General features: G+C 43.6%; 1 protein-coding gene across 1 annotated transcript; it reads right to left on the bottom strand.

Moving 5' to 3' along the window:
- Positions 1-39,696: 39,696 nt before the first annotated feature.
- Positions 39,697-64,084, bottom strand: Lpl (lipoprotein lipase). The gene is made up of 10 exons (XM_051169522.1): positions 63,818-64,084; positions 56,868-57,028; positions 51,406-51,585; positions 49,553-49,664; positions 48,474-48,707; positions 47,505-47,747; positions 45,187-45,307; positions 43,406-43,588; positions 42,088-42,189; positions 39,697-40,049 (listed from the first exon to the last, which is right to left on the bottom strand). Coding segments are annotated over exons 1-10 (1,413 nt in total). The 5' UTR covers positions 63,894-64,084; the 3' UTR covers positions 39,697-40,048.
- Positions 64,085-72,089: the final 8,005 nt, after the last annotated feature.

Below are 72,089 nucleotides of genomic sequence, written 5' to 3'. Positions count from 1 at the left end.
CAGACATCCGTCAGTCCCTACCCGCTGCAGGTCATGGCTGGCATACCTCGTCCCTACCCTGAACTTTCCAGCCCAGGGACAGAGGCTTCCTCTCCTCGCCCCTCCCTATATAATTCAGACATTTTGGTCCTCCCTCCTTCTCTCACTTACTCTCTCTTCCTTCTTTCTGTGTTCCCCCTCCCACTCCCACTGCATGGCAGCCCAGAGCCACTCCCAATGAACCTACATTTATAATTTATATAATACAACTTCATCTTGCCATTAGTTCATTTTGCTATTTCAATCATATTATATTTAGGTTTTATCTCTTGCGGTGTTTTTAGGATGTTGGTTTTTAATTTTTAATCTGTCAAAGTTCTTGAACCTGCGTATAGAGAACTCAGCACAGTACTTCTAGTGGTTATTTGTGAAATTTTAAAATTGTCTGTGTGTGGTTATTTTTCTTAATGACCCATTTTCTTTTGTGGGTTTATGTGTCTTACTTTTCATATGACACTGTTGTAATTGTGGCAACTTGAATGAGAACGCTCTCCGTAGGCGCATGTGTCTGCATACTTGGTTCCCAGCTGGTGGAACTACTTGGGAAGGTTTAGGAGGTGTGGCGCAGGCTTGAAAGGTTCAAAGACTTGTACCATTCCCAGTGTCTCTCATTTCTCTCATCCTCGTGGTTCAGGATGTGAGCACTGAGCTACCGCTCCAGTGCCTGCCTGCAGCCATGCGCCCTGTCATGATGAGCATAGACTCACCCTCAAATAAACTCTTTCTTCTATGATTTGCCTTGGTCATGGTATCTTACCAAAGCAATAGAAAAGTAACTAAAACAATAATTTACTAACTTTTATATTTATCTTTTTATATTTATTTATCAGTTGTGTTTTTCTGCTTCTTGATCCATTGTTATCTTTGTGATTTCTGTCATTCTGTGTGGTTTAGGTCTTTTTTTTTTTTTTTTTTTTTTTTTTTTTTCTGGATTTCTTAAAGAGGTTTTATTCATTTCTTGTTTATTGAGGTAAGTCTTTTGAATTACAATTTTTTTTCTGTGTGTGGTTTTCATTGGGTTCCATGAGTACAACATGATATTTATACTATTGTTAATTCCTAGGAGTCTATCAGTGGAGTTTTACTTTTCTCTCAGATGCTGAGGTTCTGGCCTTATCTTGGAGGTAATGGGATAAGGGTTTTGTCTTTATCTTTGCTCACTGCTACTGAAAAACATCTTATACTAGGTGGAATCTATTGTTCTTGCTTCTAAAGATGGGGAAGTCAAAAGTCAAGACTGGAGCTGTGGGCTTCTGAGGAGAGCCGCTCTCTTTCACAGTGTTTGGTATCTGGGTTCTCACGTGAAAGGGTGGCAAAAAAGGACAAAAAGGTTCCTTCTGACGCTTTCATGAGAATGCTAATCCCATTCCTCACCAGGAAAGGAACAGAGCCAAAAGATCCAATCACCTGCCTTACTTCTTAATACTATTAACTAAAATGTGAGAGATTTAGTATTAGACATTTTGTAAAAACAACACATTTAACCACAGCTTTTTATCAGGAGAGTGATGTCATAATTATGAGTTAGATAGCCCACCCTGGTTAAGGTACAGAAACTAGACATTCAAGCCCAAGGAACCAATAATAATGCAATAATTAGATACCAAGTAAAAGATAATGACCACATAAAATGAAGTCAACGGAAAAAACCTGTGGAAATAAAAATGCTCTTCAGGAAACTGTATTAATTAAACTTAACTAGAAATGGAGTAAGGGGACAATCAAATTGGTGCATAGGTGAACAGCTACTCTTTGATGACATACACTGAAGTATAAACACAAGAGGAATATCACAACTGGCCAGGAGTCTACTGCAAGGCACATGTACAGCCCCACTCTCCCTGCACGTATGATCACACTAACAGGAACATCTGCAATGCAGGAAAGGTCACTGGAGTGTAGCCACAGGTTGTAGGCAAACATAGCGTATTCATGTTTGGATTGTCATTACAAAATTCCATGTAATGCGTCAGAGTCAGAAACATACTCCTTACAGCTCCCAAATCAGGAAAGTCTACAGTGGGGCAGCAGTAAAGTTGATGTGTGAGAAGCGCTGCCTTACAGGCTCATAGGCAACGCCTTCTCGTCTCCTAGAAAGCTCAGAGAGCTTCGCTCCTTCTCATGTCTCTGCTTTATCGACACCTCTGCTTCATTTATTTCTATTTTTTTATATTTTCTTTTTAAAATTAACTTATTCATATTACATGCCAATTGTTATCCCATCCCTTGTATCCTCCCATGCCTCCCTCCCTCCCATTTTCCCCTTACTCCCCTCCCCTATGACTGTGACTGAGGGGGACTCTCCTCCCCCTGTATATGCTCATAGGGTATCAAGTCTCTTCTTGGTAGCCTGCTATCCTTCCTCTGCTCAAACTATGGCACCAACCGAGGACAATACGTGCAGTAAACTTCGAACCCCTACCCAGCTTTAGCCAATGGACAGGACATTCTCCACAGTTGAGTGGAAAGCAGGGACTGACTTTGACACGAACTCTGGTGCCCCATATTTGACACCTCTGCTTTAAATACAGGGGATCCCTACTAGGAGAGAACATTTGCGAACGTACATTAGTGAGTGAACAACGATGCCTTTGTTTAGTGTATCTGTTTGTCTTTAATTAAATGGTTTAAAGAAGTTCTAAGTGTGACAGATTAAAAAAAAAAAAGCAGTTCCCTTAATTTAAGCTAATTTAATGTTTTGAAAAACTTCCCTGAGATTTAAAATACTAACATTTTATGATATATCTAGATAAGACACACTAGTTCGTGTCCATAATCACCCCTTTCCCTGTTGGAAGTAACAAAAACAGTATGTGTCCTACATCATCTGAGCCTTTTTAAAAGAAACAAAATGTAATATGCCAAGTACTTGACGTGCTGCTGACATTTAATAAATGTCAAAGAGAACATTTGTCACTGAACGTGTAATTTGGATTTCAACCTTTTTATAGGATTGCTTTCTTGCCGAGATGTTCAAGATTTCACAGAAGTTCAAGATTTCTTTTGAAAGGCTGGATGAGAAGGGGGAGAAAACCCAATAACACCAACACCCCCACTTAATTATTTTACAAAATCATGGAACAGAGTATTAGCATGTCATGAGCATTAACTACCTACAAAACCACAGTATGTTAATTTAGGCAGAGAAAAGCTGAGGCAGGTTGCACTAAGCATTTTAACCTTTAAGATGATTACAATTCAGTAGAGCAAGAAATAAGACTTAAAAACGTCCATGATGTGGAGGAGTAATGTGATGGTTAATTTCAATAGTCAGCTTGAAATCTGGAATCACTTAGGAGACTGGCATTCCTATGGGGCATTGTCTTGAATAAGTTAACTGAAGTGAGAAGACCCGCCCACTGCAAGTGGCACCGTTCCTGAGGCTGGGATCCTGGACTAGAGAAAGGAGAAAGTGATCTGACCACAAGCTTCATGCTCCTCCTTTCTCTGTTTCCTGTCTATGGATACAATATGGGCAACTGCCTCAACTTCCACCACAATGAACTATAACCTCCAGATAGGATACCAAATAAACCCTTCCTCCTTTAAGTTGCTTTTGTTGAGTACATTATCACAGCAGCTAGGAGAAGCAGTCCAGAGACTGGCAGTGAGGATGCAGTGAAATGCAAATTCCCCATTCTCAGAGGGCACGCAGTCTATTAAGAAAGATGAGCTCTATGCAAATAAACAATCTTAGAGCTAGATCCAGTAGATCGTCTCAACTACATGCATATGAATATCTGCATCTAGAGCTCCACATGTAAAGCTGCATGGAAGAACACACACACACACACACACACACACACACACACACACACACACATGACACTAGACACCTACAACAAAGGACAGAGTATGGTTCACAAAAGCCTCTCCATACTTTAGTAGAGACCTGAGACAATCTTGATCCTCAACTTGATTGGGTTTGTCCTCAACTTAGAGACACTTTTGGACAGATCTGAAAGGATATTTCTTGGTAGGACTAGCTGTGTTGGGGGCGGGGGGGGGGGAGTGTTTGGCACTTTTTGGTGGTAGCCCAGATAGAAGGAGGTCTGGATGGGGGGGCATAAAGCTCTTGTTTTCTGTCTGCCTTTTCTTTCACCCCATTGCTGCCACCACTGTGACTGCTTCCCAGTGTGGACTGGAGACCAGTGGCTCCCCAGAATCCTCCAGGCTTTCAGTACCAGGTCATTACTCTTGAGGCATCTAGTTTCATGGACTGAGAAGCTACCAAGTTCCCAGACTCTCCAGGGGGTAAGGAATCATGCTGGACTACCCAGTGTATCACGCTAGCCAATGCAATCTGTCTTTATATATTACATATACACACATATACATACATACATACATACATATGCATTCTTTTGTTTTGTTTCTCTAAAGAACCCTGACTAATATGCTAAGGAGATGACACAAAGAGTCTTGCAGGCAGGTAGCAAACAGCCTGCCAGGACAACTTCCATGTGGTTAGACATTAATGTTTTGGGACAAGACATGAGATTTGACTAAAAGAAATGTCTAGAAGGATAACCGAGACCAAACCACTACTCCTCAACGCCACTGGCTTTGACTGCCTGACCGTCAGGTCCCTTTAAGGGTGTACCCACAATGTTAGTTGGGTCACTGCACCTTATGTCAAGCCATCTAATACATTTATCAACTCAAGAAGGAGGGCAGTGAACATTTCCTATCTTGGCGCTTAGAAAAACCAAAACCCTTGGCATCCAGTGGCTCTAACACTTCTTATGTAGGGTTAGGTAGCTTTTGATTGGTTGAATGACCTGGGGATTCTCAGGAAACTAGACAGCTTTGACTTTCCTAATTGTCTCCATGAGCTGAAGTGGAGACAACACGTCTATATAGCACCGGCAAATACCTGTGACCCCAAACACAGAGATAGCTGTACTCAGTCTTGGCGGTCCCATGCCTCTCCTGTTCTGTGCTTTCTCTCTGGACTGTAAAGCTTTCCATATGCTATTTTTTTCTATTGAAAATCCACATTATAAGCCTTTTTGTCATCACCAGGTTTGGTGGCGCACATCTTTCATCCCAGTACTTGGAAGGCAGAGGCAGGCGGATCACTGTGAGTTCGAGGCCAGCCTGGTCTACAAAGTGAGTCCAGGACAGCCAAGGCTACACAGAGAAACCCTGTCTCAAAAAGACAAAAACCAAAACAACAAACAAACAAGCAAACAAAAACCCCCTTGTATCACTATTTCTGTTGGTCTCTCTTAGGGCTACAACATAGCTACACATGAGAATCAACCAGGCTCTTGTCCTAGGAGTATCTGAAAAACACGGATTCAGCTAGTCAGGTCCCACCCTGCAGATGATGACTTAGCTCATATGGGTTGTGTCCAGACATTTGTCAAATCTTCCCTGTGAATTCTACTGTGAAAAAAAAAAAACAAAAAACAAAAAAAAAAAACATTGTCTTACTGGTGCGTATAAGAATTCAGCTGATATTAATTATTGACTTTGGTGGGGCCTTTTGTCTGTTTCTTTAGACTTTTTGCATGGGAGGGGACAGACAGACAGACACACACAAAACTACTAGTAAGCTAGATAATTCTATGGAAAATTCTTCTGTACCACCCTGCATGCTGCTTTAGGTATTGCTGGAGTCATGTGCAAATCGCAATCCGGAGTGAGGAAAAGGAATTTGCCCGGGAGTAACCTTCCATCCACTGGAATTTTTCAGACACTATTCTTTATGCCCAGCCTACAGTAAGTGACTCTGTCAGAATTTTCTAGAAAGATTCCCAAAGCAGGAGCTAAAGCAGCATGACAACACTTCTCCCACAGCATTATGGGAGGTTAGTCAAGTCCTTTTAAATTTAATGTCTACTATTTAGGGCAAAGCGTTGCCGGCTCTGGGGACCATGGTAGCTTGTATTTTTCCACGAAACGTTAAAATGTGGTGCTGGCGACGCACCAGGGAAGTTTGTGCTCTGGGATGACAGTATTATCCTTTGCAATAAAGATGAAAGGGAGAAAAGAGGTGCCTAGGGAATCTGCAGAGCCAGAAGCAGGATGTGGTCGGCTAATCAGATTTCACGCTCTTAAAGTTCCCAGGGATTACAAGTTCCCCTGATGCTGAAAACATCAAGACCAGCTGCTGATTCTGTTAGCGAGCTAGATAACGCACGCACTGACCCAAACAGACAGTGTGGGGTTTTGTTCTGTTTTTATTGTACCGAATGTTTTAATTATTCAATATATCATTGGTAGGATCATTCCAGATCCTAGTCAATGGCATCCTCCTTGACAAGACACAGAAAAGCTCTGCTGGCCTTGATGTGAGAAAGTCCGTGCCTGTGAAACTTTCCCTTAAAGCAATCTCCTTGGCGGAGAGATCCAAGTTCCTCTCCAATTCTGGGTAGTCTGTGATATAGGATGACCTTAGTGTGGGAGAAGAGAAGGAGCTAGGGAAAGTTAAGGATTGATACATGAAAAGTCGTCAGTTTGCAGAGGAAGACTGCAAGACCTTCCGTATCTGAGCTTCTTCTGATGAGCAGGACACAGTCTAGAAAAAAGCTCCACTATATGAACTTCAAAGAGGCCCCTGCTGTTTAAATGCCCTATGAAGGGATAGGTGCCACATGAGCTAGAACTTTGGGGCTCTTTCCTCAGATCACTGACCCAGTACCCCACTCCCATTCTTGGGGATGCTTTTCTTTTCTTTATAAGCTGTCTCTATTTCTATTTTTAACCTTGTGTCCCCGATACAATCTTTTGCTCTTGGACACAAGTGCCTGGAATCTTGTGGCCTCTGAACTCAGATCTGCAGCTCAGCACACCTCAGCATTCCCTGACACAGTTTCTCTGACCTCCATACTTAACTGAGAGGCATGCTTTTTCTCCACATCCCCTTCTCCTTGCAGCTACTGAGATTTTCAGCTCTCCTGTCCTGTCATTTTTCTCTCAAACTTTAATACAAATATCTTTAAATTTTATTCTGAGTTTATCTGTAAATCATTTTATGAGCGTGGCTAAGAATCAAAAGGCTGCTTCAGTTTAACTGATGACATCGGCACGCAGAGTTTGCGTGCTGACACTAGAGTGTAGCGTCACTCCACGTCTTCATGGTTACCTGATTACTCCGAAACTTCACCAATGCCAGAGAAACACAAATGTAGATCTGCCAGTCAATGCTCAATTCATATGGAATGTATCCAGGGAGGGGGGGGGGGAATGAATAAAGCCCCAGGAAGTGATGTAGACTTCAGCCTTTTTTTTAAACTTTTATTTTATTTTATTATTTTATTCATATTACATCTTGATTGTGAGCCTTTCCCCTGTTTCCTCCCATTCTTCCCTCCCTCCCACTTCCCGCCTGCTCCCCTCCCCTATATCTGTGCTTGAGGGAGACCTCCTCCCCCTATATATGCTCTTAGAATATCGAGTCTCGTCTTGGTAACTTGCTATCCTTCCTCTGAGTGCTGCCAGGTCTCCCCGTCCAGGGGACATGGTCAGAAAAGGGGCACCAGGGTTCGTGTGAGAGTCAGAGCTCACTCTCCACTCAACGGTGGAGAATATCATGTTCGTCAGCTAGGTCCTGGTAGGGGTTCGAACTTTAATACCTATATTCTCCTTGGCTGGTGCCTTAGTTTGAGGAGGACCCCAGGATCCAGATCTGCCTGTCATAAAGTTCTTCTTGTAGGTTTCCAGGACCCTGTGGGTCCTACTATTTCCCCATTCTTCCATGCCACTCTCGCCTAAAGTCTCAATAGGATGTCCTCTCCTCTGACCCACTTTCTTGGTAAGTAAAGTTTTTCATGGTACGTATCCCTTGGACTAGTGTTTTGATATAAGTGAGTATATACCGTTTGTCTCTTTAAGTATGATATTTAACTGATCAAGGAGAAGCGAAGGAGGAGGAAACAAAGACAGGCCCCAAAAAGTGTTCACGGAGCCAGATGTAAGTCTGTCTTTTCCATTAATAGAAGCTTCTGGTTACTCCCGTGAGCTTGTGCTACAAAAAATAAACTAATAATAATAATAATTTATGTTTCCACAGCTGCTCCTGTGTCTTTGACTTCTCAAATCAATCAGCACAGAGCAATCTTCGTGTCAAAGAAGCGCATTGCCAGCTTTGCTTGGCACCATGTGTCTCCTACAGACGTGGACCTCATAGAATTGGGAGCCCTGTGTGCTAATATTCCCTGCTAATGTTCGCTCGTCTTTGTGGGGACCCACTTAGCCCGCCCCCACTACCTAATAGACAAAAGCTTATTCAAAGTTGAAAATACCTGACTTAAAATACAGACGGATCTGAATATGGCAGCACACTACAACACACACACACACACACACACACACACACACACACACAGGCCCCCTCTTTGCCTGATCTGGGGAGCTCAAGATCCCCTAAGGAGCATCACATAACCCTCAGGGAAGATTATAGGCCCAACCGTTTCCTGATAAGAAGTCTGTACTGCAAGCACCTGGGGATTCCTGGAGATTCTACCCTATGCTAATAAGATGTCTTGGTGTCTTGGCTTTCAACCAATGACCTTTTCACTGTACCTGGAGCTTCTCCTCCACCCATAGGATAATTAAGTACTGCTTTTCCTTCTTATGATAAAGCTATTTTGTTACATGTCAATCCAGTATCCCTGGCATCTCTAGCCCCAGCAAATCAGACACGCTCACCCTCTAACCCTTCACCCCTGCCCAAGGTTTATAACTTCCCAATTCACAAATAAAGGTTAGCTGGCTTCCTCTTACACTCCACCATGACTGTCTGGTGCTCATTTTCACTGGCTTCTACTTTAAAGTCATAGTCTTCGTAAGCCTTTAGTTCACAACTGGAAATATAGTTCTGAGGCCTCAGAGGGCTCATGCCCATGTCCACCCAGTCTTCCATGAGGCAGAGTCATGCATTTACATGTGAGAGAAGTCAGAGAAAACTGCCTACGAATCATGCCAAGGACAAGGACTTTTCTGGGTTGTTTTATATGTGTAATAGCTATTTAAAAGTCAAATAACAGGCAGAGGCTGCTATTGTCACAGTGCTGGCTATCTCATTATGTAGTCCCAGAACTCACCTTGTAGACTAGGCTGGCCTCAAACTCACAGAGATCTAACTGCCTTTGCACTCCCAAGTGCTGGCACTTTCTCAGAAAAATGGGAGTAGAGCTTCCTTAAGACCCAGCTATTCCACTCCTAAAGATGCTCCACCACACAAGAAGGACATATGCTCAAACCATGTTCATAGCAGTCTTATTCGGAATAGTCAAAACCTGGAAACAACCTAAATGTCCCTCAGCCGAAGAATGGATAAGGAAACTGTAGTACATTTACACTATGGAATAATACTCAGCTATTAAAAATAATGAAATTCTGAAATTTGCGGGCAAATGGATGGAACTAGAAATGATCATACTGAGTGAGTTAACCCAGAAGCAGAAAGACTCACATGGTATATACTCACTTATAATCAAACACTAGCCCAAAAGGAATGTCCCATGAAAGTCTCCACTTACCAGGAGATTGGGAGAGATTCAGGGACCTCCTATTGGGACTCTAGGTGAGAGAAGTATGGGAGAATGAGAAACAGAAGGATCCAGGGGGTCCTAGAAACCTACAAGAAGAACATTATGATGGCTGGATCTAGACCCAGGGGGGTCTGCTCAACCTACTGCACCAACCAAAGACAATACATGTAGTAAACACTGAACCCCTACTCAGATCTAGCCAATGGTTAGGACATTCTCCACAGTTGTGTGGAGAGCAGGGACTGACTCTGTCATGAACTCTGGTGCCCGATATCTGACCACTTCCCCATGGTGGTGAGGCCTGATAGCACTCAGAGAAAGAACAGGCAGGCTACCAAGATGAGACTTGATAGGCTGTGACCATAGGGTGGGGGAGGAGGTGCCCTTCTGTCACAGACCTAGGGGAGGGTGAAAGGGGGAGGGAGGGAGGAGCGGGAGGAGACAAGTAAGGAGATAACAATTGAGATGTAATCTGAATAAATTAATAAAAAATTAATTCAGGATCAGGAATAAGGAAAACATGACATGTGCTTAGGAAAAGCAAGACTCTGTGAGGCCTGAAGATGGGGGAGATGTGCCGGACAGCTGGCTTTCCAAGCTTAGAAAGAGCCTGGTTCATTGGAAAAGCTAAGAAGCCAGGGCGTTTAAGGTGAAGGGAGGAAGAGAATCTGGGATCGAAAAGGGATTTCACATTTGTGAACAAGATTTAAGTTGTCCAAATTACAGTGTGCACAATACTCAAAGGGAGTGAGGGGGAGGAGCAACAAGGGGGGAGAGATTAAAAGAGGAGGAGGGAGGATGGGGCATTGTTTATTAGCTGTGTACTTCTCTGTCCAGCAGGAGAATGGCATTGCATTTAGTGGCTCAGCAGCAAGTTGTTTCTAGCAGATAGCAGAGCATGCAAACAAACCCCTCTATCAACTTTACCTTAGCGACGACAGGCTGGACCACCCTTAGAGAGGATAGATGATTGCCCCTTTGTGCACAGCTCATCAGAATCCAATATTCAGGAGGGAAAGATGCTTTCATCTCTTTCCCTTCTCGTTAGGATAGCCTCTGCCTGGGCCAGATGGGCTGCTTTCCAAGTGTAGAAACGTAAGCAGGGCTGACTGCTTCCAGGAAAACCAAGCCCAGTTCTAAGCATGCCAAGATCACCTTGCCAGAGAAAATCAGACGCGAGTAAGCAGACACACTCAGGGTGGCCATATATTTGTCTTTAGGGATCCTGAGATGAGTGTGCTAATTGGTACTCGATATAAGGTGGAATTTTGTTTTTGTATGTGCACTTATGTGCATGTGTAAATAGAGACCGGAGGTCGACACTGGATGCCATTCTCTACCTTGTGTTTTGAGACAGTTTCACTGTATCTGAAGCTCACAGGCAGGGATCTGCTAGTCTCCACTTCCTGTGTGCTGGCCATGCAGTGATGCTCAGCTTTTTATGTGGATTCTGGGAACTGACCCCAAGTCTTTAGGCTTGCGAGGAGATAAGAGCTACCTCTTTCCAGCCCTAATAGGAAGCTAAGAAAAACATCATCCCAAACTGGCTTGTAGCAACTTTCTCATTTCTTGCCTTTGTTGTCCTCGCCCCCCCCCCCCCCCCCCCCCGCAGTGACTTTCCTCCCTCCCTCTCTTTTGTCCTGTCCCTCCCTCCTCCTCCCCTCTCTCCTCCTTCCCTCCTCCCTCTCATCAGGGTCTTGCTATATAGGTCTTCAGACTCCCTAGAGCTTGGGTGATAAGCACTTGCTACCACACCCACCCTTCAAGACTGGGATTCAGGGAAAGATCACAAGCTGTTGGGCAAGTGAATACAGTTTAGTGGCCTCCAGAGAGCTCTTGGATTAAGTGCAAATGGAATGTGGTTTGCAGCAAGGCTTTGCTCTAGCCCCGAGAACTCTATAGACTCTTCCTGTGTCTCTATCCTCTCCATGTTTGCTTCAGAAATGCTGGCTTTCACTTTGTCCTTCATTCTCCCCCCCCCCCCCCCCCCCCGAGATGGCTTTCTGACTCCGAGTTTCCACGTTACCTCTGTGAGGTCGCTAGTTGGATATTAGTAGGCTTAAAGGCCATTTGGGATGGGCCTCTCCCTCATGATCTGAACTTTCCAGTCATATAACCAAACAGTTCAGCAGTTGGCCCAAGCGTGCTTTCCAAACAACAGACATTTTGCATTTCTCTTGTGATTCTTTTACAAATTGGCACCAATTATCACACAGCAAGTTGAGGTTTGGACTGTGAAAGATCGTCAGAAACTTTCCAAGTCACAGAATCGAACAGCTAGAGTACTCTTCACAAACAAGATCAAATAAAAAACAAGCTCTGTTTTGCTTTACTAATTTATCAACATGTGCTTATAAGGAACTGACACTCCGGGGCACTAGGAAGGAGAAGGAAGTTCCCAGGATCAGGAAATTTCCTAGTCTTCCAACTACAGGGTTTTGGTTAGTGTCATGAGTGTGCTATTCCAGAAACACAGACACACATGTTTGTGGATTTTCACAATGTCAGAATTTATTGGATGATGATACATTCATAAGCTGTGTTGGTTTTATTGACTATAACTTGCCAGGTAGTCTTGATTCTCTTGTTGGCTGGCATTGGTATCAAAAGTTTTTTTTTTGTTGTTGTTGTTCCAATATTATTTACTAATATTCTAATGTCATACATTACACACGACACAACACTTCATGTCTGTGTCACCTATATCTATCTACATCTATACCTACATATCTGTCTATTATCTATCTATCTGTAGGTTATGTGTGGCTACAGAGGGTTAGAGAGGCCTCCACAAAGTTCAGGAAGTTTAAAGAGGCCTTATTGGAAGCAGAGGCTGGTTCACATGCAGTCACTGCAGGGGTTAGGCGAGGATCCCAGTTAGAGAACTGCTGAGGCCAAGCTGTCAGGACGCAGCCTTGATCTGTGCCTTGGCATCGAATAGAACTTTGGAAGCAAGGGGCGGGACCTTGAAAGCCATTGAGCAGAGGTGTGGGATCAGGCCCAGATGAACAGTCCAATAGATGCAGAGACAGATGGGCAATTGGAATATGCTGTGTCAACAATGAGAAGTGAGGTCTCAGAGCACACACACACACACACACACACACACACACACACACACACACACACACACGGTAGTCAGATGGCAGCTCAGTTGGGTGGGGCCATAACCATTGCAGTATGGGGCATCCTTCCCTTTCTGTGATCCAGGTTGTGCCCCCTCATTGGTGTAGTGTGTTCAGTGAACGCTCACGTTTTCCTGCTGAATTGAATATGCTTGTGCGTTCACATGGGCTCAGGCTCCTTCATAAGTTTACATATAGTACCTTTTCAGTCTCAGGACTATGCTGTTTATCGGCCTGTGCCTCGTGGATCGTGATGAGCATGTGATGGTGTCCACATGCATGAGATGCACAGTCATTCTGCCCCTGCGATTACATTTAAAACGGAGCCCAGTGCAGCTTGTGAAAGGGTCTTCACCTGAAGACAATGATTTACATACTGTGTAATGACTCAGATCAGAGTGCAGGCTGATCTCAACAGTTAGCCACACATTTCCTCCTGATCACTGCCTTTGTTTCCTTGTATTCCAAAAAGAAATTGGGAATCAGAAATTAGAGAAGAAAAATGAATTAACTTATAGTTTTGCAAAATTAGGGAGAGAAGGTACCTAATTTTTCCTGTCCATCATGCCAATGAATATCTTAATATTTATAGAAAAATCATGAAGCAAAGGTCAGAAGACAGATTTGGCTGTGAGACAGTTTAACGAACCCCTTTCTTGTGGGTTTGGGGAACAGAGACCTCAGTTTATCTTTAATGTTCTTTCTGAACACAGAGAAACAATCTTTTAAAAGATTTATTTTACTTTATATTATTGATATATGGGAATGGGTATGTGCATGTGAGTGCAGTGCCCATGGAGGCCAGAGGAGGGCACTAGATTCCTGGGAGCTGGAGTTAGAGGTGGTTATTGTCCTTTGCAAGAGCAGCACGTGTTCCTAACTGCTCAGCCATCTCTTTTGCCTCAAGTCTCTCTCCCTTTCTTTTTTCTTTCTTTTTTTTTGTTTTTTTTTTTAAATTTTTAAAAATTAATTTATTCTTGTTACATCTCAATGTTTATCCCATCCCTTGTATCCTCCCATTCTTCCCTCCCTTCCATTTTCCCATTATTCCCCTCCCCTATGACTGTTCCTGAGGGGGATTTCCTCCTTCTCTCCCTTTCTTTCTCTGTCTCTCCACCCCCTTTAAAGATTTATTTATCTATTATCATGTATACAGTTCTCTGCCTGCATGTACACCTGCAGGCCAGAAGAGGACATCAGATCACATTATAGATGGTTGTGAGTTACCATGTGGTTGCCAGAAATTGAACTCAGGACCTCTGGAAGAGCAGACCGATGGCTCTTAACCACTGGGCCATCTCTCCAGCCCCTCAAATATCTCTCGACTTCCTTGTCCCACCATGACTCCAGCCCATTCTCTCTCAGCATGGAATCATGGGTATTATTTAGATTTGCAAAAGTGACAGAAATCATAATTACAAGTATGTTTTTTCAAAAAAAGTATTTATTAGGAATTAAAATATTTATATGTATGTATGTCAAGATGTCTAGAAACTCCATAAATAATTTCCAAAGTAAAGTGTGCCTGGACACCATTTCATTTCACCCTTTTTCAAGGTCTCCCTATTGTTTCCACACTTTCTCTGGAGAAAACCTTTCCTTTCACTAATTTGTAGAGATAACGATATATTCTTAAGTGAAAGAAAAAAAATCATACTGTTTTCACCTTACCCCTTGGGTTGGTATATTGGCTTCATTTTGGGTTTTTTGCTAAGCTTCTCTAGAAAATGCTATTTTTGAAAATTTATTCATTTACTTTACCTCAAACTTCTCTCTCTCTCTCTCTCTCTCTCTCTCTCTCTCTCTCTCTCTCTCTCTCTCTCTGTGTGTGTGTGTATGTGTTGTGTGTGTGTGTTAGTGTGCATGCACACAGGTATACACCAACCATGGTGCATGGGGAAAACAGAGGACAGTACCCAGTGTTGGTTCTTGCCTTCCACTTGCTGAAAACAGGGTCTCTTTGATTTTTTCTTTTCTCCTCTGTGCTCACAAGCATATCTGGATGTCAAGCTTTGAGCCATCTCCAGTTTCCAACTCCATCTCCCTGCAAAGATGCTGGGATCACAGAGGCATGTGGTAGCACGCACCTTTATGTAGGTCTTTGTGTGTACCACAGGCCTTACCCACTGAGCCATCTCCCCAAACCCCGTTTCTCATCTTGTCATTTTTGTTTTTTACTGTTAGATCCAGGAACATCTTCCAATGGCCTTCACTGTTTATTTAACTGTACATTTTTTTCAGAACAATCTATCCATTTGACCAGTAACTTTTTTTCTTCTTAGGTTTGTTACAGCTGTTTCGGTGACTCCCTTACTACCCTCTTTTTTTCCTAAATTGAGTAGTCCACTGAGGTCTCAGTTTTGTTTTGTCTTTCTCTCAATGTTGTCTGCCTGTTATCTTATTTAATCAAGAGGCTGCTGACCTCTCTGCTGAACTCCCGTGCTCCTCTGTGCATGTGTGCTCCCGCCCCCTCATGTTCTGTTTGTTGAGTCTAAGTCCATCATCATGTACAAAAACGAGTTTCCTCCAGTATTTTTCAGTTAGGTTTTTTTTTTTTTTTTTTTTTGGGAAGGGGTGGGATTTTCCTGTTGGTCAACTTGAAACACATTTGTCAATGTTTCCTTCTCTTTTGGCCCTTACCTTTGTTCCTGGCCTTGCTCAATCATTCGTTATCTCTTTATGACTGACTGCTGGTTTATCTTCCTTAATCACACATTTCCTTCCTGAATCACTGTGCTCTCAGTCCTAATCTTGTCTTTGTTCGAGACTGTTCCTATCTATTCCTAAGCAGAATTTTAATTTTCTCACTTATTTTTTGACAGTCTTGCACAGGTACGTAGTGTGTGCTTGTGATGCCTGCCCACTACTCTCTGTCTCTCTCACACCCCTACTCCTGCTGAGCCTCTTCTCCCAACAATTCCCCCTTTTATTTTCATATCATCTTTCTACGGAGCTCCTCAAGTCAGCTTTTGTTGTTCGTTTGGTTGGTTGGTTGGTTTATATGTTGCCTGGAAATCAAGACTCATCTTCATCTTCTTTCTTCTGCTTAGTGAATGCACCACACCCTGTGTGTAAATCTTAGTGTCTACCAAATACAAGTCTAACTTTTGAAAAGTTTCCCTCACATCTATGAAATAAAATCCAAACTTCTTATCAGGGCTTTGGCTTTAGCTTCGTTCACTGAGCAAATGTTTACAAAGTCCTTGTTATTTGGCAGGTAAGACAGGATAGAAAGACAGGGGCCATTTAGGGGAAGTAGGAAGGGAAAAGCAATTCTTTTGTTTTTACTTAACTTTTTATTGATTCTTTGTGAATTTCACATCATGCACCCTAATCTCACTCATTTCCCTGACCTTTCATACCCACCCCCACCCTTGACCCTTGCAATCTCCTCTTAAGGGAAAAATAATTCTTGTTTTGTGGCAGTGTGTCCCACAGTGTATACCTTTTTGTCTGTACTTCTTTGTTTCCAAATAGTCATTGAAATGAATCATTGGTCTGGTCAAGGCCTCTGGCTCCTACTAGACTATCAATACCCTCACTGGGAGTCCTCACTGGGACTCCTCTTGGATATCCTGCTGCTGCCCTTTGTCATGGAGATCTGTAGGACCAGACCTTTCACAAGCCACACTGCTGGTCATGGATGGGGAAGATGTTAGGGTGACCCAACTCAAAGCCCTGATTTGGGGCTTGGGTGGTAGTTGAGCTAGTCAGCCTGCAAGCTCTCCTGCACCCACACCACCAGGGTTAGCCCTCCAGAACTGTCTAGCTAGCTTACCCAATGCCTCAGCTGGCAAGGAGCCAGCTCTCCCACTCTCATGCCCTTGGGGCCAGCTCATCCACACCCCTGTGGTAGCCCAGGCTGGGGATATCCACCTGGCCTTTAGTGATAACACACCCCCATTGCTGCAGGGCCACAGTCCCACACATGGCCCTTGGTGGTAGCACAGGCCAGACATCACAAGGGACTTAGGTGCCATTGCTAGCTATTCACACTGGGATGTTCCTCACTACCCATGAGCCTCCAGTTTCTCCTCTTTTCGATGTGCACACACTCTTTAGCATGTGGTTAAGGGCACACATCCTTCTTCTCTTTCTCTTCCATCTCTCAAGTCTCTCCTTTTCTCTTTCAATCTTCAGAAGCTCCTAAGTTAGAGACAATTTTGTCTGTTTTTTTTCCTAGTTCTTAGAAATCTTTGCACACAACTTCTTGCCACCCCAGAATGAGAGCGCAAAGTTTTTCAGGTGCTGTAGCCACATAGGATTTGAGGGTGAAGCGGGTATGAAAAAAGCAAAACAAAACAAAAAAAAAAAACAAACACAAACAAACAAACAAACAAATAAAAAAAACTAGGGCAGAACAAGCTGGAGGCAAAGATGGGGCTGATTGGATAAGGAGCAGAGGGAGGGTACAGGGGATGTCAAGGGAACAGACCCCCCATTATTGATTTAATCAGTTATAGCCTGATCACAGCCCCCTCCCAGTTGTCTTCTCACACCCTCCCTCTGCATTTTCCCTTCTCTTTTTCCCCAGAGAAGGGGAAGCCCACCATGGGTACAACCCACCCTGGCACATCAAGTCTCAGCAGGACTAAGTGTACCCTCTCCCACTGAGGCCAGACAAGGCAGCCTAGATATGGAAAAGGGACCCAAAGGTGGACAAGAGTCAGAGACAGCCCCACTCCAATTGTTAGGGGACCTACACAAAGAACAGGCTATCCACCTACTACGTGTGTATAGGAGGCCTCCGTCCAGCCCATGAGTATGTCCTTGATACACTCCTTGCTTAGTCTGCATAAGCCATCCCCTGTGGGGAAAGGCTGTTAGTCTCACCATAGAGGCAAAGAAACTTGTCTATTACCTGGCAAGAGAAAGATGCCAGCCTTTCAACCACCCTCTGTCCTGGTGATGTCATATTTCCCTTCTTATCCCAGCTTACCTTGGGGGTTAGAGTAGGGCAGGAAGATGAAAAGAGCAAGGAAGTGCATAGCAGAAAATTTAGAGTACATCAAATCCAGGAGGGGGCATCGCCAGCCTTATCCCTTCCCAACTACTAGTGGCAAGTGCAGAGGGTTAAGAGACATACAGGGGCTCAAATGAGCACCTTCTGCTTCTCTACAGCAAGTAGGGGGAGGCAAGCAGGTTAGGGCAGGCTTGGAATTTAAAGAGGCTCCTGCTCTCTGGATCAGATGCACACACCCATACTCAGCCTAGAGAACGCATAGATGCCTACTCAAAGCTGGACAAATGCTGTCAAACTAAAATGTTGACCCCTAAACAGTGCTCTATGTTGTCTGTGCCTGGCATTGGTGGATAACATACTTTTGGCATAAGAAGAACACACTTACAAACTAGCCAAGAAGATTTTTTTATATATTCTTATATATTATATCTAAATATAAAATATCATATGTATAAATACATATAAAGATATTTATAAAACTATATTTGCCAGATGTGGTGGCATACACCTGTAATTCCAGCACTCAAGAGGCAGAGGCAGCCATATATATCTCTGTGAATTTGAGGTCATCCTGGTCTACAAAGTGAGTACAGGACAGTCAGGGCTCTGTTAAGCAGAGAAACCTTGTATCAAAAAAACAAAAACAAACAAACCCCCCAAAACCAACCCAAACCTGCCAACCAAACAAAAAATCCCAAAACTATCCTTGTTTAATTAATGCAATTAATATCAGTATATTATTATACATTAAAAATCAACACATAGTAATATTATATAATATATTAAGTTATATAAGATAGAATTAAGAGTTTGATAGGGGAAGGCTGGGAGATGGCTCAGTCAGTAAGGTGCTTACTATGCAAGCAGGAAAGCCTGAGTTCAGTCTCTAGAAACTGCATGCTCACTCACAATTCCATTCTTGGGAAGGTGGAGACACTAGGCCCCTCATTCGATTATCTCCCTAAGGATCCCTGCCAAGTTTGTAAAATGACCACTTAAGCACATAAAAAATAAAGTAGTCTTTGGTAAAAATTGAAGATGCAGTGCTCCCTGGTTGGGGGAAGGGCTGTGATACAAAAATAGAAAACGTTTCAGATATGCAGAGCTGGGGTTAGGAGAGCCACATCTTCTCAGTGAATCTCCCACACCTGGCTCTCTCCCAGAATCCTTTCTGCCTACCAGATGTCCCACTTTCTAGTCTACCTTTTTCTGTAGGCCATAGGTCTTTTAATAGGCAATGCATCCATACAATACACAAAATATTCTCTCTACAACCTGAGTTCCTCAGAGATGTGAGGCAAGTCAGAGGGATCATTACAAATTTGCCGGGCTACATTTGGCCTACCTTGCTTGACTAAATCTATTATAGCTGTGAGCACTGGCACCCCAGAGCATCTTCAAACCCAGCTCAGACCCTTCTGTCCACATTCCTGAGAACTGAGAAGACACAACCAAGTTGGTTAGGCCGGGTGTGGTGGCGCACGCCTTTAGTCCCAGCACTCGGGAGGCAGAGGTGGGCGGATCCCTGTGAGTTTGAAGCCTGCCTAGTCTACAAAGCTAGTCCAGGACGGCCAAGGCTACGCAGAGAAACCCTGTCTCAAAAACAACAACCAACAACAACTCAACCAACCAACCAACCAAACAAAAAAACCAACCAGAAATGGTCTTCTGTTGATCCATGTTTGAAGTCCAACTCTTTGAAAAGTCAAGGACTTCTGGTGTTTGGGCCCATGGTGTTCTCATCTGTCCTCCATGAGGCCATCCAACCTTCCTGTCCTCCTTTGGTTGAGACTGTTCAAAGTAAGTATCCTATTTTCTCAAGGAATCTAAACCAGGAAACCAACAGCAACATGCTCACTTGCTGAGATCGTTACAAACTTCTGGCTTCTACAGGCAAATACAGGCCACATTAGAGTTCTCACAGGGAAAGGGTAGTGAGAAACCGATTATGTGTGCCTTCAGCGTGGACCTTTCGCTTAACCCAAATAGGTGTTATGCACACGGCAGAGATTTGTCTGCAGTAGGTTGCTGCTCTGCTCGGCCTACTTACTGCTGCTACAAAATAATACTGGGCAATTCACAAGGACAGGCATTCATTTAGGCTCCTGGCTCTGATGAGGACCTTACTGGGGTGGAGCACAAGTCAGAAGGGGACAGTGGTGATTGCAGCCAAACAGGACCTGTAGCCTCTGTTTATGACAACATACATGTGAGAACAAACAGACTTCCCACCACCGCTATGACAATGACATTTCAATATGAGTTTCAGAGACTGACAAGCCACATTCCAAAAAGCAGCACTCAGTGCTATCCAATTTGTCTCTCCCCTCCCCACCCATAACTAAGTGATAAACAGTAACTAAAGATAAACAGCAACTAATGACTCTATGATGGTTCATCTTGTCAACGTAACAGGATTTATTGCCATGGAAACAGCCCTCTGGGTGTATCTGGAAAGGATTTTTTTAGATTAGGTTTAGTGAGATGGGAAGACTTGCCCTAATGTGGGCAGCACCGTTCCATCGCCTGGAATCCCTTAAAGGATAAAGCAGGGCTGAGTGGCGGCATCCATGGCTCTTTGTTTTCTGATTACAGAAGCGGTATGACCAGCCGTCTCCTGCTCCTTCCACTAGGCCTTCCCCCCTGTGGTGGACTGTGGAGTGTGGCCTGTAGGCCAAAGCAAACCCTTCCTTCCATAAGTTGTTTTTATTGGGTATTTTGTCACAATAAAGAGACAAGTAACTAATAGTCCCCAACCCGATCCTAGGAGTTACCATTGGTTTTTATAATTGTTTGTTTGCTTTTTTTTTTTTTTTTAAGACAGGGTTTCTCTGCGTGTAGTCTTACCTGTCCTGGACTCTCTCTGTAGACCAGGCTGGCCTTGAACACAGAGGTCAGCCTGCCTCTGCCTCTGCCTCCCGAGTGCTGGGATTAAAGGCGTAATGTCACCACCGCCTGGAGGTCTTTATAATTTAAGCATCAAAAATGAAAATGGCAAATCTCTTCAGGTCAGGCACCATGGACTTGCATCCAGGACGTGTTCCCCAGGGCACGGTGCAGAACTAGTTGGGCGTGCAGAAGAAAGAGGGATATCCACACCAATCACTTCTCTTCTCTAAGGAATCAGAGAGCCTAGGGGGCAGCCTCTCTTGTTACCTGTGATTTTAAATCATCATGAAATGTAGAAAACAATTAATCCAACTTAAAACTTTGCTTCCAAGGATATGGCTGAAACTTGGGCTGGAAGCTATTCAACAGGCCTCATCTCTCTGACAGGCGTGACCAATAAGTGACTGTGGGCCTGCATCTCTGAGATTCTCCCTCCTCTCTGTCTCTGTCTCTCTCTCGCTTCCCTTCCTCTCTCCCTTTCCCCTCCCTCTTTCTCTCACTCTTCCCTTCCCTGTCTCTGTCTTTGTCTCTCTGTCTGTCTCTGTCTCTGTCTGTCTGTCTGTCTCTCTCTTGGGTTTTTGTTGTTTTGTTGTTTTTGAGGCAACATTTCTCTGTGTAGCTCTGGCTGTCCTTGGCTTCCTTCTTGGGCCAGACTGGCCTAGAACGGACAGCGATCCACTTATCTCTGCCTCCTGAGGGCTAAGATTAAAGGCGTGCACCCCCACTGCCCAGCAGAGGCCCTCTTTTCATCCTACACTTAAAGGTAGCGTTCCCATCTTATAACAAAACCGATAAGGCTTTAAAACATTGGCCTCTGATCTTGATTCTCAGGTTTCTCATATCTCACAGGCAGAAAGTGACTGATCTAATTAAACTATTAGGGTCTGTAGGTGTATCTTTCACTGGACAACACAATATTCCTAAAGCAACGATCCAAACCAACAACTGCTTACCACACCCCAACATGTGTGGGCCAGGAATTCAGGCAGGACATTGGGTCAGATACCGCGTGAAAGACTTTGTTCGTGTTGGTGACCTTTTCAAGAGTTCGTGAAGTAGCTAGAGATAGTGCAGGTCTCTGGAACCTAGTATGTTCTGTATTCAGGTCTCAATGTAAAAGCACTGTGTACACAGTTCCCATAGCTCCCCCAGCATGGAAAATGAGCTTGTCGGGTAGTTCCTACAAACCTGGATGCCTGATAATGGAGGGGGCGGGGGCCTGGCTTTTAGGACGCACTTTTAAAATTTCCTGCTAATCTGGTTTATTATCTTTTACTTCAGTGGCTTGTAAACTGTTTTGTCTTGTTTAGGCAAAACATTTCGTTTATTTGTTTTAGAATCTGCTGAATGCTGTGGTGCACCTCCCAGAAAAGACAGTTTATTATATTAAATATAATAAATTAAATATAACTTAAAGTGAGGAACATCCATGGGTGAAGACCCCCTAGGAAGTTGTCTGTAGACTTTGGTGAGGACCACGTTGATTTAGCAAAGCCACCAGAGCTTCTTTTCCACTGTAATTCTGCCCTGAATCTTGATTGACCTCTTTCACTTTTCGTGGGGTGAAGACTTAGGAAGACCAGAATTTTGCTTGTTTTGCAAATGGCATGAGAATTTTCTTTTTCCAAGCCAGGCAACAATCGAATGGGTATTTCTTTTCAATTTTAGGTATCATATTCTTATTAATTCTTTTACAATTCCACACGTGTTTGCAGTGTATTTTGATCATATTAATCACCTACTCCTTTCCCAAATCCTTTCTAGAGCCATACCCAATCCAGCTTCAGTTCCTCTCCTCAATTCGTGCTGCACATCTTTGCACTGGTGTGGGGCTATCCTCTAGAACCTATTCCACCCACGAGAGCCCACATCCTTAAAGAAATCCAGTTATTCCTCTCCCCAGGGGCCCCCAACTGTCAATCAACCTCAGCTAAACTATAAGGTCTCTGACTCCCCATCCCCCAAAGATTAATTTTTAAAAAATATTTTTTATTAATTTATTCACCTTACATCTCAATTGTTATTCACCCATTCCTCCCCCAAAGATTAATTTTTAACCTTCATGTTATTCACAGTGTAAGGCTCACTCACAGTCACGGCTCACTTAGAGTTTAATGCATTCACAAGGCTTCCTATCACATTCTTAACTCTAGGTAACCCCCAGAACAATCAGTAAACTTTTATTTTATGTGCATGAATATCTTGTCTGCAAGTATGTCTGTGCACCATGTGCACACCTGGTGCCTATAGAGGCCAGGAGAGGGTGTCAGATCCCCCTGGAACCTCAGTTACAGATGGCTGTGAACTGCGTGTGTGTGTGTGTGTGTGTGTGTGTGTGTGTGTGTGTGTGTGTGTGTGTGTGTGTGTGTGTGTGCTGGGAGCCTAACCCAGGTCCTCTGCAAGCATAGCCAGTGCTAATGACCACAGAATCATGTCTCCAGCTTCAGGTTTAAGTTTTAGTTAACAGATAAATGGAGAAATCAGATACAGACTTACTAAAAATTTAATAGTGTCCTCTTTTGAAGAGGTACACACTGGCTCCAGATCACGCTGATAAAGAGAACTAATCTGTCTCATTGTCTCATTACCAGTAATGCTTTTCAGCTGCTTTGCTTTTCCCCAGTCTCAGGAGCTAATCAATCCTCCAAAAGGAAAGATGGGTGGTGTTCAGAACAAATCAATTCTATCCTCACTTCCCTTCAGTAGTCAGGTTTCCTGTTTAAAGGTAACTGAGAAGGCGTGCACTTATAGAGTCCTCCATAAATATACATATAATATATGGTATATGTGGTATATGTATCTCCATATCTTGTTATATAAAAATTTCAACAATGTTTATTTGGAAAAGGAGATAGAAAAGAAAGAGATTTATGCAAAATGAAGAATAATTTGCTTATAATGAAAGAGTTCAAAATTTGTCGTTTTTTTTTTTTTTTTTTTTTTCCGTTTGTAACTAGAATAAAAGTCCTTATATGGCCAGCTCTCCCACAATGTCAGAATCCTATTCTCCGAGAACTGTATTTAAAGAAAAAGTGAGTTTCCAGGTGTAATTAAGTGTTTTCTGACAAAAAGATTCTCCAGGGTGCCTGTGATCGTAATGGTTTCTATAAAGAAAGGAAGAGAAGAGAGAGAGAGAGAGAGAGAGAGAGAGAGAGAGAGAGAGAGAGAGAGAGAGTGTGTGTGTATGAGAGAGAGAGAGAGAGAGAGAGAGAGAGAGAGAGAGAGAGAGAGAGAGAGAGAGAAAGAAAGAGAGAGAGTACACAGTAAAACTAGAGGGACCACAAGGAGCAAGCCCTGCAGGCTTCTTGCTTGCATCCTAACGTCGGTGGCTTTCTGACCACAGAACTGTAACAGGTGTGTGTTGCTTTAAGGCAGGGAGTGTGGAATCATTCCTTTGAGCACCACTAGGAACAAATACACCGGCTATGAGCAGCCACTGTAGGTCTTGTAGGTATACTCTTCCATTTATCTTGGATAAATAAATATTGGGGAACTGAAATCCGGGCCTCCGAAATGTGCAGGTTTAACTTCCCAAGAGCTGGCAAAACTCTTCTCCAGCGTGGCTGAACTTTTTCCTATTCCCACTGACACTGAGAGAGACTGCTGGTTACTCTGCATCTTTGCCAGAATTTAATTCATGCTTTTCTTAACTTTAACTCCTTAATGTGAAGATGTTTAGCATCTGTTACACATTTGCCACTAGCATACTAGATGGGAGGTGTTTAAACCGTTTGATTATCTTTATTTTTCCATCCGCACAGCTCCCTCCTGTATGAAATAACAGTGTGTTTACCACCCCGCCCCCAAACTCCCTAGTCTGGGCCTTTATAGGAATGGAATCATGTCTGTGAGGTTTTTTTTCTCTCTCTGTCTTCTTACCCTAGGATGAGGTGTTCAAGCACAGTACTTTGTTGCTGTTTAGGCCACATTTTTCTCTTTCCTTGAACTTTTTCACCTTTTCCCCCCTTGTGACTAAGGCTGTGATAAATGTCTGTGCCCGCGGTTTGTCTTCACTTCGCTAGGTTGTGTAACCTACACTGGAGCACATGTTAAGTCTGGATGAAGTTGCTTAGCAACTGTCTGTTTTCAAAATGGCTTCATGCTTTCCGTTCCCACCACAATCCAAAGAAGACTTTGCTATCACTGGCCCCTTGTTAACACTTTGTTATTCTCTGTCTCTGTGACTGCAGCTAGTCTCTTCAGGCTAAAGTGCTGGGTCTTCCCCAGTGGATAAAGACTTCTTGAAGCCTCATTTCAGGAATTTACTGGTTATTTGTTTATGTTTTTCTCAAGAAATGAGTATCTACAGCCTTGGAATATGTTTTAAATTTGTGCTGCTTGTCATTTCCTATTATTGAGTTGTATCTGAGTTCAGGGCTGCTATTGCTGTGAAGTACCATGACCAAAACCAAGTTGGGGAGGAAAAGAGTTTATTTGGTTAATATGGCTCAGGTTGAAGTTCACTGAACAAGGCTAATACAGGAACTCAAACGGCAGGAGCCTAGAGGCAGGAGCTGACACAGAGGCCATGGAGGAGTGCTGCTTACTGGCTTGCTTTCCATCGCTGGTGCAGCCTGCTGTCTTAATAAACCCAGGACTACCAGCCCGAGGATGGCCCCACCTATACATCACTAATTAAGAAAACACCCTATAGGCCTAAAAATGCCCTATAGTTCAGTCGTATGGAGGCATTTTCTCATTGGGTTTTCTCCTTTCAGGCGACCATAGCTTGTGTCAAGTTGATAAAGTCAGCCAGCACAAGTTCTGACAGTTCTTTATACATTCTAAATATAATTCCCTTATCAGGCAAATATTCTATGCCTGAATTTGGTTTCTACTTTCTTGAGAATTATTGAAGCAGAAAAGGTTTTGCTTTTCATAGAGTTTAGTTTATCTGTATTTTTCTTGGTGCTGTTTTTTTTTTTTTTTTTTTTTTTTTTTTTTGTTTGTTTGTTTGTATTAGCTCCTATCTAAGAATCCTTAGCCAAAACTACAGCCATGAAGTGTTAGGCTTTCCCACTAGCCTGCTTCTAGGGTGCCTAGCAACAGCTGACGTCATCACCTGCCACTGTCAGGAGTGCTCCAGGTGTGTGCTGGATAAAAAGAACGAGGCAGCCCCTTTCTCTGTCTCTCTGTCTCTCTGTCTCTCTCTATCTCTGTCTCTCTGTTTCTCTCTGTCTCTGTCTATCTGTCTGTCTGTCTGTCTGTCTGTCTGTCTGTCTGTCTCTCTCTCATTCTTCTCTGCCCTCATGGCTCTGTCCCAGCATGTCTGTCTGTCTGTCTGTCTGTCTGTCTGTCTGTCTGTCTGTCTCTCTCTCTCTCTCTCTCTCGTTCCTCTCTACCGTCATAGCTCTGTCCCAGCATGTCTGCCTGTCTGTCTGTCTGTCTGTCTGTCTCTCTCTCTCTCTCTCTCTCGTTCTTCTCTACCGTCATAGCTCTGTCCCAGCATGTCTGTCTGTCTGTCTGTCTGTCTGTCTGTCTGTCTGTCTGTCTCTCTCTCTCTCTCTCTCTCTCTCTCTCTCGTTCTTCTCTACCGTCATAGCTCTGTCCCAGCATGTCTGTCTGTCTGTCTGTCTCTCTCTCTCTCTCTCTCTCTCTCGTTCCTCTCTACCGTCATAGCTCTGTCCCAGCATGTCTGCCTGTCTGTCTACGTGTCCAATCACCCTCTACCCCTGCTTCAGGTTCTAATTCCTCCCCTCTTCGCCCCCCCTCCTTCCTTTATACTGTATATGTTGCGTGGTGGCCTCTTATACAACAATAAGATTTATCCCTCTGTTTTTTTAAGAGTTGCAAAGTGTTAATATTACAATTTAGCTTTATACATGATATAAGGAGAGGCTCATTCCTTTTAAAATATTTCTTTTATTTAAAACGTGAGTGTGTGTATGTGCTAATTCTGTGTGTGCACGCTGTGTTTGTGTGTGTGTGTGTGTGTGTGTGTGCCTGTGTCCAATGCCTCTGTGTGGGAGTGTGGGGGTGCTATGATTGTGTGTGTGTGCATGTGCGCGCGTGTGCGTGCGTGCGTGTGCCTGTGTCTCGATATTCACGTTTGAGTAGAGGTGGGCTACAAAAAGTAGAGGCATCACACACTCAAGCTGGAGGAGGTACAGGAGCTCCTGAGCCTCTTGCTGTGGGTGCTGGGAGTGAAACCCAGGTCCTCTGCAAGTGTAACGTGTTCTCTTATCCACTAAGCCACCTCTCTAGCCCCCATGAGCTTCAGTCTTTATTCTCTCGCTTGTGGCTAGCCAATTGCCCAAGCGTCAGCAGTTTAGCCTGGTCTCTGCCAGGCAAGTGTTCTTTAAAGCCTCCTGAAGGAGTGGAGACGCTGTTGCATCTTTAAATGGCTCTTTTCTTCAAGGTGGCTTTTGTTTTAGAGAAGAGAAATTTACAAGAAGCTGCTAAAATTGCCAAGTCATCCTGCCCCTCCCACTGAAGGTGACCTAAGATGAACTTTGCCCTCCATGGCTCTAAGCTTTTGATCCTGAGGGGTTCCATTTTTTTTTTTTAAATTAGCATGTGATATATAAAGAGAGATGACTTCAAATTGAACATGTTCAGAACTGTGCCCACCTTTGTATGAGCTGATGAGCTTCTCAAATAAAAGCTCTGCCCTTTCTATGTCCAGCGAGCCACTGCTTTGGGAATTATTTCTGGCCTACCTTTATTTGTTGCTTCTAAGGTTTTCTTTTACTCTTACGTTTCTGTTGTCTGTTTTGTTCTCACTCCTGGATGAGCTCATTTCATTATGTTACAAAAGACTATTCTTCCTTCCATTGAATGGTTTTGTAATTTGTATTGAAGTTTAATTGCCCATATATGCATAGGTCTGTTTTGGGCTCTTAATTCTATAGCATTGAGATATATATATATATATATATATATTTTCATCCTGCCATCAACACCAGCTGTCTAGATTACCATTGTCTGTCTTGTAGTAAATTCTAAAATCAGGAAATGTAAGCTTGCTAGACCATTTTAGCATTTTAGAACCTTTATAATTTCACACAAATTTTATAATCCACTTGGGAGTATCTATTAAGACGATAGGTGGGAACGCGAGAGGAATTTCATCACATCTGTACATGAAATTTAATAAATATTTCCATTTCATACTTGCTAAGTTTTCCAATCTATAAACCTGACATTTTTTTCATTATATATTATTAAGTTCTTCACACTTTCTTTTGTCAACATTTTGTAGTCTCAATATACACTCATTGCCTTCCTCATGGCTGTGATCAAATATCTGACAAGAAAGCAATTTCAGGGGAGAGGGTATATGCTTCTCATATGGGCTAAGGGATCTAAGTCCTCTGTGATGGGGAGGGCACGGAGGTGGGAGCTTTCCTCCACTTTAGTGGCAGGATCACAATGCTGCCTGGCTCACCTCTTGGTGGGCCAGGCAGCAGAGACGGGACAAGAGACAGGGTAAGCTATAAGCCTTTGGTCCCCAGTGACTGACGACTTCTGGCATCTCCACCTCTTCAAGATTCCACAGCCTCTGTAAACAGCACCTCAGCCATGGACCTAGTGTCCACACACACGACCCCACCCACAATCACATGCTTCACATTCGAAACATAACAAGACCTATAGCATCCTCGTTCTTTCATTAAATTTATTCCTAAGGATTTTTTTAAATTGTGATTGTCCGGTCATGACTGTTTATGCATGTTACTTTTAGGTTATTAGAAGTATATGGGCATTGCATTGCTTTTTTTCATTTGATCTTGTAGAGTATGCCCTTGTTGGACTTGTTTAAGAGTCCATTAGAAGGCAGTTATTGTTGGGCTGATCTTTTTTGCGCTATGTAATAATTGTCTTTGTATTATTCAAATGCTGGCTTCTGTACCGGCAGAGAGCTGAGTACAGGCCAGACTCTGTATTGTTATCCCTGTAGCTGCGGCATATTTTGCAAACACTCGGACTCCAACACCTGACTGGTTTAATAAAGAACTGGATAGCCCACAGCAAAGGCAGGAGGTGAAGGAGAGGCTTCTGGAGAGATAGAAACACTGGGAAAGAATCAGAGACATGGAAAATTTGACAGCCTGATGTGGAGGAAGAAACACTGTGCTGGGACTGAGAAACTGAGGAAAGGCAACAAGCCACGTGCAGAGTGTGATTAGCATAAAGGGTTAATTTAAGTTATAAGAGCTAGTTGGAAACAAGCCTAAACTAAGGCCAAGCTTTCGCAATTAATAAAAAGTCTTCAGATCATTATTGGGAGCCGGTGGTCCAAAGAAAGTCCCATTATAATTGGCAGCCAACATTTATCGTGTATGAAGATTTGCTGCAGTGTTCTGCAATCGAGTGCTTCTGCTTTTGCTTGTGTGAGAGGGTGAGGCTCCAGAGTCCTTCTGCTGCCTGTGGATGCCCAGTTGCTCCATGCTCTCACATTGAAAAGACGATTTACTTAGTAAACAGAATTCTAGTGGCTTCCTTGGCAGTTTCTGTCATTTATAAGCATGGATAGAATTGACTTTCCCTTTAATCCAGGTCCCTTTTATATTATCTTTTACCCCACCTGGCACAACTAGAGCCTTTAAGTAAGTACTGCATGGAGGTGATGGAAGCAGATGCCTTTTTTCTTCTTCTAGACTTGGAAGGGAAAACATCTAGAGCTGGGGACACGCCCCTTCTCCTCCTAAGTTTTTGAGAAGTTTTAGAATGGATGGATATTTGGTTGAAGAGATGATTTTTCACCTTTAATTTGTTTATGGCTAAAAAATAATCTCAAGAGAAGAGCACATATTCTTTCTACAGATTTGCTGTTACAAACAGAATGGTCGAGGCAAGAACATTGTACTGTCCTTCTCTTTCAATTTTTGATGTGTGTGCATGTGCACAGGAGTGTGTGTGTGTGTGTGTGTGTGTGTGTGTGTGTGTGTGTGTGTGTGAGAGAGAGCGAGAGAGAGAGAGAGAGAGAGAGAGAGAGAGAGAGAGAGAGAGATATGAGAGATTCTTTTCCAATTTTATTTAGAAGGTAGGATTTTATGTACCAGTTTTGGAGGTATATTGTTTATTTTTGGTGTGTGTAAACTTATGTTTAGTGGTCACTTTTTTTTCATTGATATTTCAGATAGGATTTTAAGGAATGTGACTTACAAAATCTTGAAGAAACATATGGTTTTGTCAATTTCTTCGATGTTTCTGCTTGTGGAAGGATATGCCCAGGTGCTGAATTTGATAATCCTCACATAAATTACCATACAATAGGAATGTTTCTTCTGTTATGGTTGTGATAAAAAAAAAATCCCACCCAAACTTTCACACTGTATTCTCGAGTGTGGATGGAGCATCATGGGCAAAGGATCCCAGTGATCCCACCTGCTCTATACAGTGTTACGATGCACCCTTGGACTTACTTGGAGATAAGTGGTTCCACATCTCAGATAAAAAGTTCTATGTGTCTGAAGGAATATCATAATCGGTGTGTTAGTCGCCCTGAATACATCTGAGAGCTCAATTCCTAATTCCCTAGCTCCTACTGGAAATCAAAATGCCAAGTCTACAATGTCATGCAAATACTGCAAAGGGCTTTCATTCGACCTGTGTGATCCCTTTCCTGGTGTAAGACACTGCCTCACACAATGTTGGCATCCATAGAGGTTGAATGAATATATATGTATTGGGGGATAGAGGGGTTGAGTCAGGCTCTCTCTGTGTAGCCTTGGCTGTCCCAGACTCACTCTGTAGACCAGGCTGGCCTCGAACTCACAGTGATCTGCCTGCTTTTGCCTCCCCAAAGAATATTTTTTAAAAGAATAAATAGTAAGCTATTAAAATAATATAACATAAATACCTTTCTTCATTTTTTTCATCTTTTCTTCTTCTCTCATATATTACATCCGACTGCAGTTTCCCCTCTCTCCCCCTCCCCCAGCCTTTCCCCCTTCCTCTTCCCCAACTTCTTCTCCCTCCCAACTCCCACGGATCCATCTCCTCCCCCTAGAATAAAGCATGCCTCTCAGGGAGATCAGCCAATATGGTACGACAAGCTACAGTAAGACCAGGCACATACCATCACATCACGGCAACTCAGTAGGAGGGAAAGGGTCCCAGAAGTAGGCAAAAGAGTCAGGGATAGCCCTGCTCCTACTGTTAGAATTTCCACAACAAGAATGGCAAGCTAGGTCAGACCCTGACAGGTTGCCTGTTCTCTCCAGTTCCCGTGAGTCCCGCTCAGCTGGTTGTGTGGGCCCTGTTCTCCTGGGGTATTCCTGACCTCTCTGGCTTCTCAGATCCTCCCGCCCTCCGTCCACCCCCGCACCCCACCCACCCGTGCAGGACTCCCTGAGCATCGCCTAATGTTTGGCTGTGGGCCACTGCATCTGCTCCCATCAGTTCCTGGATGACGTCTCTCTGGTCTCTCGGATGATGATTCTGCCAGGCTCTGGCCCCAGCACGCTCTGCAGGCAGGACAATCTGTAGGTCGTAGGTTTTGTGGCTGGGTTGGTGTCCCAATCCTTTGTTTCTGCCTTGTCATTTCCATCGTTTTAGCTTTTTAACCCCAGTTCAAGCCACCCACCTTTTCTAAATTTTCTTTCTGAGGGGAGGCACAATATCTCGGTTCCTGTTTTTTTCGTTCCTTTTTAGCACACATAGGAGAACATGCTTCCTAATGCTAATAATATCCAGGGCTGTTATATTCTTGAGAAATCCACTCTGGTGAATCAAGCGATGTATTTTCAGACCATGCCAGGAAGAATGACTACACAGGTCAGTTTCAACTGCTCCCACTATGTGTAGAGCATAGTGGAATGAAAATTTCATTTCTGTGTATTTGTCAGAGTTCAAAAAGTACTTATCATGACAATCATAACTCTTTTATTTATTTGTTCATTGAACACATGGCAGTAAAAATGTAAATACATTTATTTTATACTCTTTAAAATACTATTATGTATGTATGTATGTGTGTGTGTGTGTGAGTGCACGTGCGCACATGTATGCATGCACATGTGCACACCATGGCACATTTGTTGGAGTCAGTTGTGTTCTGCTACGCTGAGGGTCCTGGGATGGAGTTCAGTTAATCAGGATTGGCAGCAAAATGCCTTTACCTCCTGAGCCATCTTGCTGGCTTGAGTCTCCTTTTAAAAAAGAAGTAAGAGGGTGGCAGAGTCATTGCCTCCAAAGTGACTTGCTGCTCCCCTGAGAAGGTGAGACACAGGCCAGCATCCTTCTCTGGGAGAGGGTGGCAACAACACCAGGCTGAAATCATAGCACGGCTTCATTCTTTTAGTTTCCTGGGAACCTTCAACATTTTTAAGTCTTTTTTTTTTTTTAAGGTAGGGACACATTTAAAAAAAATTTATTTATTGTATATAAGGGCTTTATCAGTAGAAGAGGGCATTAGATCACATTATAGATGGTTGTGAGCCACCATGTGGTTGCTGGGAATTGAACTCAGGACCTCTGGAAGAGCAGGCAGAGAGCTCTTAGCCACTGAGCCACCTCTCCAGCCCCAACATTTTTAAGTCTTTCATTAACAATTTACACAAAGCCTGGGGCAATAATCAAGTCTAATTTCAGCATGTATAGTATTTTTGTATGAATCAACCAAAGACACTACAACCAAAGGCAACAGATAGGTTGCCAAAGGTCATTTCCTTCGGAGCATGTGAAGATCTGTGCTAGACCAGCTCTCCCGTGTCTATGCAGAGCTGCAAGAGACACCATGACCCTAGCACCTTGCAACTGCCTGATATAGAGGGTATCGGGTAAATATCTGCCAGTTTGAATTGATCCTGCACTTCTTTTATCCCTCAAGTTGTTAGTGTCGCTCATTACAGCCCACCATCAATGGCTTTCCCATGGCCCAGAAGTGCCAAGGATTATTGACTGGTCTTTCATTTAAGCCAGTGAACCTTCTAAGTGCTAGTTAGAGATGAAATGGCTTAGTGGGTAAAAACCTTGTCACGCAGCTGTGAGGCCCAGGGTTTGAGTTCCTTGGCACTCATGTAAAAGCTGGCCAGGTTTGGTGGAATTTGGAAGGCAAGGGTCCCTGTCTCAATAAATAGAGATCTACTGGGAAGACACCTGACCTCAACTTTTCTCCCCCTCCTTCACACATGCAAATATGCATATACACATGCATGTTCATATGCATGTTCATGCAAAAGAAGAAAAACCTTCCTGTTATCCATCTTTCTGTCACGGTGACAAAGTACTCTAGAAAAATCAACTTCAAGGGGAAAAGCTTTGTTTAGTGTCACAATGTGAGAGGTTTCGGTCCACACTCTTGATTCTGCTGTTTCTAGCCTGAGGCGAGGCAGAGTGTCATGGCGGAAAGCACGCAATGGAACAGAGCTGCTCACCTCGTGGGATCTAGAAGGCAAAGCAAGACCTTGTGTTTGCAACGAGAGTCCGTAAGTGAATTAATTTATTCACGGGGTCAGAGCACCTCTCAAAGCCCTCAGCTTTGCTGTGCTGTGGACCAAACCGTCAATATCTAAGTTTGGGGAACAGTAAAGACCCAAACTGTAACAGCCTTGCTGGAAAAATACTGGGCCACTGTGCCCTGTACCATGGCAACCAAGTCGCCCTCTGGTTGTCATAGTTTGCTCTGTACGAGCCTCATCCATGCTTCCCTAGGAGATGGGCTGCAAGACCATATTAGAAACAGACATATTTCTGTGTGCTTTGAATCTTTTTTCCTGGAAGACCACTTTGTTAACAACAGATTTTTGATAAGTAATTTCCAAGTTGCCCAGATACTTTCAAACAGGCTAGAAGCTGACTAAGGATCAAAGTGAGGCTATGAAATTCAGCAGAAAAGGCTGGAGTTTGTCCCTGGCAGTTGTGGAACTATTAAGAGTAGAAAGGCTGGTTTGACTGAAGGAGGCTGAGCAAAGAAGAGAGACCGCGAAACTAAAGTTAGGCGTGGGAACGGCGTGTTGGAGGACACGTGTGGAAGGTCCTGTGTAAGAGTAGGTTAGAAGGTAAGACCATGGGAGAAGACCAGGGGAAGAGATTCCAAGGCTGCAATGTTTATGTGTCATCGGCATATAGTCCAACTCTCTGTTGGGTAATGTATCCCCTCAAAGTCTAGTTGTTGTTGTTTTTTTTTTAAATTAAAGACAGAGTCTCAAGTACATATCTTAAACTTGCTGTGAAAGCAAGGATAACCCTATCTTTCTGATCCCCTTCCATTATCTCCCGGGTGCTAGGTGATAGATGTGTGCCCGGTTATAGAGCGCTGTGGATCAAACCCAGGACCTCATACATGCTAGGCAAGACCTCTACAAACCACACTACAGCTCCAGCCAGGTGAGGTCATTTATTATCTCTGCAAGTGCTATAGGTTTTCTGCACTTAGCTAGGCAGGTCTCATTTGGTGTCCCTTCCTGTAGTGGCATCCAGATAGCATCTGTAACTGTAGCCTTCTGAATGCCCACCTGGCTAAAGCTCCAAGGTGGTTCAATTTAACAGGTGATGCCAGCTGTTGCCTAGGAGCTCAGCGAGGCTTTGGCCCAGAGTGCCAGCATCTGCTCTTTCCATGTGGCTGTGACTGTCTACATCCTAGGAGCTGAGCTCCAATGGGAATCCCCCCAAGAATGGTATTCTAATATGCAGAATGAAGAAGTGAAAGAGCTGGTGAAGGGTTGGACCCCAAGCTGGCAAGTCATTTATGGCATGTTCTCTTAGTGGAGACGTCAGTGCCCAAACAGAGTGGCAGCAGTGAGAAGACAGAATCTAACTCTTAATGGTGCTGGCAAGAAGATATTACAAGTATTTCATGAGCGTTTGTGTGCAGAACCAGCGTTCTGGATGGCAATGCTATGGGAGGGGTTGTGTTTCAAGCTTGGGTGTAAAGCCGTTGCTAAAATGGCCCTAGAGATAATTTTATTCATATGTCTATATCTCTGAGGCTTTTCACTCAGCCCTATTATAATATAAAATCTAATAAAAACACTGAGAAAATCAAATGGCAGACCCTTCCCCCTGCCCCCCCCCCCCCGCCACCATTGGAACTCTGCTGTGGGCAAGCATTTACAGTGCCACATCTAAGTATTCCTGGTCAGAATGAATTGGCATCCTAACACAGTTGCCTGAAGCTTGCAGAGTGACAATGAGGACAACCAGACACAGTCATTACATTACATTTGTTACACCCCACCAGCAGGTTTAGTGCTGATGAGAAAGACGGACAGTACAAGGCCCTCCCGAACTGTGGGACAGGAACAACTTGTTGGTTATAACTCTTGAGTTCCAAAAATCCAGTGGATAAAATATATGCCTTGTCTAGAACATTGGTGACTTAATCATCTCTAAATGTCTTAAGAGTTCGGTAGAGATGTTATAAGACCATGCTCAGATTAGTTTAAGGCAAGAAAGACGCAGGGTAGGCACTAGGACTTGGGGTGTAGCCCTGTAGCAACTGTGTGTACTTAGCATGTATAAAGCCTTGGGGGAAAGTCTGTACATGCTTACACACACCTGTGCTCTCAATTCCAGGCACAGAGTGACAGGAGGAACATGAGTCTGAGGAGCAGTCTGCCTGGTCTACCCCAAAACAAGAACAAAAATTTAAAATAATAATAATAAAAAACTGAGCATTGTGGCCATGCCAGATGTTTGTCTAGCACGTACAAGACCTCGAGTTTGATCAGAAACACCACAGGGAGAAAGAGAAAAGAAGGAAGAAAAAGAAAAATGATACACAGTCAGCAACACTTTTAAGGTGTGTGTGGGAGATGTAGGTATGGTTTCAAACAGCAAAGGCTTTCTGCATCCTGGCGAGATGATGGGACTAGAAATTGGTGCAAAATGCAGGCTTCTCCATCAGGCTTGGCATGGGGGGCACAAGCTGTGGTTTGTCCGGAAACACAGTAGCCATCCTGTAGAGTTATGTGCAAACATGCATCTCAAAGAAAACACATCTGCAGTGAGTTAATCTCGTCTCACTGCTTCCTTGCCTGTGCCACACCCTCCAGGCTTCTAGGGAGGGAGCTCAACTGTCTTCCTCTAGAATGTTTCTGTTGCTAAGTCATCTAGTCTGCGAGAGATGGCTTACTTATCAGACACAGTGTAAGCTTGGCCAGCACATGGGACATAATGCCAGGTGGCTTTTCTGTCCCTTCACCTAGACCTTTGTATATCTCAGGAAGACTTCATCTTCCCTTTTGAGCCCTTGTGCTGAAGGACACTTGACTACAGGTCCTCAGCGCTGGAAGAAAAGACCGCCCACCAGCTTGCAGGTATGCTATAGGAAGGGCAGGGGGAAACGAGCCAACTAATTAATAGTCATGGAATTCCCAAACTAGAAGAATTTCATGAACCAATTTTATGAATGGCAATGTTATAGGAAGACAGGAAGTGAATATAGTTTGTAACTAAGTTGGCTGTTCTTAGCTCTAAATCTCATTTGGTTTAAGAATATCTTCATAAATGAACGTATGCTGTGGAAAAGTGTAGGATTGACAAGTTACAACAACAAGATCATGGAAATGTACTGCCGTGTAGCAATTCCCTTCAAAATGGGGCATTGAATCCTGGCGGATGGCTTGGTAAGACTCCGGAAGTTCTAAAGAAAGGCGAGTACAGTTCAGGAAGTACAATCTTTTTTTTTTTTTTTTTTTTGCATTTTTATTAATTTATTCTTGTTACATCTCAATGTTTATCCCATCCCTTGTATCCTCCCATTCCTCCCCCCCCCCATTTTCCCATTATTCCCCTCCCCTATGACTGTTCCTGAGGGGAATTACCTTCCCCTGTATATTCTCATAGGGTATCAAGTCTCTTCTTGGCTACCAGCTGTCAGGAAGTACAATCTTACAATTCTCAAGAACCTCCTGAAACTTAGCAGAGGTGCAAGGCCCCTTCCCCACCAAGGCTAATAAAAGTCGTAAAGACTGATGAAGAAAGAGACTTTCCAACCCGATGAGCTATCTGCAGGTCTTTCAGAGAGTGCCAGGGTTGCAGCTTCAATGAGTGGTCAGCTGTATTGGAGTGGTTTTTTTAGTGATGAAACTTCTGTAAGGAAGCTTTCACCCAACCTCCTACAAGCAACCATATTGAATAGGGGGAAGAGGGAGGGAGGGTGGGAACGGGAAAATACAAGTGAGGGGATAACGATTGCGATGTAATCTGAATAAATTATAATACATTTTATAAAGACACCCATTGGTTCAAGTTGGATTTGGAGTATTACTATTTTGGTCTGTTGTCAGTTCTTGCCTGGAGCGAGTACACATTTGTCCAAACCTCCTCAATTGTAGCATTGACTCAACCTGCTGTCTTTGCCTATTGTCTATTCTCACCCCTTGAGAGTATCCCATTTTAATTTGTAATAAACTCTATGTTCTATATTAACAAGAAAAGAAAGGAAGTAGACGGATGAGGTGACACACGTCTAGACCAGCCTGGTCTACAAATTGAGTCCAGGACAGTCAAGGCTACACAGAAAAACCCTGTCTCAAAAAACCAAAAACAACAAAACAAAACAAAACAAAACAACAACAACAAAAAAGCAACAAAACAAAAAAACCACCCAAACAAATCAAATAAAAAATTTTAAAAAAGAAAGTGATGAAAATTCAGCCCATGGTGCTGACAATTCTTCTTCTTTTTTTTTAAGAATACTAAATAAAAGGTATAGAAACAAGTGTCACCTTCAAAGCATAACCCTCCCTCACTCTTCCAAAATATGGACTTGTAAATAAATGTTTGACTTACAAGGAATAAATGAACCTGATAAAGCAATTGAGTCTTTCATTTACAGCTGCATAAAAAGCTAGCCCCAAATGAGACAGGGAAAGCATTTATTCACAGCCCCTGTGTGCCAAGAATCTGGGGGTGTAGGGATGGAGTCAGCCCTCACCTGAGGTCCTAACTAAGCTATTGGTTACCAGCTTCTGTCCATGAAACATGACTACATGTGAGGGAATCTCTCTCACATTGCTCGTACGCCGAGCTCCAGTTCTGAGCCCTGAATGTCCTGAGCTCCTCTTGATGCCACGTGGTCCTCTCTAAAGTTTTACTCATGTAAATTTCCCAAGGTAAGTGCTCCAAGACAGAGGCAACATGAAGGAGGGACCCCCATTGGAAGCTGAAACGCCATGACTTTCTCCAGCACGTTCTTGGTCACACAGATCTATGAGGGAGAGACTATGCATGCCCAGGTATTAATACCAAGAGTCTGCAGTCATCGAAACAACTCTGGAAAATGATTCCTACACTGTCCCCACTGTTCTGTGTATCTGCACACATGCCTAGTTTCCAGATGGGGAGTCTTATCTAGAGCAGTGCGAGGATAACAGGAAGATGAGGACGTGATGGACTTGTTGGTACCCACAGTGTAGGTCTGCACCATCATAGAGGAGAGCTGAGATGACTTTGATTCATCTTCGTAGATGATCAGGTGCGCATCTGGTGGGAAACTTACATCACTTCTATGACTGAGAAGTACAGTGCTTACTCAGTCAAAGTTGGCTGACTGAATCTGCCCTAACAATAAATCTAATTTCCCTAGACTCTAGAAGGGCTAAAATCACACAAAATAATGACTTAGTAGCATGATAAAATGTTCTCAATTTTATTAAAAGCAGATTCCATTTAATCACATAGCTGAGTTTTGTTTCTGTTTTTTCTTTTGAAAGCCTACTTCATTGTCCTATTTCATCAGAGGATCAGAGGAGGTTGGCTCAGTGAGACAGACGGTCACTGATAGAGGCGGACACAGAGTTAGCACCACAAATCTACACTGCAGAAAGCCACAACAGCTTTTCCAGTGTTTACAAGCTCTCTTAAACACCCACACAGGTATTTACAGCTAATAATAAATAAAATTAAAGCCAAAGTATCATTGAGATATGTATATATTGCAAAGAATTAGCAGTAATGGGGATGCCAGTGACAAATTATACATCATTTTATTGTTAGACTCGACTCCAAGCCGGATGAAATCACTTTTGTCCTATATTACATAGGCAGAGCTATCTTTCTCCTGGCAAGGGCTAACATTCCAGCATGTCTGGACCTACTTCTCTGACATGTTCCAGTGCGCCCCTTAACTCTTTCCTTTCCAAATAACATTGAGTGACAACTACACTTGTGGGGCTTTGCATGTGGGTAGGGTGTTCAGACACCCACACAATTCACAGTTTGTGTTCCCAGCAATGGCCTCTGAGATAGAACTTCTTCATCACTTTGTACTAATATATGGTACAAGCATTCTGAAAACATGACATCTAGTTCCCAAATAGTTGTTCACTCACTCTAGAACAACGGCAAACTGCCTGGTGCTTTCTGTGGCTGTGGCAGCTGAGGACCTCCCTTCTTTGCACACAACAATTTACAAGCAGTGATATGCACACTTCCTTGTAATTTCAACTTTTACGTGGTAAAAGTGGTCCTGATCTGAAATTTGTACATTGCATGGTGCAGAACTTGAACTTGATCCTATCTAAATGAGAAATTAGTGTGATGTGTTAGAAATGTGACAGACAGAGGCGTGGCTGAGACGAGTCTCCAACGAGATACTAACTTTTGGCTCTTGAATGTGTTCGAGTTGACGAAAACAAAGAGGACAAAGCTGGTAAGATTATGTTATCAAGCTTCCAGCACTCAGGAAACTGAGGCAGGGGGACAGTTGTGAGTTCAAGACAAGCCTGAGCTACATAGTTGAGTTCTAGGTCAGGCTTGGCTCCAGAGTAGGACAAGTGAGATTTTTCTCAAAAAAAGAAAAAAAAAAAGAAGAGAAAAGAAATATATACTAGAAGTAAAATCAAACTAGACTTTTTTTCAGCTCAATTTATGTCTCACCTGAAGATGAGCTCATTTTCAACATTTACTCAAAGAACAATGTTAAAATATAAGACAAAAAATTTAAAAGTGGAGGGAATCAAGCCACAAAAAATTCAAGTCTATTCAGAATTACTCAATCTAGGTTTAGTATCTCTGTTGACTCATACTTTGTCATGGTGAGACCAAGGCTCAGGACTTCATGATCTCTGTCCTCCAATGCTTTTATCAAGTCATAAGACACTGGTTCCTTCCCCCCCCCAACCCCATAAGCCACATTGCAATGTTAAAAGAACTAGTTACAAAAGCCAGGTGCTTTGACTGTTAAAGAAATTAATCTGACTCATGCCACAAACAACATTGTTTTAGACTTGAAAACTTTGAAAAGGTCTCAGTTTAAAACCTCAGAATTCTAATCAAAATATGAGGCCCTCGCTAATTTTAGACCATGACCAAACAGGTCATATGAAGGAGTCTTATATAATTGGGAACAAATGGTTCCTTCTTAAGGGACACAAGATGCCACAATTCTCCTGTCAGCTGTCCTCTGATGCCGGGAGACATGCCTTTGGCCACTAGACCCCTCACCGTGTATTAGCCATCTTTTAGTATTCAGACTGCCTTCTATTTAACTAACAAGATAGAGCTGGGATTAATACTCAAGAAAACCCACTTTCAAACACCCAAACAAGGGTATTTTTCTTTTAATAAAATTTACTTCATTTACTTCAGTCTTCAAAGAACTCATGTGCTTTCTTCTCTCGTTGGTCTGTCCAGTGTCTGAGGAAAAACAGAAGAAAGGCTATATAACCATCTGCTTTGTCTTTTTCAAGTCCTTCCTTTCCACCATAACAGAGCTCATGAGATGCAGATAACAGATCTGGAAAAGCAGTAGGCACACTTGGCGAGCATATAGATAGGCCCCCACTTGAGCCTCATCTTCAGAAGGCTGGGTAACATGATGGCAAAAGTCACAAAGCTTTCCTGTACTCTAAACATAAGGGAAAAGCCTGCGTCCTTCCTGCTCTGGAGTGTGAGCCTTCTGACAAGAAAGCAGGGGACACTAGACTGACAGCCTGAGAATTGAAACCACTGAAGATTCATAATGACCTCCTAAATTTAAAGTGCATTTCATATGTAAAAAATAAAAAATATTTAATAAAAATTTTTTAAATCTTGAGAGGCAAAAGTTTGTAAATGTGTATACTAAAGGGGGATTTAAAAAATAGTTTGAATAAAGGCAATCTTTACCACCAAAAAAATAAAGTGCATTTCAAAAAAATGACTTCCTATGTATCTTTTGTTTAGAAATGCTATGAGCAGACCATAGATACATCATCAGAGCATCTCAAATAATTTCTGATAGTGCTACCTACATACTTCACAAACAACTGAGGGTATTTCCTCAATTTTTGGATTTGTAGTTTTTAAAGGGATCTTTATTTCTATATTCACAAAACTGCAGATGGGTGCGGGAGAGATAGGTGTTTATAAGTGTATCTGTGTGCATATCTAGGTTTTTATGCTGGAGTCCTCTGTGTTAAAGTGGAGGTAAGCATGACGTTGCCTTGGATCTATGATTTGTAAGAGGCAATGCACTTGGGGCTTAGTGGAAATCTCTCCCCTTCATTAAGAGTCACTTTGCCAGTGTAATATTGGTAACTGTTCTCCACAGCGTGTTCCTGTTGGGCATTCACAGTAATGTTTGGGATCCATGTGGCCTCTTCTTTTCATTCATTCATGGCCATAATTCTACATGTGTGATGTGAAAACATGCCGATGCCATGTGTCTGTAGTGAGAAAGATTATAAATCAAATTGTTAACCACACGCCAAATGTTACTGATAAATATCATTTTTACTTTTGTTTTTGTCTGGTTTCCCTCATATATATAAATTATATTTAAGTAGATATTTTAAATGAGGTATTCCACATAGGGCCTTTGATATTCTTTTTCTGAAGAGGCAATCTTTATTTCGTATTTCTGTCCATAATAATCTAGAAAACAGGAGAAAGCAAAAGCAAATGCCTTTTTCTATTTCCCAATGACCTGTGACCAGCCTCTGTCATTGTTTCTATGTCACCGCCTTTGGGGCACTATCTAATATATGTAGCCCATTAGCACTTGGAGTCTGGCAGGGAAGCAAGGGGAGGGATAAAAACAGCATAGCCTGAGAGCTTGGGAGAGGAGATGGAAGGTCACATGCTTGGTCTCCACTTAGCACTGACGTGCTGGAAAGATTCTGCTGCCAGCTGCCATGAGGATTAGCCCTAAGGGTCATGTAGGACAAACCAGAAGTTGTTTTGAGATAGGAGAATGATTTCCTGTACTCTTATTCCATTTTATCCCCATCTTTGGGGTTTTAACCTGACTTAGGTCTTTCCCATGGCCCTATGCCCTGGAGTCTCCAGCAACTGGAGAAAGTATCTAACCATGTGGCTATAGCTGATATGAGACACTTTCATCCCTAGGTATATCCCTGGAGGAGCTGAAACCGCAGTCACAGTGGTCCCTGCTCTTCAGCCAGCATCTCTGCAGCTAACAGACTTGTGGGAGTGGGAGATGCAGATGTGAAGACTTGTGAGTAATACAAGAAGCAAAATCTAGCTTGTGTATCTGGGATGAAGTTCAGCATGGTGTGAAAGAAAAAGGAGTTACTAAGGGATTTAAAAAAAAAAAAGGAAGAAGAAACAAGTGAGCATAAGAAGGAAGGGCTAACAGAGATGCCCTAAAGCCAGTGACCACAAGAGCTCGCACGCAGGGCAAAGAGCTGGGCAGAGGCCATTTCAGGAGGGTGCTGTGGTTTAAGAGACTCACCAGCCGGACCTCTTCAATGACTTGTCGTGGCATTTCACAAATACTGCGGAGTCCTTTCCCTTCTGCAGATGAGACACTTTCTCCCTAGCACAGAAGATGACCCTGTGGAAGAGAGTGGATGTGAGCATGCCACGCAGAACAATGAAAACAACTGTTTTGTCAAAGACCAATTAAATCTGCCGGGATCACATGAGTTAACTGTGGTGGTATTTCCAGTAGTTAAGTGTGCCACTTGGGTCATGTCTCACTCAGAAGATCTGACCAGTAAAGGAGTTAGGGAACCAGCTCTTAGTATGCCAAAGAATTAGGGAATTAGCTTTCAAGTGCTTTGGGAGCAAAGGCTCTGTAGAATTTTTCAATCTATAATATTTCTTTAAAGTTTTTGTACAAAAGTAAATGACCAAAATTAAAAGAAAAAGAAAGAAAGAAAGAAAAAAAATTTCAATTCTATTTTAAAAAGTGTTTCTATCAAGAAAGAAAGAAAGAAAAATATTCTCAATTCTATTTTAAAGAGTGTTTCTATCAATGGTACGTTTGCAGAATCCCTGGACAGGCAAATGAACATTTCAATTTTATGAGGCTCTTTATGCAAATTATTTTATAGATATGTGTGGGTAGGGCTGAGCATCTCTTGTTTCTGGAAGTTTCTTTTAGCCCTTAGATGTTAGCGTCGCCAAGATTTGTTCCACGTTTGTAACTATTTTGTGCTTGCAAGACATAGTGCAGGGTAAGTAGTTGAGATTGCTTACTTCTGGTTCCAGCTCTCATTCCAAATAATCACTTCAGGCCTTTTATGTTCCTTATTTGAAATACAGACATATTACAGGTTGGGCATCTCCAAACCAAAAATCTAAATTCCCAAATGTTCCAAAATCTAAGGCTTTTTGAATACCAAGCGATGCCACAAGTGGGAAGTCCCACACCTGAGCTCAGTGGATGCATTGTAGTCAAAACGCACAGTCACTGAAAATGTACATGTTACCTTCAGACTGTGCATAAGAGGAAGGTGAAGCCTCAGTTGGTCCTGTCCCTAGGTATCTCGTTGTATATGTGCGACTATTCCAAGATCTGAAAACAGACAAACAGCCAAGCCACGCCCAAGCACTTCCGGTCCCAATCCTGATTGGTACCCAACTACTTCCTTGGTGTGGCCATGAAAGAACATTCCTGAATTGTTTCTGGAATAATTCACTAGGCCCCACAGAACTGAAGAGGCTTCTGGTACCTCCACCGGTATGTCTAAGGCTCCTGAAAGGTTTGTCCCTAAATACGGACAGGAGGCTGTGGGAAATAGGTGGAGAATGGTCAGGCCGATTACTTTTTCTGAGTCTCTCCGGCTTTCACTCGGATCCGCTCGATGACGAAGCCAGGGCTGCTCCACCAGTCGGACCAGCTGAAGTAGGAATCGCTCTTCCACTGCAGCTTCATCATCAGCAATTCTCCGATGTCCACCTCCGTGTAGATCAAGAAGGAGTAGGTTTTATTTGTGGAGACCTCAGGCCTGAGTGAAAATTCCACGAATTTAGTTACTTGTAGAAATCAGCCTTTTCCCCTCCTTAGATATAAATAGCCCTATTGTTCGGATGATATTTTAAGAATGCAAAACATGTCCAAGATAAATGTCAGCAGCAATTGGAATATCTTAAGATCCCATCACCCTTTTCTTCCTCCTAATGCTATAAACTAGTACAGTTCTTAAAGAAAAAAGGACATTAACCAACTTTCACTTCATATATTCCCTTTTAATTTATACAAGTATGGACATATGTTCACCTAATTACAAAGTATATACAGTCCTCTTCTTTGCTCTATTTTCATCATGTTTTTCCTACAAGAATTATACATTTTAGAGGCTATAGTTTTTATTTTACTGACACAATGAACCATATGACCTTTGACTCAATGTTAACTAATACCGTTTCTAGTATTACGTATTTCAATCTAATAAATATGCCACACTTAAATTTTTCAAAACATTCTATTGAATAGTTCTTCAGAATACATTGTAAAAGAAACCATTCTATTCCTTGTGACGATGGCTATAGAAAATTACTTCCTCACTGCCTTCCTTACATAGAAAGTTCTATCAACCAGTGATTAGTCACTCATTTCATGTCACTGTGCATTTTAGAAAATATGGTCATTTAGAAATTATTAAAGGGTGTCATGAAGTATTCCCTAATCAAATCTAAGGAGTAATACTTTACTAAGGGCATTTTACTTATGACATTTTTATATTAAACTATTCTACTTTTTAAAATTATCTATCATCTATCTATCCATCTACCTATCATCTATTTAACTGTCTCTCTGTATGTAGAGTGACTTTCATCACAATTGTTTTTATTTTTTTTTATTTATTTTTTTGTGTGTGTGTTTTCTTGGTGATGCTGGGACCACATTCAAATGTTAGGTAAGCTCTCTACCTCACAACCACATGCCTGCTTCATAATGGTAACTCTTTTTTGGAACTTAACTACTTCGTCATTGCTTCTTCTTTTTTAATAAAAGAGATAAAAACCTAAAATGTTGAAAGAAAACACAAAGTAGAGAGTAAACAAAAATAAGAGATTAGAAAACAGCATTTTCTCATGTGAAATGGTGTACGATCTACATTTGTTTGTTTGTTTTTCGAGACAGGGTTTCCCTGTGTAGCCTTGGCTGTCCTGGACTTGCTTTGTAGACCAGGCTGACCTCAAACTCACAGTGATCCACCTGCCTCTGTCTCCCTAGTGCTGGGATTACAGGCGTGCGCCACCACCACGTTCAGCTTAATCTCCACTTTTGAAACTTAATTTCTTTTTCATCTTTTGGTATTTTGAAACAGGGTCTTTATGTAACCGTGGCTGTCCTGGAACTCACTATGTAGAACAGGCTGGCTTTGAACTCACAGATATGCACCAACCTCAGCCTCTCAAGTGCTAGGATTTCAAGGTGTGGTCCACCACACCCAGCTACATTTTAATTTCTTGCACTAGAGTTTCTTTTCTTGGGGGAGGTCAGGGATAGCGTGCACTTCTGTTTCCCAGGTCAAGGGCACTGGCAAGGAGCAAGGCTGTGCCCTAGCCACAGACTTCAGGTGTGCCCAGAGATACTCACAGAGTGAAGGCAATGTTCTCACTCTCAGCCACTGTGCCGTACAGAGAAATCTCAAAGGCTTGGTTGAGCTGCTGGTTACTCTCAGTCCCAGAAAAGTGAATCTTGACTTGGTAATGGAAGACTGTAGGTAGGGGAGGGCGTTGGGAAAAAGGCATGTGAATATCCATGGAAACATCACAGTTCCCAAACAATCAAGCAGTTCAGACCCATGGAGCATGTCTTCAGAGCACCCGGGCAGGAAGTAGCTTGAGAATACTTCCTGTTGGAAGTGCAGACCTTAAGTGTGTCTCAGTGTGGCTGCAGTGCATGGGAGAAATCCAACTTGTATCTGAATTGCCCGCCTGGAAGGGACTACCAGGGAAACCAAACACACCCAGAAAGCTCGCTGTGACCTCCACTTAACTTGGCCGCCTTACATTTCTACATCTGTAGCTAGCATATTTGGGATTTGCTACTCTGTTACTGTTACTATGTTTGGCCTTGTTTCTTCCCGTTTCTTGGGGACATTGTTACTCCTCTCCTCCCCCATCGCATTCTGTTTTCCCACCATCTGCACAGGGAGGTGTGTGGCTCACACAGTACAGTGAACTCCTGTGAGTCACCAGAAATGCCCTGAGGTCTGTCTTAGGAAGCTGGGTCCCCTGTCCCCTTGATGGGGAGACCTGGTGACACTCAGAGAAAGGATAGCAGGCTACCAAGAAGAGACTTGATAACCTATGAGCATATACAAGGGGAGGAGGTTCCCCTCAGTCACAGTCATAGGGGAGGGGAGTAAGGGGAAAATGTGAGGGAGGGAGGAATGGGAGGATACAAGGGATGGGATAACAATTGAGATGTAATATGAATGAATTAATAAAAAGGAAAAAAAGGAAAAAAGATAATAGTTTACAATACTTCTGTGTATTTCAACCATACAAATGAACTTAGTTTTTATGGAAAAAAATAAACACACACACACACACACACACACACACACACACACACACAACCAGAAAGCCAGGTCCCAAAACATCCCAACTTAGGAAGTGCATCAGGAAGCAAGGACTTGAACTTCCGTATCTCTTCCCTGTCCCTCCTCACTATCCACCAAAACCCCGAGTGTGAAACAGAGCTACAGTGACTGTGAGGGGAATCGTTCAGATCCTTGTCACCAGTAACCCAAGACCCCTATGCACATTTTCTATTGTACTGCTGTCTGTTAAATGCAATTTCTCTTATGCTGAGACCCGACATCCTTAACTCTAATGGCATAGAGAGTGGCAAAACTGAATTCTGATGTTTTTGATGTTACTTTAAATATTTATTTTCCTGAAAAATATTTCAGTACAATCTTTATTTATTTATTTGTTTGTTTGTTTTGTTTTTTGGTTTTTTTTGTTTTTGTTTTTGTTTTTGTTTTTTTGAGACAGGGTTTCTCTGTGTCACCCTGGCTGTCCTGGACTCAATTTGTAGACCAGACTGGCTTCAAACTCACAGAGTTCTTCCTGCCTCTGCCACCCGAGTGCTGAGATTAAAGGCATGCACCGCCACACCTGACCTGTGACAACCTTTATTTAGTTCAGCTATTTGTTTTAAGTGTGTGTGTGTGTGTGTGTGTGTGTGTGTACAGGATCTTGTGCAGCCCAGCTATCCTCAAGCTCAATACGTAGTTAAAGACTTTGAACTCCTGACTTCCTCTAATATAAACAGTGATGTAAAAGGCTAAGCCAAATAAACCCTTTCCTCCCCAGTTGCTTCAGTTATGATGTTTCATTACAACAACAGTAACTCTGACTAAGACACCTTGGATATTTGAATATTGGTGGTTCTTAACTTCATTTAAAGCAACTTTTAAAGTGACAAATGGTCTGTGAAGTTCCAGAGACTAAGGAATTTAGCATTTGTGGACTACGTAGTCTTTTTCTCAATTTCTTGAGTCTGCTTTTGTGGCAGGAAGGCAGTGTTGATAATATGGAAATAAATGTTCTAATAAAACTTTATTTACAACAGCAAGGGGTAGACTGAGTTTGGCTAAAGGGCTAAAGTTTACAATCCCCAAAGCGACGGTTCCAAATGAGCTCGAAAGCCAGTACTAATGGCTGGTCATAGCTACAGAGAAGGCTGCCTGCAAATTCAAGGCTGAGCCCTGGGGTCCTGCTGGTATGGGAATCAAGAGCTGGAAGAAATGGACGAGGAGTGAAAATCCTTGTGTGTTAACAGAGGCACACACAAACTTAGCAGCATCACTCCACTAATTCCCTTCTAACAGATGGACTCAGGCCCTGACAGCAGAGGTGGCACTAACCAACTCTCCCTTCTTCCCACAGCCTCCAACTTGCCTTTGTAGGGCATCTGAGAGCGAGTCTTCAGATACATCTTGCTGCTTCTCTTGGCTCTGACCTTGTTGATCTCATAGCCCACGTTGTTGCAGCGACTCTTTCTGCAGCTGAGGCAGAGGCCTTTCTCAAAGGCTTCCTTGGAGTTGCACCTGTAAGCCTTGCTGGGGTTTTCTTCGTTCAGCAGGGAGTCAATGAAAAGGTGAATGGAGCGCTCATGGGAGCATTTCACCAGCTGGTCCACATCTGGGCAAAGAGACATGGGACATGGCAGTTCTTCAGAAACTGCCTTTGCACTAGGGTTAGGCTTGATGCCAGTCTGTCCTATAGGATGTGTTCTTGGTGGCAGCTGCTCACCTCCCCCCCACCCCCACCCCCGGGATTGTCGAGTTGACTGTCAAAAGTTGACAAGAACTTTTGACTCTTGCCCTCTTATATTTACGAATGTTTATGAAGCCAGAGCAGACAATGCCCAAGGTGAATTTGATTCCCTCCAGCTTAATGCAAACTCCCATTTATTGAAAATGTCTACCATGACTAGGTGCTCCCAAGAGCGCAGTTCTAGAAACTGTACCACAAAAAGCATAACCGTTCAATTAGCAATAGAGAGGGCGGAGGGCAGAGCTGGTCCCTGGCTTCCATCTTGTTTGAGAGATGGTCTCTTGCTTGCCAATGTCTACCCAGGTTGGCTGGCCTGCAGGCTTCGGGAGATTCTCCTGCTGTCTGCCTCCCACCTCACTGGGGGACTAGTGGGGTCACAGAGAGACGTTGGGGCGTCTGGCTTTTATGTGGGTCCTGTGACCTCAACTCAGGCCCTCACCCTTGCATGGCAAGTGCTTTAGACACCGAACTGTCTTCCACCCCCAGAGTATGGATCCTGAAACCATACACTGTGGAGACAGCGAGCAGGTTACAAGGCCATTGACACCTTAGCTTCAAAACTCACATCCGTGTGACTTGCGGTTCACTCACCTCCGAGGCCCCTCTCTGCAATCACACGAATGGCTTCACCAATGTTGCACCCCGGCTGGAAAGTACCTCCATTGGGGTAGAAGTCAACATGCCCTATTGGTTTCTGGATCCCAATGCTTCGGCCAGGTGACCCTCTGGTGAATGTGTGTAAGACGTCCACAAAATCTGCATCATCCGGGGAAAGGCGACTGGGGGGCTCTGCATACTCAAAATTAGGCCCAGCTGGATCCAAGCCTTGGTGAGAAAGAAAATAGCCCCATCGATTTTTAAAATCCGCAGTGAGTTCAGTCCTTATTTCAGCATCCTGCTCTTTCGAATGTAATTCAGTCTCTTAAATTTTTCCACTTGTCTTAGCAGTTGGATCTTTCGGTGTCTAAGAGCCAAAAAAGCTCTTCTAAAATGGAATCTCTTCCACTCACTCTCTCACTCTCCCGCTCTCATTCTTCTCGTGCTCAAACTCTTGATCCTTCTGCCTAAAGTTCCGCAGTGCTGTGATTATGGATGTATGCCACTGCAGCCTGCATATTTCAGTTCCCTGCACGCTCCACCTTTCTCTGGGGGTGATTTTAAACACACACTGTAGCTTTGAACTTGTTGCCTCCATATTCTGAGTGTTAGTCAGGCCTAATATGTATCTCTTAAACTGGCCAGTCTACAGTGGATTTTCACACCTTTATAGCCTGAAGTCTTCTGGTAGGTTATTTCTCTCTCTACACCAAACCATTTTATACCACTTCTTAGATGACTGTCTTATTCCAAATGCTTTCTAAAATCAGTCCGTGTCAGTCTCTCTGGTCCTGAGTTTTAGAAGGGATGACATATATATTGTCTGCTAGCTCAACCAGAACAGAGGAAGGCTAGAACTCTTACTCAGAGGAATGTGTGGGCCTCCGTCCTTAATGCTTTTATCTATTCTGGTTCATAGCCAGTATATGGAAAGCTAGACAGGAGATCATGAACATTGGGCACAAGCTGTCAACACCACGCATGTGAGTTTCTAACAGAAGTAGCTCTGATTCTCTTTCAGAATGATGGTCACATTGGCTCTTGTGATAAATGAACAAGAAAATGCCTCTTACCAGTAATTCTATTAACCTTATTGTTGGTCAGACTTCCTGCCACCCCAGCAGCATGGGCTCCAAGGCTGTACCCCAAGAGGTGGACATTATCCAGGGGGTAGTTAAATTCCTCCTGGGGAAGAATAAATGAAAAAAAGTCCTGGTGTAACTCTCAGTCAAACATCAAAACTAAAAGTAATAAAAAGGAAAGAAAATATCGGTTGTAAAATATTGGCACTAGTGTAAGTTAATTTGCACTGATTTCGTTTTCTAGCTAAAAGAGACAAATATTCTGTGGTGTTGAGATTTTTTTCTTTAACATCTACAACTGTATTTTATATATACATATGTGTACAAATATGTATATTAGTAGATGCATATATACTTTATAAGTGTATATATACGCTTTTGCACATTATCTGTTGTCCAGATAGCCTGCATCCTCTTATTCCTTGAAGTTAGCCAAGCCATGACTAAAAGAGACAAAAGGACATGGGAAGAGATCCCAGGTACACATGGCTCAGCTTTCTGCATCAGCAGGTGTCGTGGCTTGCACAAAGAATGGCCTGCATAGGCTCATGTATTTTAATGCTTGGTCCTCAGCTCGTGGAACTGTTTGGGAAGCACTAGGAGAGGTGGCCTTGTTGGAGGAGGTGTGGCCTTGTTGGAGGAGGTGTGGCCTTGTTGGAGGAGGTGTGTAACTGGAGGTAGGTTTTGAGGTTTCAAAAGCCCACACTATTCCCAGTGTCCCTAACTGCCTGGTTGGCTGTGCCTCAACATGTGAGCACTGTGAGCACCCTTTCTGCCTGCCTGCTGCCATGCTCCCTGTCCTGGTGGTCAAGTACTCTAACCCTCTGAAGTCCAAAGCCCCAAAGTAGATGCTTTGTTTTCTAGGTTGTCTTGGTCTTGGTGTTTTATCACATCAATATAAAATTAACTAAGATCAACAAGTAAGAAGCCTGGAGCCCAAGGAAGTGATCTGATTTTTCCAAATTCATTTGTGTGACTAGTAAAAGAGCCAAGAAAAGAACTTTAGTGACAAGCGAGGGGATAACAATTGAGATGTAATCAGAATAAATTAAAATTTTAAAAAGGTAAAAAAAAAAAAAAAACTTTTGTTTTTTGATGGTTAATCCAATAAACACTGCTTTTTTTTTTTCATTTAATTAGCTGGATGAAATAACTTGGCCTTGTCAGAGTACTAGCTTCTCTTTAGCTACAAAACAAAACAACAAAAACAAAAAAACCAACCAAACCAAAAACAAAACAAAACGAAACAAAACAAAAAAACCCCTTCAAAGTTAACTCCCAGAGTATGGCTCCCAAGAGAAGAAAGTGGGCAAAATCTAAAATCATTAAGCACCTCCAACACTGAACTGCCTCATGTGCTATAGTTCCCACCCACTGTCTCCCTGCCTCGGGTCATCTCTGCCCCAAACCAGGAGCATGACTCTATGGGTCTCAACAAAGTCACCTGGATCCTTCATCTACTCTAAAGAGCCAAACACTGTTAACAGTTTGGGTAGAGGTTGGTATTCTACCAAGAATCAAAGCCAGGATGCCATGCCTAGGCTAGCCAGCTGGTGGGTAAAGAGGTTGCTGAACACACCACTTTCCCTCTGTCTTAGAAAATGGGCTTTTGCTCATGCTACCCACTTGGTCCTTAGTCCCAACAGATCTATCAGAAGACAGGGCAGGGCAGGATGAGCCACTGGCTGTATAATCTAGTCATGCTTACCACAATGTAAAAATGCCCTTGAGAAAATTTAAAATCTTCAGAAAACACCTTAGAGATCTTAGGTGAAAGGCAAGAAAATGAAATAAAAACCAGCCACCTTATCCTAAGCACAGAAGACTCTTTCTCCTAGCCTTACCTCCATCCAGTTGATGAACCTGGCCACATCATTGCCCACCAGCTTGGTGTAGCCAGCAGACACTGGATAATGTTGCTGGGCCCGATACAACCAGTCCACCACGATGACGTTGGAGTCAGGTTCTCTCTTGTACAGGGCAGCCACAAGTTTAGGCACCCAGCTCTCATACATTCCTGTCACCTGAAAAGGATAATACAGGATTTTTTTCTAACTATAATTCATCATGAATACGGTAACAATCTACATGAAATGAGAGGCAAACTTCCCAGCCATTGGCTCAGACTGAAAGCTCAAGCCTCAAGGGAGACTCTAATTCTTTTCAATTCCTTCCTCTTTCCTGGGTAAATGTGAGTACAGCAAGGCGAGTGCTGGCCTTGGAAGCAGCAGGCAGGGCATTAACTTGCTTTAAAACGTGTGTTTTATCAAATTAGTAAAACTTCAAAAATTTACATTATCAAAAAAAAAAATGTCAGGGCCAATGTATTAAGAGTCTGTGGGGAGAGCAGTTGTGGGGTGGGGAGGACCGGGGAGTCTCTTGAGAGTCTATGGGGGGTCACCCTAGCTGAGACTCCTAGCAGCGGGGGTTAAAAAGCCTGAAGTCAACAACTATAGCCAGGTGGGACTTACAGTGGAGGGAGGGGGTCAGCAATCTACCCATAAAACCTTCCACCCAAAATGTATCTTGCCTACAAGAAGTGTAGGGATAAAGATGGAACAGAGATTGAGGGAAAGGCAAACCAATGGCTGGCCCAACTTGAGACCCACCCCACGGGAGAAAGCCAACCCCTGACACTATTAATGACATTCTGCTATGCTAGCAGACAGGAGCCTAGGATAACTGTCTTCTGAGAGGCATCATCCAGATGAAAAGACCCACAGGCAAAAAGGTGGAGTTCAGGGTATTTTGTGGAAGGGTGGAAGGAAAGATTAAGGGAGACAGAGGGGTTAAGAACTCCACAAGAAGACCTGCATGAAGGAGAGATAAACCTGTTTTTTAGGATTCCAAGTGCGGGATCGGAACGGTCTTGTGAGAGAACAGGTGAGGTTAATTCACTAGAAGAGCAACCACCTCGTGCAGGAGCTTAATTGTTGCCAGCTGAAAAGATTCCGTGAGCAGACTCTGGGAGGAGATATATAAATGAGCCAGAACTGGAGGCGGGGCTTTTTCGAGACTTGGGATAGATTTGGCTGTTCATCGCTGCACTTCAAGACGCTCCTAGAGAGAACCACTCGAGGGAAGGCTTCGGGGCTTCGGCTCCTGCTGAGGTTCCGGGTTCTGGTTACCCCAGGTTCCAGCAGAAGAAATCCTGCGGCTCACGTCCTGAGAATCGTTCCTCAGAACTGATATCCTTAAGGTTTTGTTATTGTGTCCATTAATCCTCACTTCCTATTGTTTTGGTTAGTCGGGTTATAAGTGACGTAGGCTTAGTCACTAAGTTGTTAATAAAATATATTGGTTAAGAAAATTGAGTCTACACCTACAGAGTCAAGTAACCTGGGCCCATGGGGGCTGACAGAGACTGAACCACAAACCAAAGAGCATGTATGGGTTTGGCCAAACCTCCTCTACAGACGTAGCAGATGTGCAGCTTGGTCGACATGTGGGTCCCCTAACAATGAAAGTAGGGGCCGTCTCTGACTCTGTTGTCTGGCTTTGGGTCCCTTTCCCCTAGCTGTGCTGCCTTGTCTGGCCTCAGTGGGAGTGGATGCTGAGACTTTAAGATGCCAGGGTAGGTTGGGACCCCCTTGCCAAATTACACACTTTTAGAAAAGTAATGTTGTTTAACTGCTTTTAACTAAGCGAGGAAATATTACCCAGGAGAGTTGATTTAAAGGCCAGGCCTATGAGACATGTCTGGAGTTCTGGCAACTCTGGAGAGTAAAGCAAGAGATAAGTTCATGACCTGCCTCAATTACAGAATGACTTCAAGGTCAGCCTTGGGGAACTTAGTGTAACCATGTCACAAACAAAAGTGGAAAGATGGCTGGGGGCCTTTGCACCGTAGCAAGGTGCACGGCTTGTACATGCAAAGCCCAAGGTTCAACATTTAAAACCAAATAGTAAGAAAAAGGAAGGGGTTTCTTTGTTTTTGGGTTTTAGTTTTTTGGTTTTTGTAGACTGGGTTTCTCCATGTAGCCTTGGCTGTCCTTTGTTGAATAGACTGGCCTTGAACTCACACAATCTGCCTGCCCCTGCCTCCCTGGGTGCTGGGATTAAAGGCATGCACAACCATGCCCAGCGGGAAGACATATGTTTAAGGGATGCAAAGGCACTGTTTTCCTTTAAAGAATGGCTGGCATGTGCAAAGCATTTGCTAAGGTTGTTAGGGTCAGGTCTCATTGCAGCCACTGTAGAGGCTACCAGTTTTATTGTGCCAAGTGTGCTTATGGCAGCTTTTAATGGAGATTTACAAAAAACAGCCGAGAAATGGGAACCCTGGATACCCAAATCCACTGGCTCCATTTGGAGTTTTACACTTGTGTGACGAGTTCTTTTAGACTCCTGCTTTTATTGTTTGTGCATTTACTAGAGTAAAATTTCCAAACATGAGCCTCACTTCACTCCTTGCACTAGGTAGACTGTATAACTTTTCACCTAGTTTCTGTGCCCTGTGTTGGAGCAAGGCCAGCCCGAGAGATACGCACTGTAGTTCTACCTCTTTTATTAACTAGTTCTGTAAACTAACTTTAGCCTTCCTGGACAACAGAAGGCTGGCACGGAATAGCCCAAAGCTCCCTCATATATTTCTACTTGTGACCAGTCTGGTTCCTGATCTCCTTGTGGGTGAGCTCCACCATTATTTTAAGCATGGAGAGAGAGAGCAAAGGTGAGGTCAGCCCACTGAAAACCCAGTTAAGCCTCTTTGAACATGTCTTAGCCAGAGTACTTCAAGTCTGGGTTCAGAGTGTTTTCGAAGGAACAAAGTGAACACACACAGACCATACGAACTTGGAATGCGGGTCTCAAGCACCTGCCTTCCTGACTGCTACACTGACTGCCTCCTGCAGCTCCCATGCAAGATTGTAAGAAGATGGTGTCCTTTCTTCAGAACATAAAGTTAACTGCACTAACTCCTTCCCATCCCACGGTGAAAACCAGCCAATGCAAAGCTCCCATGGGAGTGGGCGGCTCTCCTGATGTGACAGAAGAGGGTCCTGACTTCCCCGAGTCTGTGCCCTTGAGTGGCCTGGAAGCTTATCTCTGATAAGCTGTTTGTTCTAGGTTCTGTTGTGCCTTTTTCTGTATCAGTGTTTCCAAGTTAGGCAGTCTGGAAAAGGGCAGGTGACCAACTCAGCTACACGGTTGGGTACTTGTATTAACTCAGTAGCAACTAATCCTAATCCTTCCTTTTTTTTTTTTTTTTTTTTTTTTTTGTGCAACATAAAATATAAATGAAAGACACAAAAAGGGGTTGAAGAAGCTGCACACTTTCCTCTACTCAGAAAAGGTCTTGATTTCTAGATCTCCCTTCTTACAGAGCCTGGTTTGACTGAGCCCAGCCAGTGTTTGCTCTGATAAGCCAGGACCAGCTGGCTTTATCACAGTTCCAGATGGGGCAAGTCCATGTGATAGGGAAACACAGCCTGTCTGGCCAGCAACCTAGCCTGAACTTAGCACTCGAATCACTGAGACACACGACCTGAAGAGCAAGGTGGGTTTCCTGCGGCAGTGGAAGCAGCGGCAGCATCCGGCACTATGTCTGGGTACTGCATTAGTCATGTCGTCTTCGTAAGAGAAGGAACGTCTCCCGGCCCCGCCACAATTTCCTAAAGCACCAAAGCCTTCTAGGGGTGGGACTGAGATCCGTGACAGTTGAGGCGCGCACTTGCTTCCCGTGCAGAAATGTGCTTATCGGGCTGAAACTTCTTGGGAAGTATTATAGGCCACACTGTGTATATCCAAACTGCCTTTACACATCGCAAAGATCTTTGCCCTACTTACAGTTTATGTTAGGGACTTGGGCTTTCATTATATGCTATACACCCACTCTAGTAAGTGGCTATCTTTAAAAAAAAAAAAAAATATATATATATATATATATATATATATATATATATATATATGTCCTGTTGCTGACATATCCATGGAAATGATAACATCTGTAATTACAGTGATTACATTACATGTAGGAGAGCATGCGTGAATGGGATGTAGATCACTTTTACCTAATTCTCATTGAATTCAGTGTCTAGCTACAGCATTGAAAAGTTGCATCTAACAGGAAGATGAACCATCTTTGGCCGTCTATTTCATATAAATTATTTTTAATCTGCAATACACCCTGCTCTCTAGGAGTTAAAAATTGTACAAGAAAATGGAAATATTTACATGAAAACACTATCGTGTAAAGCAACTATTTGGTGTATATGGCAGCGGCTACTTATGACTGTTTTGAATAAGTAGCTTTAACCCCCACCTGAGCTTTTTTGTCCTTTCCTTTTTATGTGTGTGCATGTGTCTGTGTGGGTGCGTGTGGGACAGCCTGGGATACTGTTCCTCAGGAGCTGTCTACCTTGCTTTTTGAGATTAAAAAAAAAAAAAAAATCTCAATCTGGAATTGACAATCTTGCCAGTGTGTCCCACAGATCTCTCTGTCTCTGTCTCTGTCTCCCTGGGATTATAAGAGTATGCCTTTAGGCCGTACTACTATTTATTTATTTTTAAATATTTATTTATTTATTTAATGTGTATGAGTGCTCTGTCTGCATGTGCATGTTCAGGCCAGAAGAGGGCATCAGATCACATTATAGATGGTTGCAAGCCACCATGTAGCTGCTGGGAATTGAACTCAGGACCTCTGGAAAAGCAGACAGTGCTCTTAACCACTGAGCCATCTCTCCAGCCCTACTTTTTGCTTATGTATTTGTTAAGTGGTAGACTAGAGCTCAGGCCCTGTGCTTGCAAGTCAGACATTTTATAGACTGAGCTAGCTCCGTAAACATTTTTTTTTCCGACCTTCTTCCCTGACAGCTCCTTGATGAATTTCCTTAAGGTTATAACTCAGACAATTTGGAAGTGGAGGGGCCATTTGTTTTACAGGAGGTTAGTAAGCTGAGGCCTAGAGATGACAGAGAACAGCCGAGAAGCAGCTGGCCTCCTCTGACCATCACAGGTGATCTTCAGCAAAGGGCCTTTAATGAATGAATAAATCAACGAATGAAGGAGTCATGTCTTCATTCTGGAGGAGCGCCCCCCTGTGGTTGTCAACAGTAACACGTCCTTCTCCCATCTCCACGGATGTTCCAGGGGCACCAACAAGGCGCTGTGTTGAAATAAATGCAGGCACCAGCCAGGGGAATAGATCGGGAGCGGCGAGCTACAGGGGCTACCATGGACCAAGATTGTCTCTATCCAAGTCTAGAACAAAGCTGTCAGGGAGCCTAAAAACACTGATTACGGGTTTCCAATAGCTGGGGTCTAGTTGAACCTAACCTATTCTTTCTTCCTGGACTACTCTTACCGTCCAGCCGTGGATCACCACAAAGGTCTTGCTGCTGTGGTTGAAATGGCAGTTTGACACAGATTCTGCTAGTCCAGGAATCAGATGGCAGGTGTCTTCAGCTGTGTCTTCAGGGGTCCTTAGGGCAAATTTACTTTCAATGTCTGCAAAATCTTTTCCCCCTACAGGAAAGGGCAATCAGATGGGTTATTTGGTTTTACTCAGGGCCGACGGGTTTTAAGTTCACAAATAGCCAATGCCAACAACGCCCTTGTTTTTTCTAAAGCAGGTTTTCTAGATAAATAAATAAATAAATAAATAGGGGTATGTGCAAGCATGGGGGCCTTAGTCCAGAGCACCAGAACCCACAGACGTGCCCACTAGGAATGGTCTCTGTCATTCCAGCCTCACAGGGCAGAGGTAGGCGCTTCAGAGCAAGCTGCAGGAACAGCCATATTGGTGAGCTCAAGTTTGATTGCAAGACCTTGTCTCAAAGAGCAAGGCGGAAGAGTGATCAAGACAGACGCCTTTCATCCAGCCTGGGACTTCATATTCACACATACACATGCGTACCTGCACACATGCAAGCACTGTACACCACCACACGCACATGCACATGAAAATATTTTTAAAAGAAAAATAAAAAGAGAGAGAGAGAGAGAGAGATAATGAGGATCTCAAGAGAATGACTGATGTCACCGAGATGACAGTGTGGCCAGAGATGACTTTAACTGTGAATTAAGCAATCTGACTGCTGGGCCTTTAGCCGTGGGTATGTAGGCATTTAATTCACACAAGTGAACTACTATGTAGAAATTCTTTGATTTCGTAGTTTCCCAAGTGACTTGGCCAAGATGGGAAAAGGATGGCAGACTAGCACCCAGCACTCCTCGTGCGAGTGCAAAGTTCAGCTGCTGAAGGGCGCTGCCCATAGATCTGTGCGGGATGGTCCCTGTTATGTTTTGAGTTACTCTGCTTTCCTTTTTAAATAGATGATTATATTGATCTAAAGTTTTCCCATGAGGGCATCACTAGACTCATTTGCAAGAAGGACACCCACACAGGAATCAGAATTATAAAAGAAGAAAAATTGGGAGGTTTAGGAAGCTGATGCTCTCCTAATCACAACATGCACTGTCTCAAGCCATTTTGAGAGCGTGGCGGGTTCACAGATACCAGGATGTGGGTGAGCCATGGTCAGTACAGTCCCAGGGTACACTCCTCTTCCTTTTGTGCTTAGAACGTTTCACACAAAGTTAGACTTTTAAAATGATAGCAGATCTTAGGCAGATGGTGGTGGCGCATGCCTTTAATCCCAGAACTTGGGGTACAAAGGCAGGCAGATCTCTGTGAGCTTGAGGCCAGCCTGGTCTACACAGTGAGTTTCTGGACAGCCAGGGCTACACAGAAAAATGGTCTCAAAAAACATAAGCACATGAAAAACAAACAGCAGTAAATCTGGCTGTTGAAGGAGCTTGTTTTCATTCTAAATCTTAAACTGGATAAGGAGAGAAGGTGAACCTAGATTTTAGAACTATTCACAAATCTCTAAGTGCTGATGTATCTTATGATTCCTTATAGAAAAGTAAAAATTGTCAAACTGCTAAAACAATCACATCCTTTTCAGGAAACAGACTACAGAGGACTTAGAGAAAATTACTTATTTCTTGGTCAAGTTATAGACACAGTCTACTTATTAAAAACAACAACAATGTAGAATTGAATATTTTTCTTTAAAAATTTCAGAAAATGAACAATTAAGGTAATTAAGACACATCTGGCTGCCCTGGTGCACGCTTGTAATCTCAGAATTCTGAGAGGCAGAGAAGGCCTATCTTTCTGAGTTCGAGGCTAGCTTGGGCTACAAAGCAAGTCCAGGGCAGCATGGCTACACTGAGAAACCCTGTCTCAATAAACAAAACAAAACAAAAGATAATTAAGATACTACCCATATCGTAATCTAAATCTGTTTCCTTTTTATAACTAAAAAAATTGAAACCTCTAATTTCAAACTGACATTGCAAAAGTCAAGCCCAGAAGAGTAGTGATGGATTCACTAAAAGCGAAAGTGCAGGCATTGAAATCTGCTCCTCATGTAGTTATCTGAGGAGTGGCAAGCATTTTCCTTTCTAAAGAATATTTTTAAATGCTGTGGTTAGTTGCTGAGTGATTCATTATAAGCAGTAACTCAATCATGCATGTGTACACACACAAGTGAATCTCCACTACCTAAAACACAGGCGATGTTTCTTAATTCATTTCTGAAATGATTATATTTGCTAGAAAGAAATAAGTTTCACAATAGTTGCTAAATGCTCTGAAAGTCTTTATCCAACTATGAGATGATGGTAAACTTCCAATCTTTAAAGCTCTTAATAACTGTCTAAATCCATCCTGCCACCAAGAATATGTGCAGCCTCACGTCTTATTTGAGGACACAAGCTCTCTTCTTCCTTCCAGAAAACACTGTTAACCTTACTAGCTGGTTAAAAAAAATTGCATGCATTTAACCTTATTAATCTGATTCTGCCCAACACGTTATTTTACTTTTAGAAAGTGGTTCAGAAAATACAAAAGTAAATTAGCCTCACTTGATTCCCCCTCTCACTACCTCTAACATTTCCTCCTCCTCTCTAACAAACTGATTTTTATGTTTATCAGTCTCTTATTTTAGCTTTATTATATTTATGTATTTATGCACTATGTATGTGTGCACACATGCACACACACACATGCATACTACAGCGCATGTGTGGAGGTTGGAATCTGTTCTCTCTGTCCACCATGTGGGATCAAACTCAGGTTGTCAGGCTCGGTACACAGCCTGAATCACTAAGGCATCTTGCCAGCTTGATTAACCTCAGCCTTTTTCAAGCAAAAAGGCCACTGAACACCCCAGCAGACAAGCTCGCTTACTGTCCATTTTTGCATTGCTGCATCGGAAGATTACCTGGAATGGCTCCAGAAATACCACTCTCTTGTGGCCTCCTTTATCCTAGAATTAGGCTGTCTAGTGGCTATTGCTGCTGACTTTGAGATGGCGGTGGGTATCTGCTGAAATTATTAAGGCTGACTTTGTATATTTCCATGAGGAAGAAGAAGAAGAAGAAGAAGAAGAAGAAGAAGAAGAAGAAGAAGAAGAAGAAGAAGAAGAAGAAAAAGAAGAGGAAGAAGAAGAAGAAGAAGAAGAAGAAGAAGAAGAGAAGAAAGAAGAAGAAGAAGAAGAAGAAGAAGAAAAAGAAGAGGAAGAAGAAGAAGAAGAAGAAGAAGAAGAAGAAGAAGAAGAAGAAGAAGAAGAAGAAGAAGAAGAAGAAGAAGACCCTGTTTAACATGGAGATCCATATCAAAGGCTCAGTTGGAATCCATACAACCAGGGTATCTACTGGACCTGATGTTGGTTGAGAAAAGAAACACGAATTCATCCACCTTCACATAGATTTGCACATGGAAACATTCATTTTTGTTGTTGCTGTTGGTTTGGTTTGGGTTGGGTTGGTTTTTTTTTGTTTGTTTGTTTTGTTTTTGAGACAGGGTTTCTCTGTGTAACCTTGACTGTCCTGGACTCACTTTGTAGACCAGGCTGGCCTCGAACTCACAGGCCTGCCTCTGCCTCCTGAGTGCTGGGATCACAGGAATGAGCCAGCACACCTGGTGTGGTGCGGATTGTGTGTGTGTGTGTGTGTGTGTGTTTCATGGGAAAACAGTGCTGCTTAGTGAGTGAGGCAGTTGTTTCAATTTTATGTTAGATGTAAAGTAACAAATCTTTCTGCTGCTTAGTCTGCGCAGGGGGAGTTTGCTGCCCTTTAAGAGCAGCTTGGTACCCTAATGATCAATGTGCTTTCCCCGAAGCAGTAACTGCAGAGCGTGTGGAAACAGGTAAGAAGACAGACCCCGGGCGTGGTTCCATAAGGATGTTTCCTCGTCGAGGTTCACTCTAGGTTGACTACGGGAGTGACAAGTAGACCTGAGCTAACCTGAGGCGACTGTTGCTAAGGAAACTTGGAAATGTATCAGTGCCTCTGCATTCATCCAACTGTGCTGCCTTTTGCTAGGTTCCTCGGAAAATTAAGTCCCCTTTAGAAAGAGGAAGGAGGAGGAAGAGGAGGGGACTGAGGAAGAGAGGAAGATGAAAAAGAATGAAGGGGAGAGGCCGTGGTGTATCCATCCTGAAGTCGACCCAGCACGTTAGTACTACCGTGACAACCAGGACCCCCCAGACAGGTCCCTATTAAGCACCAGGGTGATGTGTTTATGTTGACAAATCACACGCCAACGTGTTCCCTTTTCTACGTAATCTTTATTCCTAAATTTCCAAAAAGACAACTCAAATGTAGTGTATAACAAGGAAGAGACGTTTATCTTGATTTGGATAACAGTCACGGAGAAGAAATTAGGCTGGAGTTAAAAGCTAAAGAACCATTGAAGAGGGGAAGGTTAGAGAGAGGACTGTACTGCTGTCAGGGTAGGAGCAGCACTGAGCCTCTAAGGAAGTAACAGGTGACACCAAAGACAGATGAGAGCTAGCGGGGGAACAGGCACCACCGAGTGTATGAAGAACGCAGAAGAAGACTGCAGCAATATCACAAGGCAATTTTCTCCGATAAGCCACACAGATATCACAAGGCAGCCTTAGTGATGATAATGTGGAAATGGGCTGTGGTCAGAGGGAAAGGGGACAGACAGGACAACATGGGATGTTTAAAATCTACTTGGCTGGACAATCTGGCAGAGGAGAAGAAACACTCAACTGAATAGAGCAGTGCAGCAGTCAGGGGAAGCTGTGCTAAAAATACACTCTCCACTGCCACTCTTCCCCTACTCGTCTCCCCACACCTTTCAAGGCAGCTATTAATCAATCACTCCGTTGTCAAGATCTCTTCCAGTGTCATTTGCTTCTTTGCTGTCATTACCCGGTGACTTCACTTTGATATTAACCTGCAAGTGAGCGTTGTGATGGAAGGGAAAGGATTGCGTGGAGCAGGGTCCTGGGGAAGAAGGCAGGCACCTCAGGAAAATGCCTCTCATACTCAGACACTGTTCAAGGAAAAGAAAAAAAAATCAAGAGTGGACAAGGAAACTGGGAGCCCAGAGGGGAGCTGGAGTCACTCCAAGCTGCGCCTTTCAGCTGCACCCACAGTCTTACCCCTAGGTGAATTCATCTGTGGGACAGACTAGAAGTGCTGTGGTAGAAACACCACACTGTAAAGGGTGGGTAGAGAGAACAGAAAGATGACAAGAGCGAATAATGTCACACCTGCTTAGGAATAACAGTCCCTAATACATTTTAGTGATAGAAAAAATCAGGTGTTGGCTAAAATCCAAAAGTGTTACGCAATTACTTATGTGTCCATTTAAATCCAAGTATATGAGAGAGGAAATCCAGGGCACTTTGAGTCTCGCCAACTTTCCTAATGTTACAGCTTTTGCCGCTGAATGCTGAAGGGTGACGCTAAGCAGTGGGGAAGCTGGGTCCAGAGCTTCTAACAGAAACCTTTAGCAAAACCCTAAAATGTAGACGACCGACTTTTTCCGTGAGCGTTTACAGGTAAAGCCGCGTTATACTGCGGCGTGCTTCCTGAAATAGGAATTAAAAGTTTGTTTGTTTGTTTGTTTGTTTTTAAACCACAGTTGCAAACGATGCAGAAAGACAGCCTGCCACTGGAGAGGCAGGATCTCCAGTATCCTCAAACACCCGAGATTCTTATCTTCCATGCTGGAGTCTCTCTCTTTTGATAACTCAGCAAAGACGTTTACAACTACATGCAGAAATAAAGCGAGTTCTAAGCTGCAGTCAAGGAGTCCACTAATACCGAGGATAGGCTGTGGACGTGCCATTTTAGAGCTCCTCCTGGGGACACCACCCTCATGGCGATTCTACCAGCAGCAGCACAAGGAAACTCCAGCCTGCTTTTATGACTGGGTTCAGTCACATTTTGAGTCTCTGCTCTGTTAGCTCAAACCAAGGTTCAAGTTACAAGGCTTCTCAATTGTGGGCAGGTCTCGACTTCAAGGCCATAAAGAAACTCGCAACCGACCCTAGTCGTCTTCCCTAGGCTGAGAGAGCAAGCAGCGGCCCGGAGGTGACCGCCTTTGTGACCATAGTGGTGAACGCGACTTTCCTACAGCGCTAGAAAACCCCACGTGCTCTCAGGCGAGCGTCTCCTGGGAGGACAGCAAGGACACAATGCTAAACTGGTAACTCGCAAGCCCGAGGCACCGGACTGCTGGTGGCTGAGTCACGTTTTCCGGAGGCTCGACTCCTTCCTGGGCTTTCTCCCATACTGAGCTAAGCTGAGCACAAAATCGCTCCCCTGCGCCAGAACGCATGCGGGACGCTGATTTCCATCCAGGACTTGGAGCCACGCGCTCCCCGGCACCACCACCTAGCACTCCCACTCCTACAGTAGCTCACAGCCCTGCGCTCAGAGCGACAGTATCCTGTGTACAGTCGGAACCAGGACAACGCGCCCTCCCGCCCCGACCGCTGATGGAGCCACACTGGGTTCACTCTTCCTGTCTCCAGAGGGGTCTGACCCTCGATCCCAGCCAAGTTAGGGTCACCTTGGCCAGCGTGTCTTGCATTCAGCACCCCCACTCCCTATAGGGAGGTTACAACCTGTCACTACTGCTTCACCCCACCTCTAGGTCTTCCCCATCCCACGCGTCACACCCCCGGCCCTTTCCTGCGATGGCCAGCAGCGGGAGAGAGCAGGGGACTGAGCCGGAATTGCTGAGAGAAAGAGAGGGAGAAAAGCGGAAACTCGGAGTCGCCGTAGCGTGATCGGAGGGTGAGTCCCTCCTTACTGCGCCTAGATTCCATTCCACCCACCCGTCCCGGGACTCTCTATCCCTGATGCACCCGGGAGTCCTAAGGCGCGTCCCTTCCAACTTTCTCCCTCCCATCTTCAGATGGCAAGAAAGTGGTCGCCACCGGGTCTGCAGGTGGAGGGCGTTTGGCGCGAAAAACCTACCGTCTACTGCAGCTACCGCAGTCAAACTCTGAAGCCACACTCCCAGGGCCACCAGGAGCAAGGCTTTGCTCTCCATCTTCCGGAACGTCCTTCTGCTTGGCGGCTGGAACTGCGCGGGGCGGGCGGGCTCGGATCCGCGTTGCAAAGGGTTGAGCAGAAGGCGCCAGAGGGCTGGAGCCCGGTAAAGTGCAGCAGGGCAAGTCAACCTTTAAAGGGGAGGGCAGACAGCTAGAAGGGGCAGAATTCCTAGGAGGAGGAGGAGGAGGAGGAGGAGGAGGAGGAGGAGGAGGAGGAGGAGGAGGAGGAGGAGGAGGACTCAAGTCTGACAGTGTTTCCACTCCACCGCCGCTTAAGTGATTGGAAATATGCAAATGAGCCTCATCACCTATTGGCTATAAAATCATAAGTTGGGGGGAGGATTCTAAATTCACTTCCAAATATTTGAGCAAACTGTAATGAGGCTCACCGGTGCCAGCGAGAAGAGGGGGAAAGGGCAAGTGGGAATGCTTGTTTGTCGTTTAGGCTCTGGTTTGCCTACCCTGAGGAACTTGCTCCCCAGGGACCCCTGTAGAGAAAGGGAGGAGGGGCTTACACTGATTTATGTTAACTATCCAAAGATCAGGTTTTTTTCCGAGGGGAAGTTTTGCCCTTAAACGACATCTGCCCAACACTTTGATCCTTCCCTTCTTTTGATGAATCTTCTTTGTTAAATTTGTGAGTTCCTTTCCATCCTACTACTCCTACCCTCATCCCCACTCCTAACCCCCGCCCCCAAGAATCAAGGGGACCTTAGGACACACGTGCTGCTCAGCGCTTGGTGCCTGCATGGTTCGCTTTTTATCATGGGTAATATGGATTTCCTTCTGTGGTAGGGGGAGAAAGGGGGGAGGGGCATTTGCTTTAACTAGTTTCTAATTTTTGTCTTATGCAAATCGTACTCCTTCCTCAACTCAAGGATAACATCTACCTTCAGAGGCAGAAGGTCCTGGTCGAATACTGTAAGCCATCCTGGATTCTCAGTAGAAGAAGCCATTCCGAAAGACACGCACTGCACCATTCCAAACCTACAATGACAGGAAACAGACCCATGATGGCCCAGGGTCGGGGGATATGGCGCTGGGGTTGGGGGAGGGTTGTTGGAGGGGTGATAAAAAATATTCTGAATTCCACATGATTATCGTTGTACAGCTGTGTACATGCATTAATACTGAATTGTACCCTGCATGGGTGAACACTGAGCTTTTTCAAAGTGGATTAGCACATGTTTGTAGAATAAGAAGAAAAATAAAGTCACATAGGATGCTGTGCCCATCTGCCAGTATCTTTTTAAATGAAGAGTGTTGATTGGCTGGAGAAGACAATAAGCATTAGACTCTTAATGCTGAGAAACCACCTCCAAAAAAATCAGAACCTCCAACTGGCCCTCTTTACTGATCCCAATATATTTAATACAGTCTTCTCTCCATAACAACACACACACACACACACACACACACACACACACACACACACGTTAAGGGGGTCAAAAACTATACAATTAGTATAGGCCCACTTTTTATGTTTTCTCAACATTGTAAAATAGAGCCCAAATATGCTGTTCCATGGATGAGTTCTGCCGCCACGTCTCACTGTCTCGTCTTGCACTGCAATCCTTAAACAGTGCATCATCCTCATGCGTTGCTGACTCCAAAGCATGCAGGGAACCTTGAAACTTGGCAAGAGCAAAACACCACTGAACAACTTTGGAAATGGCAGAAGATACCCCAGGGCACATATCTAGAATGTGGCCAGCCTCCAAGAGAAGTATATATAGGAAGCTCTAATTTAAAAAAACGTGACAATGGGGTAAAAGACATAAAAAGAGAAGTGCAGGAATACTTACTACTGTATCTAGAACAGCCACACAGCCTCGTTTCAAGCATAGATATCATCTGATAAAACTCCACACAGACCTGTAACCAACCACAAAAAGGACACAGAAGGTGTGTGTGTGTGTGTGTGTGTGTGTGTGTGTGTGTGTGTGTGTGTGTGTGTGTGTTGCTGTTACATGTGAACCTGGTTTATACTGGCCTCTACTGTCACTTTGCATGACCAGTAAAGATACAGATTTCCAGGAAGAACTAACACGGAATTCAGCCTGGTAGAAAGAGTAGACAGCCTGGCTTTTCTCCAGGGGACAAGTGGTGAGCAGGTGGGTGTGGAGGCCACACTCTGTCATGATTGGTCATGCCGGCCTTGGTCAGGTGCCCCAGTTCTCCCTACAGATGCTCACATGAGCTCTAGGTCAGGCTCCTGTGTGCTTTCGTCAAGTCTGATGCCCTATCTTCCACAAGGTTATTTGGACATGCACAGCTTAAGGCTTGGCTTTTTTCTAAAATTGACTTTTCCTTCGTACCAGACTGACAAGGTGTTAAGTTAAAAGAATCTGAGCATATTTAAATGTAAACAAAATAGTACACATAGGGCAGGGAACTTTGGCATCTGCTCTAGTTAAAAGTGATGTAAGTAATAAAAAACAAACAAACAAAAAAAAAACAACTATGCCTAGCTAACAAAACACTGAAGCCCTGGATGTAAGGAATCACTGTGTCCATCTGTCTGACTGTCTGTCTGTCTGTCTGTCGTGGTTTTGATTGACTGCTTGCTATTTGCACATTAGGTAGTTTTCATCCTCTCGTGCGTTTAATGATTTTAGATGTAGCAGAGCTGAGTAATATTCCCACACTACAGACAGGAGAAAATGAAACTCCCCAAAGATTAAACAACAACACCCTGAAATCACAGAGAGCACCTCCTTTATTTTGGTGGCCCCAGGAGAGAAAAGTAATCCATTTGCTGTGCTAAGTTTTAATATTTTAATTGCAAACCAGAAAGAGAAACAGACTGTTTTGTACATGCAGAATTTAGCTCAAGATTCTATTCTGTATTTTCCTTGCTAAAACTGAAATATGATGGAATTTAAAAAAAAAAATAAGGCTGAAAGAGCACCCATGCTAGGAAGAAAGCTAGGAAATTCACTGACTTTGAGAACAATGTGGCTAACCGCCCCCCAAAAAAGTGTAAATCTGCAAAGTCATAAGCATAAAAATAGTTTAGTGCTGGAGAAATGAGTTAGTGATTAAGAGCACTGCTTGCTCTTCTGGAAGACCTAGGCCTAATTTCCAGAATCCACGCAGTGGCCCACAACCATCTGAAACTGGAATTCCAGGGCATCTGATGTCCTCTTCTGGCCCCCATGGGAACCGTGAATGTGGTGCACTTACATACATGCATGCAAAACACTCATACACATTAAAATAAATGTTTTAGAGCCAATGCTGTGGCACACCACGCCTGTAATCCCAGCACTCAGGAGGCAGAGGCAAGCAGATCGCTGTAAGTTTGAGGCCAGCCTGGTTTACAAAGCTGCATGGAGAAACCCTGTCTCAAAAAAGAAAAAAAAAAAGTTTTAAGTCCATTTTAAATAAATCTAAATAAGATAGAAAAACCCCAAATGTTGTCTAAAATTGTCATAAGGGCTTTTCTGCCATAATCTACTCATATCCCATGATTAGATTGCAGATCGTGGGGATTTGGGGTTCAAAGTGATCTGAGCAGCAACGGGGATCCATGTACTGGTGAAGAAGAGACAAAGTAGTGAGTGGAAGTGACAAGCCTGCTAGTGACAATGGAGCTCTTTTCTGGGCAGCCAGTAGGTAGAGATTTTGGCTCACAGACCTCATCGTAACTGTTCGCTTCTCGGTGCTACACTGAAGAATCCCGAATAGTGTAACTCAGACAGAAGACAGTTTCTCCGGCAAAGCTGAGTGATGTGACTGAGAAGTGTCACAGTACGAACAGCGAGTGTATTTAGCTAGCTTCTGACAAGCCTAGCCCCACCACGGCTGTGTTTGCTTGGGCCCCGCTGGGTGCGGTGGAGTGTGAGATTGCCTCAGACCGTGAAGTTATGGTGTAAAATGATCTGGCCACATCTTACGGATTTTGTTTTTCTTGTTTTGTGCACAGAGTCATACAATCTCCGCTTCCTAGAACAATAAACAGCCAACCATAATAACAAACACATAGGCATAAACACACTCACATGTAACGAAGGATATCAGTACCCAGTTTTGTCTGAATAAAGTTAAGAGGAATAAAAGGCAAGCTTTAAAAAGACAACCAACCTCTTCACAAAGCCATTGTAATGCAGTGGTACTGTTAACCAAGGCTGTGTGGTAGGGAAAGGAACAGAGCACCCCAGAGAGTGCATGCCGCATGCCATCTTTCCTAGGAGACAGCTCATAAGAAGTGAAAAGGATGTCCCACCAGGGACACTGTTTCTAGGCTGGCTGTGTTCCTTTATAAGCAGTTTCCTTCCCTTTTCTAAAAACAAACAAACAAAAAACCAGAAATAAAAGTGTATAAGTCTATATGGGAGGCCTAGTTAATAGCGTTAAGTTATTACACAAAATCACAAATGCTCTATTAGAGATATCAGACCCCACCACAAAACCCAAGCTTGGCCTCCCACAACGAAGGAGGTGTTTGTGGCGCCCCCTGCTGACTTCATGGTTACACTACCACATTCAAAATCAGGCTTGCTTTACTTGTTTATTCTAGATTTTTAATTTAGCATATCAATTAATGGATTTCACTATAGAGCTTTAATACAGATGTACCATTATAATTTGCTCTTGTTTTTCTCCATCCCCACTGCCCTCTGCCATCTTCCCTGCCCTCTTGCCTCTGATTGGTCTCTTCTCCCCTCAAATGACGTCCACTCGACTTTTATGTCTCATATATTCCATCACCCTCTCTTTCTCCTTCCCCTCTTCCTTAAAGTCCCTTCTTCCCCTCTCCTGATGCCCTTTCTAGGTTAATGATACACTCACACACTCACACATACAGGCATGCACACCTATTTAAAGCTGGGTTCCATATATGAGACAAAACATGGTGTTTGTCTTTCTGAGTCTGGCTTGTTATGTTTAACACAGCTGATGCCCAGCTCTGTCCATATTCCTACAGATGTCATGGTCTCATTGTTTAGCTATGGCTGAGATTCTTGTCTGTGTGTGTGTGTGTGTGTGTGTGTGTGTGTGTGTGTGTATGTGTGTGTGACATTTACTTGAAAGTTTTACAGAAAATAAAGCAAGACACAAGATGTAGAGTAGCCACTAAAGACTCATTAGGAACACAGGATGTCATTGCCACGGCTCAGAGTGTAAAACCTTGTACACGTGAAGGGCAAGGGGAACACATTTAAATGGCAACCTTACTTTTTGTTTGTTTGTCTGCTTGTTTCAAAGGTTTTGCCCTTTGATTGAAAGTTCAGCCTTATCATACCACAAAGGCAATTGCTTGAAGTGACTTATGCCTTTCACATAACTGTTCTAGTTAAACAAGCAGTGGTCAGCCGGGCGTGGTGGCGCACGCCTTTAATCCCAGCACTCGGGAGGCAGAGGCAGGCGGATCGCTGTGAGTTCGAGGCCAGCCTGGTCTACAAAGTGAGTCCAGGATGGCCAAGGCTAAACAGAGAAACCCTGTCTCGAAAAAAAAAAAAACCAAAAAAAAAAAAAACCAAAAAAAACAAGTAGTGGTCACCTCCAGGACTTTAAAAGGAAATCATGCCAGAGTTTAGTTCTAGGGCCTCTAACGGGCATCGCCCAGTGTCCCATCATCGCTCTCTAACAGTGAGAAAGTGGGACTCGGCTTTGTGATCTGCCCCATCCTACTCTGTGATGCACAGGACCGTCAGTGCACCTGTGGGGTATGCCTACTTCAGTGTGAATGCCAGCTGTCCGGAAGCAGTAACTGTCAAACTTCCAGATGCGAGATAATCTTATCAAAGTTGCGCATCTAGAAGACCTGGCGATGCTTTAAAATTTTTATAATAGGACTGGGAGATGGCTTAGTGGGTAAGGTGCTGCTTGCTCTGCAGGCCTAGGGGCTGGGGTCAGATCTCCCGCAGCCGCGTAAATAGGCAGATGAGGGGTGCACGCCGGTAACTCCAGTACTGCAGAGCATGGCAAGAGACCAGGAGGACCTGGGAGCTTGCTGGCCAGGCCTTCTAGAGGAAATTGAACTCCAGATTTGATGGAAGACACTGTCTCAAAAAATAATAAGGTGGAGAGCAAGAAGGGAAGACGAATCTTTGATGTGTGTGTGCTTTTGCTCCACAGGCATGGGCAAGAGCACCTGCACACACATGCACACACACACATGCATGCACACATGCACACATACACACATGCACACACATGCCCACATACACACACATGCACACACACATACACACATGCACATACACACACGCACACACGAACATGCACATACACACATGCACGCACACACGCACACACTTGCACAAACCTTAATTTGTATATAATATTTAGTGTTAAATGAAAGTAATAAAATGAAACGTATAATAATCCAGTGTTTGGTTTGACAGAACTCGTTTCTCTCAACATCTTTAACTCCTTACACAGCACTGGTGATGTTTTCTATGGCATAGGCAGAATCCAGTGTTCTTACTGGAGGAGTGAAGAATGAAATGTGCACATTGTTGAGGGCTTGAAATCACAAGGGGAACGGCAAGTAGATCTTTACTAAAACACTAGTGTAAGGTAGCCACGCCCACCGAGCGTTTGTGATTGGTACTTTGCATAGACACACCAGAAAAGCTGGATGAAATCGAAGCGTGGATAACTTGGACATCGTCATGACCATCACCATGGGTAACCGAAGCATACTTCCTGTTAGCTGTTACATCATCTTCACATATCCAATGACAGAGGGAACCCTTTACAGCTATGCATTTGGAGAAAGACTGTTAGGAACCACGCAATAATAAATGTAATCGAGCAGGAGGCCCGTTTTTCAAAATTAGTGTTCTTTTATCATCACGGCATTATGCATTCTGCTAATAATGTTCACTATTAAGAGGCTACTAATGGTGATGCAGTACTCTCTTGTGTATTTTCAGCAAACCTTAAACTCGCCAATTATATACCCAGAGGTTAAAAAAAAAATGGATAAGTCAGTAGCCATGTGAAGGAAGGGTACCTTCTGTGTCCCAGGATCTATTAACTAGTTCCAAACACATAACTATTCAGATACTGCTGTAAAAAGCACCCTCCTGTGTCCAGTGGCAGGCTGTGAACATGAGGATGCTCTGTAGGTCTTCTCTCAAAGCCTCAGGACCTTCCGCATGCTCCAGCGTATTCGTGTCAGGTTGCCATGCTGGTCACCACCGTCACAGTCCATCACAGTCCACAGCTCCTGGACTCCATGTGTTGGAATAACCCTGCTGTTTGAGGCTGCAGTCCTTCCGGTCTGAGCTTGGTGTTAGGTGCAGGACCCCCTCTGCCCAGCAGGGCCTCCTACTCCATCTGGCCCCCAACTACACTTGCTATATGGCCCTGACACAGCTCCCTGCTAGCTCTCCCCTCCCTGCACCTATAGTATAATTAGGTACTGTGTTCTGGTTCATATGATAGGAGTGTGCTGCCAAATGCAAATCAAGCATCCTTAAGGTGCCTGCTTCCAACTAATTATGAATGCCTATCTGTGAAGCCCCCACCCAGTCCTCAAGGGCTATAGAGCCTCTGTTCTCCCTGATTAAAGTTGAATTAGCTCCTGAAGTGGTTCCTGGAGTGTTGGTTCTCCATCATGCTTACGGCCTTCCAGGCCCTGTGTCTCATCTTCTGCTCCTCCTGCCTTGGTGGACTGGTGTCACTGAGTAAAGTGTGACCAGAGCCAACTCATTTGGTTTGAAGCTGTTCTAACCTCAGTTCCCTTTCCTCTTTCCTCTAATTTATTGTTTTTGTTTTGTTTTGTTTTTTGTGTTTTCCAGACAGGGTTTCTCTGTGTAGCCTTGGCTGTCCTGGACTCGCTTTGCAGACCAGGCTGGCCTCGAACTCACAGCAATCCACCTGCCTCTGCTTCCTGAGTCCTGGGATTAAAGGTGTGCGCCTATTGGAGCTGTGGATATAGTTCAGTTGGTAGAGTGCTTACCCAGCAAGTAGGAAAGCCTGGCTTTCATCCCCGCCACCACAGAGACTGAGTATGGTGACCGTACTTGTAACTCCAGCACTCAGGAGGCAAAGGCAGCATCACGAGTTCAAGGTCATTCTTAGCTACGTAGTGGGTTTGAGATCAGCCTGGGCTGCATAACAATTTCTCTCAACTAAAGAAAAAGTATTTAAAAAAAAATTAAAACCAGAATTTCCAAGCAATACGAAAAGCATGCAGGACCAAATGAAAGTCTTTCTTTGACCTGAGACTTCTAGTC

The sequence above is a fragment of the Acomys russatus genome, chromosome 27 (genome assembly GCF_903995435.1).
Source record: "Acomys russatus chromosome 27, mAcoRus1.1, whole genome shotgun sequence".
Lineage (NCBI taxonomy): Eukaryota > Metazoa > Chordata > Mammalia > Rodentia > Muridae > Acomys > Acomys russatus.
The sequence above is the reverse complement of the archived record's forward strand: the minus strand, read 5'-3'. Positions and strand labels throughout refer to the sequence as shown.

Coding starts and splice junctions, on each gene's coding strand:
- Lpl (XM_051169522.1), bottom strand. CDS start 63,893: ATGGAGAGCAAAGCCTTGCTCCTGGTGGCCCTGGGAGTGTGGCTTCAG. Junction 43,589..45,186: donor GAGAACATTGCCTTCACTCT/GTGAGTATCTCT, acceptor ATTTTCACTCAG/GCCTGAGGTCTCCACAAATA. Junction 42,190..43,405: donor GCCGGAGAGACTCAGAAAAA/GTAATCGGCCTG, acceptor TCTCTTCCACAG/GGTCATCTTCTGTGCTAGGG.